The following is a 55,825-nucleotide window of genomic DNA, read 5'->3' as shown; positions in this document are numbered from 1 at the left end:
CCCACACCCCCTCCGGGGGCTGGAGCTCCTCCTTCCACTGCAGTGACTGCACTGCTACAGCCTGACACCCGCACCCACCCCCCGGGGGCTGGAGCTCCTCCTTCCACTGCAGTGACTGCACTGCTACAGCCTGACACCCACACCGCCCCCCCCGGGGCCGGAGCTCCTCCTTCCACTGCAGTGACTGCACTGCTACAGCCTGACACCCACACCCACCCCCCGGGGGCTGGAGCTCCTCCTTCCACTGCAGTGACTGCACTGCTACAGCCTGACACCCACACCGCTCCCCCCCCGGGGCCGGAGCTCCTCCTTCCACTGCAGTGACTGCACTGCTACAGCCTGACACCCGCACCCCACCCCCCCGGGGCCGGAGCTCCTCCTTCCACTGCAGTGACTGCACTGCTACAGCCTGACACCCGCACCCCCCCCCGGGGGCTGGAGCTCCTCCTTCCACTGCAGTGACTGCACTGCTACAGCCTGACACCCGCACCCCCCCCCGGGGGCTGGAGCTCCTCCTTCCACTGCAGTGACTGCACTGCTACAGCCTGACACCCGCACCGCGCCCCCCCGGGGCCGGAGCTCCTCCTTCCACTGCAGTGACTGCACTGCTACAGCCTGACACTCGCACCCCCCCCGGTGCCGGAGCTCCTCCTTCCACTGCAGTGACTGCACTGCTACAGCTTGACACTCGCACCCCCCCCCCACCCCCCGGGGCCGGAGCTCCTCCTTCCACTGCAGTGACTGCACTGCCTTTGCTGCAGGACTGACACACCCCACTCCATCAGTGGCTGGAGCCCCTCTGTCTACTGTAGGACTCGCCCACCCAGCAGCACTGGGCCAGAAGGCACTGCTGTACAGGACCAGCTGCCCAGAGTAGCAAGCTCCATTGGAACAGCCAGGGAAGTAGGAGCTAGCAATGAGGGCTCTGTACCAGTTAGCGCAGGGGATGCATCTTCACTGCTGGAAGGTCCCAGGCCTTGTGGTGAGTGAAGAACCAGCAGGACTTTTCCCAGGCAGCCAGGCCCGATCTCAATACAGGGACAATGCAGCTGGGCCATGTCTTCCTGTACTACCCTGAACGCTCATGCAGCTGCTCTGTCCCAACCCAGCCAGGGCTGCATTACAGGGGCAAATGCAGCTCTCCTCCCCACTGCCCCCCCAACCCCTTCCAAACTCTTAATGCACCTTGGGCTGAGCAGCTGGAGAAATAATTTCCATAAGGCATATCCCAGGTAGGAGGGGTAGCTCCCATGGCCGCAGGAGCTCAGCACCCAGACATGCTGCATGTAGCAGTAGAGGCCAGACAGCCACTGCCTAGCTGGAGAGGGGAGGCCAGTGCCCACCTACTGCTGCCACTCCTGCAAGGCTTATTACTCTCGCAGCTTGGAGCCCAGCATCTGCCTGGCAACCTCTCAGCAGGGTCCCACTCACCACGCTGTGCCTGAGCCAGGTGCTGTGACACTGGCTGACACTCAGCGGCTATGTGGAGTCTCTGCAGCATTTCTGCACAAACAAGGACCCCAGGGAAAGACACACCTCTCCCTTCTCACAGGGACACACAGCCCTCTTGCCCCACTGTCTACAATCTGCCAACAACAGTGGTAGCGTGGTCTAATGGATACAGCATGAGATCAGTGCTCAGAGCAGCTGGGTTCTGTTCCAGGTTCCACTACTGGCCTGCTGGGAGACCTCTGGCATGTCAACACCCTGTATGTGCCTCAGTTTCCCCAGCTGTACGACAGGGCTGATGACCCTACCTGTTTGTGAGGGACTCAGCAACCTACCCATGAAAAATTCTGTATAAGAGCTGGGAATGACTAACTTTCCACTCCCATACACAGGGCCCTCCCACCCCCTCACTCCTAGTATGGGAGGTGCACCCCCTTCACAAGCTCCCCATCCGACCAGCAGCACAGGAATTCTCTTTGAGGCTGGTAATCTCTTTATTGATACAAAAGCCCATTGAAAGCTCAGCCAGTCTTGACTCCCAGCCCTGGTGTATCTGCACAGCTACCAGGGTCGCTGTTCCCCTTTCCACCCGAAACCCCAGGGCAGGTGTCTGCTCAGGCACCTCCTACCCACCTCCACAGGACAGAGATGGGAAGTGTCACTGATTCTGCCCAGACTGAACCCCTGCTGCTCTTCCCCTTCCCAGCGTATCTGCACAAGGCATGCAGCTAGCAGCCACACTCTGCTGCCACCACATCCTCCACTGCCCATAGCACCAGCATATTGGCAGCAGCCCTCTTACCCTTCCTACCCCCGCCCCGCATGCCAGTGCTGCGCATCCTTTGCCCCCACCTTTCCTGCATGACCATCTGAATGATACCCACACTCACCCACGCCATCCTTCCCCGGCCAGCAACTGGCAGTCTGTCCCCTGCTAGCAGCCAGCCGCCTGGGGCTAAGTCGCGAATTCATCTCCCTGCTACTGCCACTCTTCCCGGCAAAGAGCCAAGGCTTAGTGCTGTTCACTTGGCCCTCAGCCCAACTCACTCCTGGCCAGGTCAGAGCAGAAAGAACCCCCTCCCATGCACAATAGTTGTAAGGCAGAGGCAGCAAGTTTTGGAGAACCCCTTATGCCACGTTAAACCATGAGTCTTTCCAGGGCAGGCTAAGCCAGTCACCATCCACGGTGTGGCAGGAGAGGGGTCAGTAGGACACGGTGAGCCAGCCCCTGCAATCAGTCTGCTGGCTAGTCCCTGGCTGTAGGAGCTCCTGTACACCTGTCTCCAGCAGGAACTGATCCAGGGACCCCACTCCAGATGAGAAAAAACAACCCTGCAGAGAAGGTCGCTGTAGGTCCCAGCTGACAGCAGCACAGGGAGGGCGTGGCGGGGCAGGGCAGGGTCGGCAGAGAGCAGCTCAGGGTAGCGTTCCAGATGGACCCTCAGGATCCTGGCTGGGGGCTTGTCTCACTCTGCTGACCTATGGAGAAGCAAAGGCCAGGTGGCGAGCTCCACAACAGAGAAGGGGCAGCACTCTGCTGAATGGCCCCAGACTGGGGTGTCTGCTCACCTGCCAGTGCCAGGAAAGGGTTAACATCCCTGCTGAAGCTTACTGAGATCAGTGCATGCCCCAGATAAAATCTCAGGAGGACCTCAAAGCAGGCCATGCTCCCCACAAAACTGGGTCTCCCTTTCTTACCCCTCCCTCACAGGCAGGGACCTGCTCTGGACACAGGGCCAGAGCATGGCTACTCACCCTGCAGGAGCCGCAGCAGGTTCCGAAGGCAGCCTCCTGACAGGATGTAGGCCCATGCAGCCAAGGCAAACATCAGCAGGTAGGCAGGGAGGAGGCTGCCCACATACAGGGGGTTCCAGAATGTCTGGGGGGGAGAACAGCAAGCAGTGGGAGAAAGGACAAGCCATGGGAGACCCATGGGCAGCCATGCCAGAGCTGGCCTTCCACTGAGTACTGGCCTGCATAGCTCAGGCCAGCTCTGTCTCTCAACACTCAAATCTCCTTCCCTGGCTCCACATCTCAGTGGCACTTGGGGCTCTGAAGGGGATGAGACTGATGTGCAGCAGGATGCCACTGCCCCACAGAGCTTGTGGGGCCCACAAGCTCTTCTGGGGTGTTTGGAATTTGAGACGTCTCCCACTCACAGGCATCAGTGTCTACCTCTGACCCTTTGCATGCATGAAGGGTCCCCTATGTGACTCCCTGGAGCAATGGCCACCGGAGGAGACCCCCATTTCTCCCGTGGGCGGAGACTATGGCTATGTCTGTAACACCAAGCTTTAGCACCACAACCTGCCTTTAGCAACAGAGCCATGCAAGTGCATCGCCCCGTGACCTCTGCCAGGAAAATCACCCTGGTTTGGCAACGAAACGTCCACCCCGATGAGACATTTTTCTTTTCCTGTGCTCTTCTTGTCTACAGAGAACCAGTGTAGACACTGCTGTTCGTTTTGTCACAGAGCCAGTATCCCGCCAAGCCTGTTCTGATGGCGCTGCTCGTGTTTGGGCTCTGCTGCCCTGCAGGCATGCACCACTCTCTTTTCAAAGCTGGGGAAGCTGACAGCTGAGTGCACTGCTCCCGCTGGAGAACAAAGAGAAAGCCTTGACCTGCTCCAGTTCTGCCCAGCACTAGGGAACAGGGCAGTAGCCAACTGCTGTTGCACGGGGAGGGACAGGCTGTGTGCTGCTTCGACATTCCTCAGCATGGAGAGCTCACAGAGCCACTCAAGATGCTACTCCCAACAGCTGAGGTGGCTGTGGGAGAACGCCGAGGGAATCCCACGATACACAGGGATCAGGTCAGGCTCCCACGACACTCCATACCTCAGGACATTGCTCACACTGAATGGGGTGGACGTGATCCCTCGACAGCGGCAATGAGCGTGAACACCCTCTGGTGAGTTTTGATTTGTCAATTTCTGGGGGTGAACAAGTGTTCCTTGGTAGTGTAGGTCTACGTCTCCCTGCGTGTGCAGCATACAGCCCGACAGTGCCCAGCTCATGGCCCACCCACACCGCCTGCTCAGCCCTCCCCCAGTGACACGGCGGTGTGGGAGCAGGCTGCTCAGCTGTGGCCACACTCACTGATCCTGACACGATGAGGTGCGTAAGGACAACAGCCGCCATCTCCCACCAGCGCTGGGTCTCACAGCCGTGGAAGAAGAGGATTCCCCAGAAGGTGTGCAGGAAAATCACCACCATGGTCATGAAGGCTGTGGGGAGGAACACAGAGGCAGTCACAGCCAGGATGGCGAGGCTGCCCACCAGCCAGCTCCCTGGGCAGTCAGGGCAGGACACCCAGAGGGTGAGAAGAACTGGCTGTCTCTGAGGTGCGGGGTAGGGTGCTGCTGTGTGGGGCTGGCTGGCCAGCTGGGGAGCAGTGCTGTGAGGGGACGGGCTGCGGCGCAAGCAGGGTGTCCAAGGGTGGCGAGGGTGGAGGGGCGGTGGGAGCACTGAGGAGGTGGCAGTGATGGGGAGCAAAGTGGGTGAGAAAAGGGTCAGTAGCAGTGTCTCAGGAGAGACATGGCAGGAGCTGGGGGAGCAGATAGGTGGGGTGATGGGTCAGGTACAGCCCATGTGGAGGGATGTGGTGCCTACATCCCTATGGAGGGAGGGATAGCTCAGTGGTTTGAGCGTTGGCCTGCTAAACCCAGGGTTGTGAGCTCAGCCCTTGAAGGTGCCATTTAGGGGTGTGGGGCAAATACATTAAAAAAAATCTGCCAGGGATGGTGATGGGTAGTGCTGTGAGTGCAGGGGATTGGACTCAATGACCTCTGAAGGTCCCCTCCAGCTCTATGAGGAAGGTATGTCTCCATATAAATTGCTTAACTGATGTCAAGAAGGAGATCTACAAATGCCTGTTGTGAGGAGGCATCATTGGGGAGGAAGGAGCAGAGGTGGTTGTTAGGCCTGGTGTTTATCTGAGGCCTGGAAGGAGATTTGAGAGGCTGTGATAGTAGTTAGTAGGGGGTGTGGTGGGCAGTGATCAGGGTGACCATACCTCCTTGTCTTGTATTTGGGACAGGGAGATGTGGGGTCGGGGGGCAGCTCCTCCTGGCTGCACCAAGCCCTGGGAGCTGGCACTCCCCACAGCCCCAGGGGGAGCAGCAGATGCCCTGGGAAAACAGCAGCTGTGGGTGTGTCCGCCTCTGTGGGCCTGAATGTGGGACAATTCATCCCTTTTTAAAAGTAAGTAGGGACGTCTTTTTGGCATCCCAAATATGGGACCGTCCCACCCAATACAGGACAGTTGGTCTGCCCAGCAATAATGCAGGAGTGGAGGGGCAGTGGGAAGGCAGTGAGACAGGCACATTAGGAGACAGTGCACAGGGGATGCACTGTGGGATGGTGCAGGGATGGAGTGACATAAGAACATAGTAACTGCCACACTGGGTTAGACCCAAGGTCCATCTGGCTCAGTGTCTTGTCTTTCGACAGAGGCCAATGCCTAGTACACCAGAGGGAACAAATAGAAGAGGTAATCATCAAGGGCTTGTCTGCGCTTGCCCCCAACTTCGAAGGGGGCATGTTAATCAGGGTGATGGGAGATTACTAATGAAGTGCTGTGGTGAATATGCAGCACTTCGTTAGGCTAATTCTCCCCCACAGCAACTTCAAAGTGTCAAACTTCAAAGTGCCTGCATGCGTGGAGCATGAGAAGTAAAGGCACTTCCAAGCTGCCGCAGGGAAGAATTAGCCTAACGAAGTGCTGCATATTCACCACAGCACTTCATTAGTAATTTCCCATCACCCTGATTAACATGCCCCCTTCGAAGTTGGGGGCAAGTGTAGACCCAGCCCAAGTGATCCATTCCCTGTCACTCATTCCCAGCCTCTGACAGAGAGAGGCCAGGGACACCCTCCCTGTCTATCCTGGCTACTAGCCATTGATGGATCGACCCTCCCTGAATTATCTAGCTCTTTTTTGAGCCCTGGTATAGTCTCGGCCTTCACAGTATCCACGAGCAAGAACTTCCCTAGGTTGACGGTGTATTCTGTGAAGAAAGTCTAAGTCTCAATCTCTCCTCAGACAGAAGCTATTCTATACCCCTCACCATTTCATTAACCTTTTCTGAACCTTTTCCAGTTCCAATACATCTTTTTTGAGATGTGTGACCTGATCTGCATGCATTATTCAAGGTGTGGGTATGCCACCGATTTACATAGTAGCAATACAATAATCTCTCCTTATGTGTCTTGTTGCTAATGATTCCCGCACGGTTTGCTTTTTTGACTGCTGCTGCACATTGAGTGGATGTTTTCAGAAAATTTTCCAACATGACACGAATCTCTCTCTCAAGTGGAAACAGCTAATTTAGATCCCATCATTTTGTTAGGGGTTATGTTTTGCACTATGAATTACTTTCATTCAACACCAATGAATTTCTCCTCTTATTTTATGGCCCAGTGACCCAGTTTTGTGCGATTCAGAGTGGGGTGAAAAATAAAAAAAAAATCAATGCTTTAAAAATAAAATAATTTAAGATTAAAAACAAAACAAAAAACAAAAATCAATAAAATACTAAATGTCTCATTTAAAAACAACAGTTAATAATAATAATAATAATAATCATAACAACAACAACAATAATAATAAATGGAGATACACATCCGACAGAACTGGAAGGGACCATGGGAGGTCATTGAGTCCAGTCCCCTGCCTTCTTAGCAGGACCAAGCACCATCCCTGCTTGCCTTTTTTTTTTTTTTTAAATCTATTTGCCGCGGTCCCTAAATGGCCTCTCAAGGATTGAGCTCACAATCCTAGGTTTAGCAGATGAATGCTCAAGCCACTGAGCTATCCCTTCCCCCAATTACAACTACATTTCAGCACAAACATACTACACCTAACACTTACATTCTCATAAAAGTCAATTAATAGCTCTAGACCACAGTGGCCAACACATGGCCCCTGGGCCAGAATCCAGCCCGTGGAGCCTTTTCATCCAGACCCCAGACATGGCAGCAGCGCCGTTTTGAAAGTTGGCTGGGCAGTTCGAAGCCACATGTGGCTCTGTAAGGAGCCATTTGCAGCTCCCACTGCTGCTGCTACCACTCTTCCTCTGACTCCCTGCCCTACCACGTCAAAAGAGTAGAAATCAATTTAATTGATTTAATGGCTGGCAGGAAGGATCCAGCTGTTAAACCAATTAAACTGAGTTCCATTATTTCAGCATGGCAGGGCCTGTACGTGGGGGAAGGGAATAGGAGTCCTGTGGGGGAGGCCGCGGAGAAGAGAAGACTATGGTCCTGTGAAGGCACAGTAGGGGGCAGCCCACATGGAGCTCCTGTGTAGGTAAATTATCCTGGGTTTGGATATACCAGGGATTTAAGCCTGACAGGGGAGGGACAGTTTGGGGATATTTTGTGTTCAGCCCCCAGAATATGTAAAAAATTGCCACATGGTCTCCAATGAAAAAAAGCTGGCCATCCCTGCTCCAGGCTGTCCAGTCTAACTACTAGCTCTTGCTTCTTGAAAGTTACTGGCTTTCAGTTTTTGCATAAGACCGACAAATTGGACAGGATTATTTTTGTTCTGTGCTTATGTGGTGGTGGATCTTGGCCAAGCACAGTAGAGGAGTTAGTTAAGATATCGTCTTAAAACAGAGACACAATATACAGGAAAGAACATAAGCAGCATAAAAAGGAACAGTGGAGTGGTCTAGAAAGAAAAATGGAAGACATTATTCAGCACACAAACAGCTTCTCCCTGCAGCAAAGGAGGTTTAGGTGGGACATTAGAAAAAACTTCCTGTCAGGGTGGTTAAACACTGAACTAAAGTGGCTAGGGGTGTTGTGAAATCTCTGTCTCTGGAGATATTTAAGATCAGGTTAGACACACATCTATCAGGGATGATCTATATGGTGCTTGGTCCTGCCATGAGGGCAGGGGATGGGACTCCAATGACCTCTGGAGGTCACGGCCAGTTCTAGTGTTCTATGATTCTATATAGGCAGAGCAGGAATAAATGTAAAGGGTAAGAACACAAGAATGGCCATACTGTGTCATATCAAAAGTCAATGACCAGGGCAACAACCAACAGGAGAGTTTGCCTGGGAATTCGCTTTGGAGGGAGCCCCACAATGTTTAGTGGGTTTTCTTGCTTTGTTTGTTTTTTTGTTTTTCTTCTCTCTCTCTCCCTTCTCCCTTTCAAGCTTCAGGAACCAATAAAAACAACATCTGAGGATTTTCTCAGAAGGAAGGCAGATTGTGTAATGAAAGTGCAGCTCAGCTGTTGGGGCCTGCACAGCATGTGCCATATTTGTCTTCCGCCCAAAAGACAGAAGGGATTTTGTCTATACCAGGTGCAAGGTGGTCTCCATATTGGAAGGGAAAGTTAGAGGACTTGAGGCCCAAGTATGAACCTATGGTTCATCATAGAAGGTGGAAGACTTTCTGGACAGAAGGCAGCATTTAACACTGTAGGCGCAGCAGGCTGAAGAACCAGTGAGGGAAGCACAGAAGAACAGGGAATAAAACTGGTAGCACGTAACCTCCAGAAGACATACAATTTACATATCCCCAGTCCCAACAGAGGTAAGTAACCCGTTCAGGCTCTCGGCACAGGCACTACAGTGGAGTATGCTTTGGCAGAGATCTCTGATGGAAGGGATCAGAAGGAGACGCCATCAACAGGAAGGCATGGGATGCACAGTCCCAGGGACGGGTGTTCCACAACCACCACTCCCAAGAGAAGACGGGTGATAGTGGTCAGGGACATCCTCGTAAGAGGAATGGAATCATCCATCTGCCATCTGGACTGGGAATCTCGAGAAGTGTGCTAGGGTTTCCAGAATGGTCAAACTTTCAGATCAATACTCTTTACTACTTCTCCATGTTGTAGTTACATCTCTGTATTAATTATTTTCATATCAGTGTAGATCTTCATACAACCTCTGTATTAAGTCTCCCCATATAACCTTCACTTTCACATAACTTTGTATTAAATCTGTTACTATATATCTGTATTAAGTCCTTTTGCATAGAAACTTTTTAGAACTTTGTATTAAGTCTTTTGTGTTAAGTAAGGTTAAAATGTCATCTTTATACCAGACTAGATCTCACCCCTTTTACTTGATTGCCCTTTTAAATGAATGAGGTATGAACGGGTAAGGCAAGAAAGGCAGCACCCCCGGCAACAGTTGCAATGGTTGGAGAGGGGATGGAAGTCAGACCCAAGGAACAATAAGACTGGTGAAGTGAGCTCATTAAAATACGACTGGACATACCCATGGCATTGGGAATCAGCAGCAAGTACCTGTTTTGGAAGCCCCCCTCTTTGAAGTGTGGCAGCGTTAAGACAACACCGAGAAAAAGGTGCCACAGATTCTGCATATGCACATAATGACTCCGAGGCCTCCTTCAGTCTGCGTAGACTATGGATCGCGCCCTTCATAACTCCATTTAAGATCGTCATTTGCAGCATTGACTGTAACTGTGGAGGCCCACACGAGAGTGACGGTCCTTGCTACGTCTGCTGCATATGTAGTTGGTGTCTGGCAGGTCCTTGCTGTCCTTTCTACGAACTCGCTTCTCCTCTGCCAGCTGTCTGCTCTTCATCTTGACCTTCTGAAGGCCCTTGTGTGGTTCCTGCTTTGGTCATCTGCCAGCTCTTCCCAACTATCTGGCTCAATGTCTACCTCCTTGAGGTCCCTCTTACAGATGTCTTTGTAGCGCAACTGGGGGCATCCGGGAGGTCTTTTGCCAGAGGCAAGCTCGCCGTACAGGATGTCTTTTGGGATCCTTCTATCGTTCATCCTGTGGACGTTGCCAAGCCAGCGGAGCCGCTGCTGCCTGAGGAGGGTGTGCATGGTTGGAATTCCAGCTTGCTCGAGGACGGCGTTGTCGGGCACTCTGTCCTTCCATGATATCCCAAGAATGCGCCTGAGGCAGCACAAGTGGAAGACATTCAGCCTCTTTTCCTGGCGGGCGTACAGGGTCCAAGACTCGCCGCTGTAGAGGAGGGTGCTGAGGATGCAGGCTCTGTAGACTTGTATTTTGGTGTGAGTGTCCAGCTTGTTGTTGTTCCACACTCTCTTGCTAAGTCTGAACGGAGTTGTGGCTGCTTTTCCAATCCTCCTGTTTAGCTCAGACTCCAGCAACAGGGTGTCAGTGATGGTGGACCCAAGGTGAGTAAACTTGTGGACGACCTCTAGCATGTAATTGTCAGTGCTGATTGATGGAGGTTCAGCAACGTCCTGACCAAGTACATTTGTCTTCTCTAGGCTGATGGTAAGTCCGTGCATGCTTTGGAGAACTGATCCAGCAGTTTTTGAAGCTGGCCTTCTGTGTGTGTCACTACAGCAGCGTCATCTGCGAACAGCATGTCTCTAATGAGCACTTCCCGCACCTTAAACTTAGCTTTCAGCCTTGCAAAATTAAACAGTTTCCCATCACATCTCGTCTGCAAAAAGATGCGCTCTGTTGAGGATCCAAAGGCATGCTTCAGGAAGAGTGCGAAGAAGATCCCGAACAATGTCAGAGCAAGGACACATCCTTGTTTGATGCCACTCCTGATGCTGAAGGCATCCGATGACGTGCCATTATATTGGATGGTTCCTCTCGTGTCTTCATGGAAAGACTGGATCATCCTGAGTAGCCGTGGTGGACAGCCTCTCTTGTGGAGCAATTTAAACAGTCCATCCCTACTGACCGAGTCAAAAGCCTTGGTCAGGTTGATGAAAACGGCCGAGTGGCTTCCTCTGCTCCCTGCATTTTTCCTGCAGCTGCCTCAGGGAGAAGATCATGTCAATGGTAGATCTCTCTGCGTGGAATCCGCACTGGGATTCAGGATACACCCTCTCAGCGAGCGTCTGGAGTCTGCCGACGATGACACGAGTGAACAATTTACCAGTGACACTTAGGAGGGAGATTCCATGGTAATTGTTGCAGTCACTTCTGTCTCCTTTGTTCTTATACAAGGTTACAATGTTGGCATCCCACATATCCTGTGGAACCTCACCCTCCCTCCAGCACAGGCACAGCAGCTCACGTAGGGGTTCCAGGAGTGTGTCCAAGGCACACTTGATTACCTCTGGTGGTATACCATCCTGGCCTGGGGCTTTTCCTACTGCAGTGCTGTCAATAGCTTTCTTCAATTCGACCGCAGTTGGTTCCTGGTCCAGCTCGTCCATGACTGACAGGAGCTCGACAGTGTTGAGGGCTGTATCAACCACAGTGTTCTCGTGTGAGTACAGTTCGGAGTAGTGCTCGACCCATCGTTCCATCTGTTTGGCTTTGTCAGTGATGACTTCACCAGATTTGGATTTCAGAGGTGCCATCTTGTTCTGGATGGGTCCCATTGCCTTCTTTATGCCCTTGTACATTCCCCTGAGATTACCAGAGAGTCAGCACAGGTCTGGATACTGCTGCATAGCTTAAGCCAGTAGTTGTTGGCACAGCGCCTGGCTGTCTGCTGTACTATTTTTCTGGCTACTCGGAGTGCTTGCAGGGTACTCTGGCTCCGGTGAGCATTTATACTCCAGAAGTGCAGCGCGCTTCTTTTCGAAGACTGAAATCATCTCATCAGAGTTAGCTTCGAACCAGTCATGTGTGTTTCCAGCTCTTCTTCCAAACACTGACAAGGCCGTATTGCAGATTGTGTCCCTCAGATGCTGCCATCTGGATGTCACATCAGCACCCCCCAGGGCTGCTGCGCAGATTCTCCTCAAGGGTCTCCCTGAACATTTCGGCTTTTTCTGAGTTTGCCATCTTTCTGGCATCAATGCGGGGCCTTCCAGTTGGTTTAGAGTGGTGCAGCTTCTTGGGTCTCAGTTTGAGCTTGGAGCAGACTAGTGAATGATCTATATCGCAGTCGGCACTATGGTAGCTGCATGTCAGGAGGACGTTTTTGACGTTGTCGCATCTGGTGATGACCAAGTCTAATTGGTGCCAGTGTTTCAAGCGTGGGTGTCTCCATGACACTGTGCTGTGGGTTGGTTTGGAAAAATGTGTTTGTGATGCACAGATTGTGGTACTTGCAAAGTTTGAGGAGACGCTGTCCGTTGTCATTCATTTTTCCCCACACTGAAGCAACCTAGGCAAGAGGACCATGAGCCACGATCAGCTCCAACTCTTGCACTGAAGTCACCCAAAAGGTACAATTGGTCATGAGCAAGTATTTGCACTATGGTGGCAATGAGCTTGTCATAGAACTTGTCCTTTGCTTCTGGTGTGGTGTTCAGGGTTGGAGCGTAAGCGCTGATCAGGTGGATGGGACCGGCGCAGGTTTGAAGTTTCACCTGAAGGAGTCTTTCTGATCCACCCATGACTAGTTCCACTGTTTGCAGAAGGGTGTTTCTGATGGCAAAGCCAACACCATGCTCCTTGGGTTCCTCTTGGGCTTTGCCCTGCCAGAAAAAGGTGTAGTCCTTTTCCTTTAGGGATCCTGAAGCTGCAAGTTGCATCTCCTGCAAAGTGGCGATGTCAACATGGAGCCTCTTCAGTTCCTCGTTGATGACAGCGGTCTTTTGGGTGTCGCTGATGTCCTGAAGATCTTCAGTCAACCCGGCAACATGGTCCGTACATTCCAACAAGCAAGCATGAAACTTTGATGATTTCCTTTTCTTAATAATTTTCTTGTTGGTTTGTCTGGTGTTCATTTCAGTCACTTGTGAGGTTTGGGAACCTTAAGCCTCATGCACCCAGTGAGGCAGGTGAACTGTGGCGAGACAGTACCCTACCGAATGGGGGCTGCCCAGCTTAAGGTGGGCAGTGACTGTCCAATGAGATGCGATGATCTCTCCCACTGTCGGAAGCAACCGCTGGCGCTCGTTCTCTATGCCAATCGAGCAAGAGCTTATAACCGGTATCTGTTGCCTCCCATGTTGGTTCAACGCTGTTAAGCGATGCTGGAGTACCTCTCCAGGCGCGAGTCTGGGCAATTTTTATGGAGACCCTGGGCTGCCCAGACACCAGGCCCCCACTCTCGGCTTTACTGATATAGTCCAAAGGGAAGGATAACCTCTATGTTTGGTACCAGCTCAGCTGCATGAGTTGCTGGGACAGTGCCAGAAGTTGACACAGAACTGCCTTAGGACTCCCCTCCAGATTTTCTGTCAGGGTTTACTCCCTTAGCCTTACTCCTTCCCAGGATAACCCACAAGGCAGTGGGGCATCTTCCTCTGCCTTCACAGGGGTTGTCGATTTGCAGCACCGCACCTCCTGGTCTGCTGTTGAGACTGTGCATTAGAAGGGAGAAGGAACAAGTCCCTTCATAAGGTCGGTATGTGAGACAGACCAGAACCCCCTCACTGTCTTTTGCCTGCGAGCTGATGCAGTTGCCCGGGGGATGGCGTCGCTGTAATGCACAACAGCTGCTAGGAGCCAACAGTGAGAGTTGAGTGGTGGGTGAGGACCAGTGCTTCCGTCTGCCTGAAAAGGTGCAGCTGCTGGAGAGTCAAAGGTACTACCTCTACCCGAGACACCCCATATCCACCCACGTAATTACAAATTACTTTAGATCTGCATAAGAAGGAAACTGCTATAACTTTAAGGTACCTTGCAGGGGGACCCTGGGTCTCATCTTGTGAGCATTGAAGCACTGGTCCAGATCAGCAGAAGCCCAGCTCCAACCCTCTCCCATCTAACTCACCTGATCAGTGAAGTTAGGGGGACCAATTAGTTGGTAACAAGACAGTGTGCTTGTGTAGGTGACTGAGTGCATGAGTGTAATATATTGTATGCATATGAAAGTATTGATTGATATATGTATTACCATCAATGTGGCATTTGCCTTATCCCTCTGCAAAAAACCTGCATAATTCTTTAAGAACAATGCAGGAACTAATGATACTGTCAAGAATGACCTTGGGCAGGTCTCTGCAGATTAGGCAGCACTTGGAAAAAAGAAACAAGGAGTCTGAGGTGTAAATTGTATTCTCATCCATCCTCTCTGTTGAAGGAAAAGATCCAGGCAGGGATTGTCAAATTTTGGAAGTAAATGTGTGGTTGCACAGGTGGTGTCAGAGAGAGGGCAACAAAAATGATTAGGAGGCTAGACCACATGACCTAGGAGGAGAGGCTGAGCCATCTGGGCTTGTTTAGTCAGCAAAAGAGTGAAGGGAGATTTGATAGCAGCCTTTAAGTACTTGAAGGGAAGCTCCAAAGAGGATGGAGAGAGGCTGTTTTCAGTAGTAACAGAGGGCAGAACAAGGAGCAATGGTCTCAAGTTATAGTGGGAGAGGTATAGGTTGGATATTAGGAAAAACTATTTCACTAGAAGGGCCGTGAAGCACTGGAACACATTACCTACAGAGGAGGTGGAATCTCCATGTTTAGAGACTTTTAAGTCTGGCTTGACAAAGTCCTTGCTGGGATGATTCTGTTGGGATTGATCCTGCTTGAAGCAGGGGGCTGGACTCAGTGACCTCCTGAGGTCTATTCCAGTCCTATGACTCTATGATCCACCTAGCCCAGTATCCTGTCTTCTGACAGTGGCCAATGCAATGGCCAATCCAGAGGCAGTGAACGGAACAGGTAATCATTGAGTGATCCATCTCCTGTCATCCATTTCCAGCCTCTCACAAACTAAGGACACCATCTCTACCCAACCTTAGCTAATAAGTATTGAAAGACCTAACATCCATGAATTCATCTAGTTCTTTTTTGAACCCACATAAATCCTGGTTTTCACAACATCCTCTGGGAAGGAGTTCCATAGTCTGATCATGTGCTGTGTTAAGGAAAACTTCTTTTTGTTTGTTTTAAACCTAATATCAATTAATTTTGCTTGATAACCCCCAGCTCTTACATTAAGGGAACAATAACTTTTCCTTATTCACTTTTTCCATACCTGTCTTTATTTTATAGACCTCTACCATATACCCCCTTAATCTCCTTTTTTCTAAGCTAAGAAATTCCAGTCTTTTTAATCTCTCTTCATATGGCACCCACTCAAAACCACTAATAATTTTTGTTGCCATTTTCTGAACCTTTTTCAATGCCAATTTATCTTTTCTGAGATTAGGCAACCACACCTGTATGCAATGTTCAAGATGTGGGCATACCATGGATTTATATAAAGGTAATAAGTTATTCTTTGTCTTTGCTTTTATCAACTTGAAAATGCATTTAACATTTTCTTGCCCAATCACCTACTTTTGTAAGATTCTTTTGAAAGTTTTCTATTCCACTTTGTTCTTAACTATCTTGAGCAGTTTAATATCAGCAATTTTGCCACCACACTGTTTATCCCTTTCTCCAGATTATTTATAAATATGTTGAATAGGATGGGTACCAGTACAGACCCTTGGGGGACACCACTACACTAACCCCCAAGAAGCAGTCATTTAAGGTATCCAGAAACTGTATCTCTTCACCCCATCCTGAGGTGACATGCACCCAGTCAATACAGGGATAGCTGAATTCCCACACTGTTGAGTTTTTTATTCTTATGTGCTCTCTAATCTCCCTGGTCATTTCATACTCACTATCCTGGTGAGGTGGTCAATAATATATCCCCACTGCTATATTCTTATCATTAGAGCATGGAATTACTATCCAGAGATTCTACAGAGCATTTTGGTTCATTTAAGATTTTAACTTCATTTGATTCTACATTTTCTTTCACACCTACTGCCACTCCCCTACCAGGAAGACCTGTTCTGTCCTTCCGATATATTTTGTAACCTGGTATTTCTATGTTCCACTGATTGTCCTCATTCTGCCAAGTTTCTGTGATGCCTATTATATCACTATCCTCCTTTAATACCAAAACAAAAAGCAGTCAAGTAGCACTTTAAAGACTAGCAAAATTATTTATTAGGTGAGCTTCCGTGGGACAGACCCACTTCTTCAGACCATAGCCATACCAGAACAGACTCAATATTTAAGACACAGAAAACCAAATACTTGGCTTAATCTAATTCTTGACCTTCCTCCCCACCTCTCCACTCTCCTATTTGCTCACCTTGATCATTTTTTTCTGATTTGTACCCCTTGATTACTGTTTTTGGTTCTCTGTGCCTTAAATATTGAGTCTGTTCTGGTAGGGCTATGGTCTGAAGAAGTGGGTCTGTCCCACGAAAGCTCACCTAATAAACTATTTTGTTAGTCTTTAAAGTGCTACTTGACTGCTATTTGTTTTGATAGTATATAGACTAGCACAGCTCCCTCTCTGTTACTACTCCTTCAATACAAGACACTTTAGTTCACCCATTTTATTACTTAGCCTTCCTGCATTTGTGTATAAGCACTTCAAAAATTTGTCACTATTTAGCTGTCTGCCATTTACTGATGTACTTGAATGGCACTTTTTCATTTGACTGTTTTTCATCTGTTTTTCATTTTTACCCATATTTTATCACACAACTTCCATCAATGCCCCTCTGCCATTTATACTTTCTCTAAAGTGTCTGTACCAGAACATGAAGACTCTCTATTTATAGACCCCACCCCTAGGAGTAGTCTCTGTCTGATCCATGTGCTCCTCCATGTCAGGTTTCCCCCAGCTCTTAGTTTAAAAACTGCTCTACAACCTTTTTAATGGTCAGCACCAGCATTCTGGTTTAGGCGGAGCCCGTCCTTCCTGTATAGCCTCCTCCTTTCCTGAAAGTTTCCCCAATTTTTAATAAATCTAAACCCCTCCCTCCCACATTCTCATCTCTTCCAGGCACTGAGATTCTGCAGTTCCGCCTGTCTACCTGGGCCTGGGTGTGGAACTGGAAGCATTTCAGAGAACACTACCATACCGATCTTGGATTTCAATCCTAGGAGCCTAAATGTGGCCTCCAGGACACCGCTCCTATCCTTCCCTATATCACTGGTACCAACATGTACCACAGCCATGGCCTCCTCCCCAGTAATACACATAAGTCTATCTAGATGTCTTGAGAGTTCCACAACCATCGCACCAGACAGGCAGGGCACCGTACAGTTCCCCAGGTTATCACAAACCCATCTGTCTGTTTCTAATCATCAAATCCCCCATCACGAACACCTGCTTTTCGCTAATGACTGGAGCTACCTTCCCCACAGAGGGTATCACAATGTCATCGGGAAGGAGGGTCCCAACTATGGGATGAATTCCCAAAGAACCCTCCAGTTGAGCGGTCTCCTTCCTTGAACCTTTCACCCGTGTCAACAAAACAGGGGCTCACAGCAGGTGGGACAGTTCTACAGTGTGCTTGAAAGCCTTATCTACACACCTCTCTGCCTCCCTTTGCTCCTCCAATTCAGCCACCCTAGCCTCCAAATTCCACACGTTTTCTGAGGGCCAGGAGCTCCTTGCACTGAAGGCACACATATGCCACCTGTCAACAAGGCAGGTGATCAAACATATATATTGGATGCAACAAACAGGATAAGCCTCACTCTGCTGCTGGGCTTCTGCCTGCATTTACTCCTACAAATTAGATTCTTGATAGGATTTTTATTTAAATAAGGTGGTTTAACTTTTAGTGTAGTTTAAAAGAAGTTTTACAGAACGTATCTAACCCACTTCAAACTCCCCTCGTAAACTCCCCCACAAAACTCCATTAGCGGCTCCTGTTCACGAAGCTCCCTGGTTGCCTACTAGCAGACTTTATATAGCCCCAGCCTTCCTGATAGCCCTGCCCCCTGGTTAATTCTTGATGAACGAACAAAGGGTTAGGTTTCAAAGCCTCATTAAAAAGCTCGCAGCTTCCTAGTACTAGCCTCATCATGGTCCTTCAAAAAAACAGCTCAACACCTGGACCTCCAAAACAGACAAAAGCAAGCTCAGCACACAGTGTCAGGAAACCAGCAAGTACCCCACAACACACACACACACACACACACACACACACACACACACACACACACTACCAACAGCCACTTACCCAAAGGGGTCTGTAATTACTCCTTCACCTGGAGAATTCCAAATGAAACTCCCTGCTCGCTAAGTTGTCCCCGTCTTATAAGTTTGCTTCTCTTGTTCCCTTCAAGGTGGCACTAGAAACATTTAGGGAAACTCTCTGAAGAAAGGGGAATAATGGATAGTGACACAGGTATTGAGAAATCTGCTGTTGTGACCTGCATGGCATGTGCCATGTTTGTCTTCCTCCTGGATGATAGAAAGAATTTTGTATGTACCATGTGCAAGCTGGTAACCATTTTGGAAGAGAAGGTTAGAGGACTTGAGGCCCAAATATAAACCCTCAGATCCATCAGAGAAGGCAAAGACCTTAGAAGGCACCATATAATACTGCAGGAATAGCAGGCTGCTCAAAACAAAGAGAAGAGCTAGAACCATGTTACCTCCAGGAGGAGAAAACCAATTCAGGTCTCTCCAATGCCAGTGGAGTTTAGTAACTGCTTTCAGCTTCTCTGCACAGGTGATACGGTAGAGATAACTGGGGCTGATGCCTCACAGGAAATGGATCAGAAGGAGTCCCCACAGTTTCTAAGGCATGGGATGTGCAGTCCTAGGGATACAGGTTCTATGACCCATAGAGAAGACGACAGGTGATGGCGGTTGAAGACTCCCTCCTAAGAGGGACAGAGTCATCCATCTGGAGTCCAGACCTAGAATCCCAGCAAGTTGGCTGCTTGCCAGGAGCTAGAATCTGGGACATTACAGAGTCTCTGCCAAAAATCAAACCTGTAGATTATTACCCCTTCCTACTTCTCCATGTAGGAGCTAATGATACAGCCAAGAGCAATCTTGATGAGATAACTGCAGGATTACATAACCCTAGGAAGAACAATCACAGAAAATGCAGCACAAGTGGTGTTCTCATCCATCCTCCCTGCAGAAGGAAGTGGTCCAGGTAGGGATTGTCAAATCGCTGAGGTAAATACGGGGTTGCGTAGGTGGTGTAGCAGAGAACAATTTGGTTTCTTTGACCATAGGATTCTGTTCCAGCAACAAGGACTGCTGGGAAGAGATGGGATCCACCTAACGAAGAGATGAAAGAGCATCTTTGCAGACAAGCTTGCAAACCTAGTGAGGAGGGCTTTAAACTAGGTTCTTCGGGGGACAGAGACACAAGCCCTGAGGTAAGTGGAGAAGGAGTAGGGTACAACAAAGCAGGATTCCTGGGTGAAGAGGAGAAAGTGGGCCAATCAGCCACTTCTCTGCGGTGCTTGTACACAAACACAAGAAGCCTGGGAAACAAACAGGAGGAACTAGAGGCCCTGGCACAGTCAAAGTAGTACGAGGTGGTTGGAATAACGGAGACTTGGTGGGACGATTCGCATAACTGGAGCACAGTAATGGAAGGGTATAAACTGTTTAGGAAGGACAGATGGGGAGAAAATGAGGAGGAGTTGCGCTGTATGTGAGGGAGCAGTACGATTGCTCAGAGATCCACTATAAGGAGGGAGAAAAACCCATTGAGTGTCTTCAGATTAAGCTTAGAGGTGGAAGCAACAGAGGTGATGTTTTAGTTGGTGTCTGCTATAGCCCCCCAGATGAGGGAGATGAGGTAGATGGGGATTTCTTCAGACAGCTAAGAGAAGCTTCCAAATCACAGGCCCTGGTTCTCATGGGACACTTCAATTATCCAGACACTTGTTGGAAGATCAGTACAGAAGCACACAGACAATCCAGGAAGTTTTTGGAGAACGTTGGGAATAACTCCCTGGTACAAGTGATGATGGAACCGACCAGGGGCCATGCACAATTTGACCTGCTGCTCACAAACAGGGAAGAAATAGTAGGAGAAATAGAAGTGAGCTGCAGTGATCATGAAACGGCAGCTTTCAGGAGCCTTACAAAAAGAAGAAAGATGAGCAATAACATACAGACTCTTGGTTTCAAAAGAGCAGACTTCGACTCACTGAGGGTATTGATAGGCAGAATCCCCTGGGAAACAAAGATGAAGGGGAAAGGAGTTCAGGAGAACTGGCAATATTTTCAAGAAGTCATACTGAAGGCACAGGAACAAACCATCTCGCTGCCTAGTAAGAAATGCAAATATGATAGGGAACCGGCTTGGCTTAATAGGGAAATCCTTGGTCAGCTTAAACTCAAAAAGAATGTGTATAAGAAGTGGAAACTTGGACAGATGACTAAGGTGGAGTATAAATATATAGCTGGAAAATGCTGGGCAGTAATCAGGACAACAAAGGCACAATTGGAACTGCAGCTGGCAAGGGATGTGAAGGGCAACAAGAAGGGTTTCGACAGATATGTTAACAGTAAGCGGGTTATCAGGGAAGGTGTGGGGCTGTTACTGGATCTCAGAGGTAACTAGGGACAGATGATATAAGAAAAACTGAAGTACTCAATGCTTTTTTTGCTTCAGCCTTCATGGGCAAGGACAATTTCCACACTATGGTGCTAGACAATGCAGTGTGGGAAGGTGGAGGGCAGCCTTCCGTGGGGAAGCAACAAGTTAAGAGCTACTTAGTAAAATCAGACGTACAAAAATTTGTGGGTCTGGATTTAATGCACCCAAGGGTACTGAGGGAATTGGCAGAGGTCACTGCTGAGCCTTTGGCCATTATCTCTGAAGACTCTTGGAGATCGGGAGAGATCACGGATGACTGGAGAAAGGCAAACATAGTGCCCATCTTTAAAAAAAAAAAGAAAAAAAAAAAAAGGAAAGAAGGACAATCCAGAGAAATATAGACCGGTCAGACTTACCTCAATCCCTGGGAAAATAATGGAGGAAATCCTCCACGAATCCATTCTGGGGCACTTGGAAGAAGGGATAATGATCAAAAGTAGCCAACATGGATTCCACAACGGCAAGTCCTGCCTGACCAATCTGACTACCTTCTGTGATGATGTAACTGGCTCTAGGGACATGGGGATGTCAGGGGATGCGATGTATCTTGACTTCAGCAAAGTTTTGATACTGTCTCCCACAACATTCTTGCCCATAAGTTAAGGAAGTGTGGATTCAATACAGGGACTATAAGATGGATAGAAAGCTGGCTTGACGGTCAGGCCCAACGGGTAGTGGTCAATGGGTCAATATCTGGATAGAGGTCAGTTTCAAGAGGAGTGCCCCACGGCTGGGTTCAGGGGCTGGTGGTGTTCAACATCTTTATTAATTACCTGGATGAGGGGCTGGATTGCACCCTCAGCAAGTTTGTGGATGACATGAAGCTAGGGGGAGAAGTAGATATGTTGGAGAGTAGAGATAGGATCCAGAGTGACCTGGATAAATTGGAGGACTGGGCCAAAAGAAATCTGATGCGGTTCAACAAGGAGATGTAGAGTCCTGCACTTGGGACAGAAGATACCCAAGTATTGTTACAGGCTGGGGACTGACTGGCTAAGCAGCAGTACAGTGGAAAGGGACCTAGGGATTATAGTGGATGAAAGGCTAGATATGAGCAAAGAGTGTGCCCTTGTAGCCAAGAAGGACAATGGCAGATTGGGATGTGTTAGGAAGAGCATTTTGAGCAGCTCTAGAGAGGCTGTTGTTCCCCTCTATTCTACACTGGTGAGGCCACATCTGTGGTGTTGTGTCCACCTTTGAGCTCCCCAGCATAGAAAGGATGTGGATTTGCTGGAGCAGGTTCAGTGGAGGGCAACACAAATGATTAAGGGACTGGAGCACATGACGTATGAGAGGCTGAGGGATTTGGGCTTCTTTAGTTTGCAGAAGAGAAGACTGAGGGTGATTTAATAGCAGCCTTCAACTTCCTGAAGGGGAGCTCTGAAAGGGATGGAGAGAAACTGTTCTCAGTGGTGACAGACAGTAGAAATTACAGAAGAAGAGGAGTAGGTTGGATGTTAGGGAAAAACTACTTCACCAGGAGGGTGGTAAAGCACTGGAATGCGTTGCCTAGAGAGGTGGTGGAATCTCCGTCCTTAGATGTTTTTAAGTTCCGGCTTGACATAGTCATGGCTGGGATAACTTAGTTGGGGTTGATTGTGCTTGGGGTAGGGAGCTGGACTCGATGACTTAGAATCACAGAACACTAGGACCGGAAGGGGCCTCAAGAGGCCATCGAGTCCAGTCCCCTGCCCCGACGGCAGGACCGACCACTATCTACACCATCCCTGATAGACATCTATCTAATCTGTTCTTAAATATCTCCAGCGAGGGAGATTCCACAACCTCCCTTGGCAACTTATTCCAGTACTTGACCACCCTGACAGTTAGGAACTTTTTCCTAATGTCCAACCTAAACTTCCCTTGCTGCAGCTTAAGTCCATTGCCTCTTGTTCTCTCCTCAGAGGCCAAGAAGAACAAGTTTTCTCCCTCCTCCTCATGACACCCTTTAAGATATCTGAAAACCGCTATCATGTCCCCCCTCAATCTTCTCTTTTCCAAGCTAAACAAGCCCAATTCTTTCAGCCTAAGTCATGTTCTCCAGACCTTTTATCATTCTAGTTGCTCTTCTCTGGACCTTCTCTAATTTCTCCACATCTTTCTTGAATTGGGATGCCCAGAACTGGACACAATATTCCAGCTGAGGCCTAACCAGCGCAGAGTAGAGCGGAAGAATGATTTCTCGTGTCTTGTTCACAACACACCTGCTAATGCATCCCAGAATCATGTTTGCTTTTTTTGCAACAGCATCACACTGTTGACTCATATTTAACTTGTGATCTACTAGAACCCCTAGGTCCCTTTCTGCTGTACTCCTTCCTAGACAGTCTTTTCCCATTCTGTATGTGTGAAACAGATTATTCCTTCCTAAGTGCAGCACCCTTACATTTATCTTTATTAAACTTCATCCTGTTTACTTCAGATCATTTCTCCAATTTATCTAGATCATTCTGAATTATGACCCTATCCTCCAAGGTAGTTGCAACCCCTCCCAGCTTGGTGGTATCTGCAAACTTAATAAGCGTACTTTCTATGCCAATATCCAAATCATTAATGAAGATATTGAACAAAACTGGTCCCAAAACAGACCCCTGCGGAACCCCACTTGTTATGCTTTTCCAGCTGGATTGAGCACCATTAACTACTCCTCTCTGGGTGCGATTAGCCAGCTAGTTATGCACCCACCTTATTGCAGCGCGATTTAAGTTGGACTTGCCTAGTTTGTCGATAAGCATATTATGCGAGACCGTATCAAATGCTTTACTAAAGTCTAGTTATACCACATCTACTGCTTCTCCCTTATCTACGAGTCTCGTTATCGTGTCAAAAAAAGCTATCAGGTTGGTTTGACATGATTTGTTTTTTACAAAACCATGCTGGCTGTTCCCTATCACTTTACTACCTTCCAAGTGCTTGCAGATGACTTCCTTAACTACCTGCTCCACTACCTTTCCTGGCACAGAAGTTAAGCTGACTGGCCTGTAATTTCCTGGGTTGTTCTTATTCCCCTTTTTGTAGATGGGCACTACATTTGCCCTCTTCCAGTCTTCTGGAACCTCTCCTGTCTCCCATGACTTTCCAAAAATGAGAGCTAATGGCTCAGCTACCTCTTCTATCAGCTCCTTGAGGATTCTAGGATGCATTTCATCAGGCCCTGCTGACTTGCAGACATCTCATTTTTCCCAATGGTTTTTAACTTGTTCTTTTTTTATTTCAAAAACTAACTCTACCCCTTTTCCACCAGCATTCTCTATGTCAGGCATTCCTTCAGACTTCTCTGTGAAGACCGAAACAAAGAAGTCATTAAGCATCTCTGCCATTTCCAAGTTCCCCGTTACTGTTTCTCCCTCCTCACTGAGCAATGGCCCTACCCTGTCCTTGGTCTTCCTCTTGTTTCTAACATATTTGTAAAAGGCCTTCTTGTTACCCTTTATGCCTGTAGCTAGTTGGAGCTCATTTTGTGCCTTAGCCCTTCTAATTTTACTCCTGCATTCCTGTGTTATTTGCCTATGTTCATTTTTTGTAATTTGTCCCAGTTTCCATTTTTTATAGGATTCCTTTTTTAGTTTGAGATCATGCAGGATCTGCTTGTTAAGCCAAGGCGGTCTTTGCCCATATTTACTATCTTTCCTACATAGGGGAATAGCTTGTTTTTGGGCCCTTAATAATGTCTCTCTGAAAAACTGCCAACTCTCCTCAGTTGTTTTTCCCCTCAGTTTTTCCTCCCATGGGATCTTACCTACCAGCTCTCTGAGTTTACCAAAATCTGAGTTCTGGAGGTCCCTTCCAGCTCTATGATTCTAAGCTCAAACAGGAATAAATGGTACATTTTCAGAATGGAGAGCGTTAACTAGTAATGTCCCCCAAGGGTCTGTACTGGGAACCATCCTATTCAATACATTTATTTACCATCTGGAGAAGGGGGTCAATAGTGAAGTGAAGTGAGAAAACCTCCCTGATGATCCCAAACTGTTCAAGATAATTAAGTCCAAAGCAGATTGTGAAGAGCTTCAAAAGGAACTCATAAAACTTGGTGACTGGACAACAAAATGGCAGATGAATTTTAATGTTGATAAGTATAAAGTAGTGTATATTGGAAAACAATCCTAAATATACATACAAAATTATGGGGATTAAATTAGCCATTGCCACTCAAGAGAGATCTTGACATCACTGTGGATAGTTCTCTAAAAACATCCACTCAACGTGTACCAGCAGTCAGAAAAGCAAACAGAATATTAGGAATCATAAAAAGGGGATAAAGAATAAGACAGAGAATATCTTATTTCCTCTTATAAACCCATGATATGCTGATATCTTGAATTGTGCACACAGATGTGGCTGCCTCACCTCAAAAAATGATATCCAAGTGCTAGAAAAAAAGTCAAAAAAGGGTCACAAGAATGATTAGTGGTTTAGAATGGCTGCCTTATGAAGAGAGATTAGAAAGACTGCATTTAAAAAAAAAAAAAAAAAGAGGACCATAAAGTGGGGAGATATAATAGAGGTCTATAAAATAATTATTGGTGTGAAGAAAGTTAATAAGAAAAAGCTATTTACTTGTTCCCATAACACAAGAACTGGGGATCACCAAATTAAATTAACAGGTAGCAGATTTAAGAAAACAAAAGGACATATTTCTTCACACAATGCACAATCAACCCGTGGAACTTCTTACCAGAGGATGTTGTGAAGACTAGGACTTTAACAGGGCTCAGGAAAGAGCTAAATAAATTCATGGAGGACAGGTCCATAAACAGCTATTAGCCAAGGTGGGCAGAAATAGCGTTCCTAGCCTCCGTCAGTAGCTGAGAATGGACAACAGGGAATGAATCACTTGGTGATTACTTGTTCCATACTTGGCCACTGTCGGAAGACAGGATATTGGATTAGATGGACCTTTGTTCTGACACAGTATGGCCGTTCTTATATTCCCTGCAAGCTTTTGCCACAATAAGACTGTCATGGCTTTTGGTGTAAGAGAGCCCCTTTTCAGAAGTACTTTGAAGAAATTCTTATCTTGGGTGAAAATGTGCCAAATGTAATCAATGCAAGATGACGATGCAGGGCCTAGCTGCAAGAATGAAACATCATAAGGAAAACTGCTTATCGGGAGAAAATTATGCAGATATGGCTGAGTGAATCACCTGGATACTAACTTAAATAATTCAGATGTGTAGGCATGTTAGTCTAACTTCACAAACAAGCAGTCCTGTGGCACTTTGAAACTAAAAAATGTTTTAGGTTATGAGGTTTCATGGGTGAAACCCACCCACTTCATCAGATGGGATTTGGGGTGGAAATACAGAATGCTGGGTTTATATGCAGACAGCAGTGGAGGAAGTTACCTATCACTTGTAGGACCAGTTAATGAAGCAAATTAAGCTGGGTGTTTCTCATTCTTACAAATATAAAAGGTGAGGAAATTGCCCCTGTAATGCATATGCCAGTTAAGATCCCTCTTCAGGCCAAGGTTAAAGGTGTTAAATTTGTAAATGAATTCCAATTCAGATGTCTCCCTCTGTAATCTAATGGTAAAATTATTTTCTAGAAAGAGGCTACTTTTAAATTCATTATTGAATATCCATGGAGGTTAGAATGATCACTTACAGGTTTATGTATGTAACCATTCCTGATGTCAGATTTATGTCCATTTATCCTTTGGCACAGAGTCTGTCTGGTTTGTACAGAATACTTGGCAGAGGGGCATTGCTGGCACGTCATCTTAATGGATGTGCAGATAGATGAGCCCCTGCTGTTATGGATGACATGGTTAGGTCCTGCTGAACAGTGATTTTAAACTGGCTTAAGCATTACAAAACGGCAATTTCCCCTCCTTTTATATTTGAAGGAACGTGAAATATCCAGCGTCATTAACTGGTCCTACAAGTGACAGGTAGCTTCCTTTTTTCCCTATCCTCTCTGCTATATAAACTCTGGATTCCGTATGTCCATTCCAAATCCCATCTGATGGAGCGACTTTTACCTATGAAAGCTCATGATCTAATAAATTTTTCTAAAGTGCCATAGGGCTGCTTGTTATTAAATAATTCACTCTGCAATTTATCATTTTTCAAGATTCGCTCTATGCCTTTTAGAAGAAATGTGATTTTACAAGAAAATTCCCAAGCTGTTTGCTGTGTTGGATGTTATTAGGGGGAAAAAAAGGTTAGCTTAGCTAATCCTTATGGCTTTTTAATTAACTAGGTTTAGAATCCATCACTCAAATAGCCAATACAGAAAAGCTGCAGTAAGAAAAATCCTGAGTTGCCACTTGCCACTGAGTGTCATTTTCTTATTTTGTATTACACACATACATACCCCTTTTTTTGGAACATCCTGCCACAGACCACAATGGTGATGCCATAAATTGATTCCCTATTTTACTTCGGTATCGTTCAGCTTTCCACAGAAATCCCATTCTATACTTGTTTTCTCAAAGAACTGAAGGGCTAGTGAGTTTAATGGGACTTACTTCAAAATTAAATGCACTCTTAGTACATTCAGCCTTAGCTTTTTTGGTAACTTGATTAAATCTGGTTTTTTTGGGGGATTTAAATTGCTTGATTTAAATCAAACATAGATCCTTTTACATGGAATGGGGCATTCTGTCAATGACCTAAAGGTATGTGTGTTACTGAAGAATTACCATCGCACCGTTCTGGAAAGGGAAGCAGCCAAGCTGGCTTTTATATTCAAATTCGGCACATTAACACATGGTTTAAGTCATGATGGGAACTTTCTGAGTCACTATAGGGGCTTGTCTGCATACTTGGCTCAATCTAATTCTTGACCTTCCCCCCACCCCTCCACTCTCTGATTTGCTCACCTGGATTATCTTTTTCTGATTTGTCCTCCTTGCTTACTGTTTTTGGTTCTCTGTGCCTTAAATATTGAGTCTGTTCTGGTCTGGCTATGGTCTGAAGAAGTGGGTCTGTCCCACGAAAGCTCACCCAATAAACTATTTTGCAAGTCTTTAAAGTGCTACTTGACTGCTTTTTGTTTTGATAGATCCTTTTGTAGCTCTTTGCAGTCTGCCTTGGATTTAACTATCTTGAGTAGTTTTGTATCATCTGCAAATTTTGCCACCTCACTGCTTACCCTTTTTTCCAGATCATTGATGAATATAGCGAATAGTACTGGTCCAAGTACAGACCCCTGGGAGACAACAATTTACCTTTCTCCATTCTGAAAACTGACCATTTATTACTGACTTTTGTTTGCTATCTTTTAACTAGCTAACAGTCCACGAGAAGATCTTTTCTCTTATACGACAGCTCACTTTGCATAAGAGCCTTGGGTGAAGGACCTTGCCAAAGGCTTTCTGAAAAGCTAAGTACACTATACACACTGCATTCTCCTTCACAAGCTTGCTGGCCCCTTCTAAGTATCCTAGTAGATTGGTGAGGCATGATTTCCCTTTACAACAACCAGACTGACTGTTCTGCAACAAATTATGTTCATCACCATGCCTGATATGTCTAGTCTTTATTATACTCTCTATCAATTTGCCCAGTAACAAATTCAAGCTAACTGGCCAGTAATTGCCAGGATCACCTCTAGTGCCTTTTTAAAAAACAGGCATCATATTAGCTCTCCTCAAGTAATTTGATACAGAAACTGATTTAATGGACAGGTTACAGATCACAGTTAGTAGTTCTAAAACTTCACATTTGAGTTCCTTCAGAACTGTTAGGCGATACTATCTGGCCTTGGTGACTTATTACTTAGTTTATCAATTTGTTCCAAAACTTCCTTTAAATGACACCACAACCCAGGCCAGTTCCTCAGATTTGGCACCTGAAAAGAATGGCTCAGGTTTGGGAATCTCTCTCTCATCCTCAGCTGTGAAGAAAGATGCATAGAATTTGTTTAATTTCTGCACAATGGCCTTATTATCTTTGAGTTATCCTTTTGCATCTCAATCGCATAGTGGCCCCACTGGTTATTTAGTGAGCTTCCTGCTTGTGATGTACAGAAAGAACCCCTGAAACTCAGAACACTATGGTTTGGCAACATCCATGGTCCAGTAGAACCATGGGTGCTACTGAATCAGAGAGCCCTGGTGGCTGGGAGTAGGAGCCAGCTGGGATACCTGGCTGGGACACCCGCAGCTGGGCTGGCAGCAGCTTGATAACTGCTGCCCAGGAATGACAACCCAGCCGGGAAGTCAGGGGACTGGGGCCCAGGGAGCCACAGCCCAGGGCTGCAAAGTGGGGGGCAGCCAGGGCTGAGAAGTAGTGTGGGCTGGAGGCCAGCAGGGCAGCATTGACCTCCCATGGTCTGGCAAAATCCCTGATCATGGGGGCACTGGACAAGCGAGGTTCAGCCTTTATTTACATTTTTTAGTTTTCGAATCCTTGGCTGGCTAGTCAATAAATTCTTTTTTGGTCTTCCTAATTATAATTATATTTTTACATTTCATTTGCCTGAGTTTATTCTTCTTTTTATTTTCCTCACTAGGATTCAACTTCCACTTTTTAAATGATGCCTTTTTGCCTCTCACTGCTTCTTTCACTTTGTTGTTTAGCTATGGTGGCACTTTTTGGTTTGGGATGTACAATTAAGTTGAGCCTCTATCATGGGGTTTTTGAAAGTTTCCATGCAACTTGCAGGAATTTCACACTTGGCACTGCCCCTTTCATTTCTGCTTAAACAGCTTCCCCCATTTTGTGTAGCTCCCCTTTCTGAGATTAACTACTACAGAGTTTGGCTGTTGCGGTGTTTGTCTAGCCAAAGTGATGTTAAATTTAATTATATTATGGTCGCTAGTATCAAGAGGTTCAGCTATATTCACCTCTTGGACCAGGTCCTTTCCCCCACTTAGGACCAAATTGAGACTTGCCTCTCTTCTTGTCGGTTCCAAGATTAGCTGCTCTAAGAAGCAGTCATTCAAAGGGTCAGAATCTTTATCTCTGCACTCCATCCTGAAGTGACATGTACCCAGTCAATATGAGAACTGAAACTACTATTATTATTGAGGTTTTTATTCTTATAGCCTCTCTAACTTCCCTACACATTTCACAGTCACTATCCCCGTCCTGGTGAGCTGCTCAGTAGTACACATCTAAAAGTACATTTTTATTTTTCAAGTACGTAATTAGTCCCCACAGAAATTCTGCGGTACAGCTGGGTGCGGAGAAGGTGCAGGGCACTGTGGGCCCGTTGCTCACCTGAGGTCAGGAAGTAGAGCTGTGAGTCGCCATGGATTCCCACGGTGCCTGGCCCCAGCGCATCTGCCAGGAGGTTGATCATCGAAAAGGCGCCGCTCATGAGCCCGAAGCCCAGGCCAGCCACTAGGGGGCACAAAAACACCCATTGCTGAGCCTAGAGCCAGCAGAGCCAGGGCCTCCCAGAGAGGCTCCCTGAGCTGTCTCCAGTCCCAGAAACCCCCTTCACTCCTAAAGAGAGATCCCATAGTTCTTGCCTGCATTCGGAGGGATCTCTGGTGAGAAGCCCCAAGACCCTTCCCCAACACTCCTCTCCTCGGCGAGATGTGCCTCCTACTGCCTCCCTCATCAGGCTGCAGACAGCTCCACCCACTGAGGAACATACCATATGCCATCTGCTGGATGGAAATGGGGGAGCAGCCATCTTCACTGAGGGCTACCAGCCCTTCGATTGCCTTCCTAGGTAGAGAAAGGAGAGAACCCCTGTTACAACCTCATGAACAACTGCCCATGAGGCCTGGGCAGGGGCTACAAAGCAGCATCACGGGTGCACCTACAGCACAGCACTAAGAGCCAGGACTCTCATCCTCTAATGAGACGGTTAGGCTGATTGACAAGGTAACAGTGTAGGAGGACTGTACTTGGACCTCAGCAAGGTGCTTGGTTTAGTACTGCATGAGCGTTAGATTACAAACTTACTGTTACGCAACACCAACAAAGTGTCAGATACAGATTTAGAACCAGCTGGCTGACAGATCTCAGAAAGGAGTCTGAGAAAGTGGGGATATTTTGCAGTTTTTGGAGTCCCAGAGCCTGTTTCCCCTGTGTGCTGCACTGCTATCCAGTGAGTACAAAAGGACGCTATGCTCTCAGGGTGGGAGAAAAGACACAGGTCTGGGTACTGCTCATAAGTTAAGGAAATATGGATTGGATCCTTGGACTATAACATGGATAGAAGCTGGCTTGAGGGTTGGGCCCAACAGGTAGTGGTCAATGGCTCAATATCTGGATGGTGGTTGGTTTCAAGCAGAGTGCTGCAAGGCTCAGTTCTGGGGCGACTGCTGTTTAACATCTTTACTAATGACCTGGATGAGGGACTGGATTGCACCTCATCAAGTTTGTGGATGACACAAAACTAGGGGGAGAGGTAGAGAGAGAGAGAATCCAGAGTGACCTCGATAAATTGGGAGGACTGGGCCAAAAGAAATCTGATGTGGTTCAGTAAGGAGACGTGTAGAGTCCTGCACCTGGGGAAGAAGAATTCCAAGCATTGTTATAGGCTGGAGACCAATTGGCTCAGCAGCAATACGATAGAAAGAGACCTAGGGGTTATGGTGGATGAAAGGCTGGATATGAGTAAACAGTGTGCCCTTGTAGCCAAGAAAGCTAACGGCATACTAGGGTGCATTAGGAGGAGCATTTCGAGCACATCTAGAGAAGTGGTTGTTCCCCTCTATTTGACACTGGTGAGGCCACATCTGGAATATCATGTCCAGTGTTGGGCCCCCCAGTATAAAAAGGATGTGGATGAGCTGGTGCAGGTTCAGCGGAGGGCAACAAAAATGATTAAGGGGCTCGAGCACAAGACCTGTGAGGAGAGGCTGAGAGATCTGGGCTTGTTCAGTTTACAGAAGAGAAGACTTAAGGGTGACTTAATAGCAGCCTTCAACTTCCTGAAGGGGAGCTCTAAAGAGAAGGGTGAGGAACTGTTCTCAGTGGTGTCAGATGGCAGAACAAGGAGCAATGGTCTGAAGTTGACGAGAGAGAGGTGCAGGTTAGATATTAGGAAAAACTACTTCACCAGGAGGGTGGTGAAGCACTGGAATGCGTTGCCTAGAGAGGTGGTGGATTCTCCATTCCTTGAGGTTTTTGAGTCCCAGCTTGACAAGGTCCTGGCTGGGATGACTTAGTGGGGGGTGATCCTGCTTGAAGCAGGGGGCTGGACTAGATGACCTCCTGAGGTTCCTTCCATCCCTGTGATTGTATGATTGCCAGGCCATCAGGCTTTAGGCCCATCAATAGGACCCCTGGGAAAATACAAATCGCTCAGACACTGACACCTGGTCACCAAGGCCCAGAGGGATCCAGATTTCCCCATTGCTCAGCAGTATTCCTCAGCTGAGGCACTCTCCTTGTGGGGGCAGGTTCAGCCCCTCCAGCCAGCAGCATGTTTTCAGACCAGGTGTGAATGGGGCCAGCCAGCCCAGGCACTGCCATTCACTGGCAAGGTAAGCACTCTCCTTGTGGGCGAGGATTCAGGCTGGGAGCTGAGTCCGTGAAGGCAGAATGGAGCCAGCCAGTGTAGGGTTGGGGAGAAACAGCTCCCAGGGAGGGTGCATTGCTACAGTTACCACACGGACTTGCCTTGGCTTGATTGCTATACAGTTACTATCAGGGTTTTGAACATTGCGCTCAAATTAATTAATACTGAGATGTTCCCAGACTATGGACTCAGTGGAGCAGGAGAAAAGAAACAGTGTTCAGCTTGAATGGCAAGAGGGTGCTCACACTCACTGTGGGCTACTGGATTCTCTTTCACTTACTTCATTAGACCTAGGATGACCTAAGGCTCAGGGTCTGCCCACCACTGATGGGCTTTCAGCTTCCCTGCCTTCATGCCTTAGGCTGTAGGTCCCAGCAACTAGGATGCTTCAAGAGCAAGTTTAATATAGGCTGCTAGTGGGGATCAACCAGGTAAGTTTTGAGTCATTCTCCCAATATCTCTGCAAGACAGGATTTATTATGAAATCTATTTCACAGATGGGGCAAGTAAGGCAAAGAGAGAGAGCCAAGCCTCAAGTACTGCAGACCTGTGTCTGAAAAATGGGCCTTGGCTAACTGTTTGACTGCCAGTGTGCTTTGAAAGCCACTCTCAATCCCTGCCAATACCAAGGGAGCATGGTGCATAACTTACAGGAGACCGATGCTTGCTTTCAGGGCATCGGACAAACTGGTGGGCAGGAGGACAGCTAAATGCAAGGACAAAAAGTGGGGCCCAAGATAAAAGTTTGCTCACCCCTGCTATACTGTACGCACATAAACTGACCCCCATTGGATCACCAATTAATTTCTGGTACTCACTGCCAATAGACAGAACTGACCTTAGAGCTTACTAGGACTCAGAAAAGGGTTACATATTTACATGGATCACATTACATATTGTAGTTTGTGCATTCTTAAAGTACAGGGTATAAAAAGTCTGGTTCGGCATTATTTATGAAGGACTGTCTTGTATTCACACTCATTGCAGATCAATGTATTGATTTTGTAACTGAATTGGAAAAAATGGCTCTACTTGCTATTTTGATTGCAGCCTCTGGCCCAGCTGGACAGCAAAAGTCTAGGAGGTGTGTGGTTGGGATCAGTGAGGGCAGTGGGAGGAGTCGGGCTTTTATCTGGAGTCTGACCAATGAGGTCAGATGGAAGGGTGGACAGAGCTTGACCCAAGGGAGCCCTACAGCCTGGCTGGGCTCCAGGCTGCCCAGCTTGGGCAATACTCTAACCGCCAGCTCTCTGTGCTAACCTGAGGGCTTCCTTTGCTACGTTCCATGTGAATGAGAAACCTGCCTGTTCTGGCAGCCCTGAGTCAGTGTCCCTGCAGATGATGGGGGAGGTGCACTGATCCCTGCAAAGTGGGCAAGTCTCCATCAGGGTCTGTCTCAGTGGGACTGGCTAAGCAAAGCTCACAGAGAGCAGTGGGGGGTGCAGGTGCACAGGTCCAGTCTCAGGGGGTGACAAAGCCACCTGGCTTATGCTGGAGGAAGAGGAAACGCCCAGAAGGGTCAGACTCACAGCTGGGCTCCTCCTATAAACTGTTACAAAGCTTGGTGTAGCATTGAGCCTGTGGCTTCATGACAGGATTCCTAGTCAAGTGAAGCAGAACTTGATAAAGGGCCTTGTCAGATGTCAATCAACATGTGAGAAATTTGTCTGGGAACATGCACTCCAGACAGGCATGGCTGATTGCCTAAAAAGAGCTTGGACAGGTGATCGGCTCATGTGACAGGCTCTGTCTCAGACATGCTTACACACTGCAAGAATGGAATTCCCTCCACATGGGTAAGGGCACAAAGGGCCCTGAGAGCTCCTCCATCTCTCTCTTCATTCCAGTTTATCATTTTAGAAACTTCTTTGCTATGAACTGAGCCTAGAACGAGTGCTGACTCATCCTAACATAGGATGTACTCCAGACACTTTTAAGATAGCAGCTTACTCCACCACTGCTGTAAGCCAGCACCAAGAACTTTGTGATCAGTGCGTACAATCTGACTGCTTTAACAATTTTACTCTCAACCTTTTCTTTCTTTTTATTAATAAAGCTTCAGACTTGCCAACCTGGTAAGGAGGGCTTTAAACTAGGTTTGCTGGGGACAGGGGAGCAAAGCCCGCAGGTAAGTGGAGAACATGGAAACCTGGGAGATGGGTCGGAAGTAGGAGGGAGAGCATGGGCAACAATGTCAGAGTAAAAAGAGGGCCAGGAAAAAACTGGGGGGCAAGTTCAAATCAATATCTGAGATGCCTATATACCAATGCAAGAAGTATGGGTAATAAGCAGGAAGAACTGGAAGTGCTAATAAATAAATACAACTATGATATCATTGGCATCACAGAAACTTGGTGGGATAATACACGATTGGAATGTTGGTATTGAAGGCTACAGCCTGGTTAGGAAAGACAGAGAGAAAAAGGGGGGAGGTGTTGCCTTATATAAAAAAAATGTACACACTTGGACTGAGGTGGAGATGGACATAGGAAATGGACGTGTTGAGAGTCTGTGGGTTAGTTTAAGAGGGGTAAAAAACAAGGGTGATGTCCTGTTAGGAGTCTACTACAGGCCACCTAACCAGGTGGAAGAGGTGGATGACGCTTTTTTTAAGCAACTAACAAAATCATCCAGAGCCCAGGATTTGATGGTGATGGGGGACCTTAATACAGTGGGACACAGACTGTCCAATAAGTTCTTAGACTGCATTGGAGACAATTTTTTATTCCAAAAAGTTGAAAAAGCCACCAGGGGAGAAACTGTTCTGGATTTGATTTTGACAAATAAGGAGGACGTGGTCGAGAATTTGAAGGTGGGAGGCTGCTTGGGTGAAAGTGATCATGAAATCATAGAATTCACAATTCTAAGGACTGGGAGGAGAGAAAATAGCAAAACAGAGATGATGGATTTCAGGAAGGCAGATTTTGGTAAACTCAGAGAGCTGGTAGGTAAGACCCCATGGGAGGAAAAACTGAGGGGAAAAACAACTGAGGAGAGTTGGCAGTTTTTCAAAGAGACATTATTAAGGGCCCAAAAACAAGCTATTCCCCTACGTAGGAAAGATAGTAAATATGGGCAAAGACCGCCTTGGCTTAACAAGGAGATCCTGCATGATCTCAAACTAAAAAAGGAATCCTATAAAAAATGGAAACTGGGACAAATTACAAAGAATGAACATAGGCAAATAACACAGGAATGCAGGAGTAAAATTAGAAGGGCTAAGGCACAAAATGAGCTCCAACTAGCTACAGGCATAAAGGGTAACAAGAAGGCCTTTTACAAATATATTAGAAACAAGAGGAAGACCAAGGACAGAGTAGGGCCATTGCTCAGTGAGGAGGGAGAAACAGTAACGGGGAACTTGGAAATGGCAGAGATGCTTAATGACTTCTTTGTTTCGGTCTTCACAGAGAAATCTGAAGGAATGCCTGACATAGTGAATGCTGGTGGAAAAGGGGTAGAGTTAGTTTTTGAAATAAAAAAAAGAACAAGTTAAAAACCATTTGGAAAAATGAGATGTCTGCAAGTCAGCAGGGCCTGATGAAATGCATCCTAGAATCCTCAAGGAGCTGATAGAAGAGGTAGCTGAGCCATTAGCTCTCATTTTTGGAAAGTCATGGGAGACAGGAGAGATTCCAGAAGACTGGAAGAGGGCAAATGTAGTGCCCATCTACAAAAAGGGGAATAAGAACAACCCAGGAAATTACAGGCCAGTAAGCTTAACTTCTGTGCCAGGAAAGATAATGGAGCAGGTAGTTAAGGAAGTCATCTGCAAGCACTTGGAAGGTAGTAAAGTGATAGGGAACAGCCAGCATGGTTTTGTAAAAAACAAATCATGTCAAACCAACCTGACAGCTTTTTTTGACACGATAACGAGACTCGTTGATAAGGGAGAAGCAGTGGATGTGGTATACCTAGACTTTAGTAAAGCATTTGATACGGTCTCGCATAATATTCTTATCGACAAACTAGGCAAGTCCAACTTAAATCGTGCTGCAATAAGGTGGGTGCATAACTGGCTGGCTAATTGCACCCAGAGAGTAGTTTTTAATGGTGCTCAATCCTGCTGGAAAAGCATAACAAGTGGGGTTCCGCAGGGGTCTGTTTTGGGACCAGTTCTGTTCAATATCTTCATTAATGATTTGGATATTGGCATAGAAAGTACGCTTATTAAGTTTGCAGATACCACCAAGCTGGGAGGGGTTGCAACTACCTTGGAGGATAGGGTCATAATTCAGAATGATCTAGATAAATCAGAGAAATGGTCTGAAGTAAACAGGATGAAGTTTAATAAAGATAAATGTAAGGTGCTGCACTTAGGAAGGAATAATCTGTTTCACACATACAGAATGGGAAAAGACTGTCTAGGAAGGAGTACAGCAGAAAGGGACCTAGGGGTTCTAGTAGATCACAAGTTAAATATGAGTCAACAGTGTGATGCTGTTGCAAAAAAAGCAAACATGATTCTGGGATGCATTAGCAGGTGTGTTGTGAACAAGACACGAGAAATCATTCTTCCGCTCTACTCTGCGCTGGTTAGGCCTCAGCTGGAATATTGTGTCCAGTTCTGGGCATCCCAATTCAAGAAAGATGTGGAGAAATTAGAGAAGGTCCAGAGAAGAGCAACTAGAATGATAAAAGGTCTGGAGAACATGACTTATGAAGAAAGGCTGAAAGAATTGGGCTTGTTTAGCTTGGAAAAGAGAAGATTGAGGGGGGACATGATAGCGGTTTTCAGATATCTTAAAGGGTGTCATGAGGAGGAGGGAGAAAACTTGTTCTTCTTGGCCTCTGAGGAGAGAACAAGAGGCAATGGACTTAAGCTGCAGCAAGGGAAGTTTAGGTTGGACATTAGGAAAAAGTTCCTAACTGTCAGGGTGGTCAAGTACTGGAATAAGTTGCCAAGGGAGGTTGTGGAATCTCCCTCGCTGGAGATATTTAAGAACAGATTAGATAGATGTCTATCAGGGATGGTGTAGATAGTGGTCGGTCCTGCCGTCGGGGCAGGGGACTGGACTCGATGGCCTCTCGAGGCCCCTTCCGGTCCTAATGTTCTATGATTCTATGTTGGATTCTAAATAACTTGCAGTGTGCTCTTTTGGGTAAAATCGGAGGTATACATTGACTTAAGAATTTGGCTGGCCCTTTACTATTAGAAGAATCTGTTTGGATTTGGTGAGATTGGTTTTCTTAACCTCTCATATGTGCAAGGAGAGATACTGGTTCTGGCACAAGAAATACTGGAGTATCTTAGGGAAATTGCTTGTGACTTCTTGCTGGCCAGTGTGGCAACAGATGTGCTGTGTGACTGGTTTAGGGCCTTAGAGTGGAGGCCCCCCCAGTTTTGATAGCAGCCCTGTTTTAAGCAATTTGCCCTGATTTGACCCCCTCAGCAGTGCCCAGAAAAAACTACCCCTATTACACCATTAGCACAGCTTGCCAAGAGCTAGGATGGATTGCTGACAATTGTGACATCCAAATGCAATGTTTCTCTCAAAGCCCTGCTGCAGAAGTTTTTCAGGGTATTCTCTGCCCTGTGCGGTGTAGGTGGTCAGACAGAGTCAGAGACCCTAAGGCAAGAGGGGACCACTGTAGTCAGCTATGTATAAACAGATGATAATCAAGTAGATTATTTGACCCCTTTATACGGCACTGATGTTTGAAGTGCAGAGAAGAACCACAAAAATTACCCAAGAGCTAGAAAAATGCCTGACAGTGAGGGACAAAGAGCTTGGCCTGTTGAGATTATCACAAAGAGACAAATAAGGCCTCTCCTCAGGAGAAGACACAGGGTACTAAAGAGCTCTGTCACTGAGCAGAGAAAATCAGAAAAGAACCCATGGGTGGCAGTAAATGGGGCAACACAGGACTAACTGTGCAGTCACTGGCCTGTGCTCTGCAGAGGGGCAGACTGATGAACCCGTGGCCTCAAACGCTAAGAATCCTGGGTTCTAGGTCAGGCTCTGACACCGCCTCGCTGGGCCACACAGTGCGAGACCAAGCATGACTGGGGAGATTGATACAGAATGGAGAAATGCTGCAGTGCTTGGAACCAGCCCCAGCCCTTCACTGCCAACTGGTTCAGGCTTATGAGCTTGCTGCTTCCTGGTGCCCCACTCCCTCATGGCTTCCCTGACCTCCCACCATCCCAGCCATCTCTCCCAGCCAGTCCTAACCAACCCACATTCTCCATGCTATATAGTTTGCAACGAAGCATCTTCCCTGCATACAGGCACAAAAGTAAGAGTGCAGCGTGCTGCAGCACCCCTAGGTTTTGCACTGACAGCGTCCTGGCCTCTGGGTCCACGCCTGCCTGGGGGCTTCACAGCTGGCCTCGGGCACAGCCACCCACCCCCCATGCAGGACCCCAGGCTGCCATCCCTGGGACCAGCTGCCTGCACAGCATTCCATTTAGCCCCCAGCCCCAGCTGTAAGGAGCAACTAGGACGAAGGGGGGGAGGGCGCAGCTCAGCACCCCCACCCCCCAGAACCATTCCAGTGCCACGGCCCTGCCCCCGCCATTCCAGCCTTCCCCAGTGAGGAGGGGGTAGCGGCTAGGACAGCTGCAGGACGGACATGGCGGCTGGGTGGGGGAAAGGAGCTGGAAGAGTTGAGACTGGAATCCCAGTCTAGCCTAGCACCTGGGCTCTGTTCCCAGCACTGGCATTGGCTGGTGTCTGCCATAGGCACCGCAGTACTGGATCAGATCCAAAGTCCATCCAGGCCAGTGTCCTGGCTCTGACTGTACCAGACTGCATTCCCTTGTACTGCAAGGGAATGTGCAGAACAGGGAAATTCTGGAGCGACACATCCCCCATCTCTCCCTCACAGCTTCTGGGAGCCACAGGTGTAGTGCGACTCCTAGGGGGCATCCCTGACCCTCTTGGCCAACAGTCAGTCGTGAACCTGCCCTCCAGGGGCTTTTCCAATTCATGTTCAGCTTCACACCATCCTGCAGCGAGGAGTTCCACAGGGTGACTGTGCGCTCTTTCAAGAAATACTGCCTTTCACCAGCTGAGAACCTGCTGCCCATCCCCTTCCCTGGGCGACTCTGGCTCTGATGATACTTCTGAGGTAAAGAGCGCTTCCCTCGTCCTGTTCTCCACGCTCGCTGTGCTCTGGCCAAGTGCTCTCACGGTCTCCCCTCTTTTTTAAGCTGATCACAACCAGGATTTTAAATCTTTGCCTGTATGAAAGCTGTTCCACACCCTGGATCCTCTTTGTTGCCCTGCTGTGGAACTTACCCAGTTCCACTGCACCCCTGCGGAACTGGGCCCCCAGATCTGCATGCAGGTTCCGAGGCACAGCCGTGCCCTGGGCTGAATAGCAGCCCTGCACTAGGTGTGTATTATAGTCTACCCTTTTCCAATGGTTCAGGTTTTCTATTGGCCCCTTTGGCCTCTGCTGTGCCAGAGCACAGGGGAGTCCACTTTCGGGAGTGCTCCTGTGGCTGGAGCCCCTCCCTGCTGTGGTACAGCTGGCACCAACATATGGGCTGCCCTTTGTCTGTTCAGACCATCTCCTCCTGGGGGCAGGGACTGTTTCTTGCATAGAGCTGTGCAGCACACTGCACGATGGCCCCATTCGTGTCACGCACGAGGGTTTGTGATCTCAGAGGCACCCTTTGCCCAGCAGGGGGCAGCAGTCCCTGGTGCCCTCCAGTGCCCTGAAGGTTGATGGGGGATAGATGATGCCCTGAGGGCAGGGCTCAGACTTCACCCAGATCAGGGCTATGCTGGTGGTTGGGCAGGGGTCAGAGCAGGCTGCATGCACCTGTGAGGAGGTTAGGGATAGCTCGGTTTGAGCACTGGCCTGCTCAACCCAGCGCTGTGAGCTCAATCCTTGAGGAGGCCATTTAGGGGTCTGGGGCAAACAGATTAACAAAAATATCTGTCAGGGATGGTGCTTGGCCCTGCCGCGAGGGCGGGGGCCTGCACCCTATGGCCTCCGAAGGTCCCTTCCAGCTGTATGAGAGGAGTAGCTCCATGTATAAGTGATAAGATGTGTAAGGGAGCACTAATCCCCAGGAGTGGGGGAGGGTTGTCTCTGAAGCAGGGACACCCTGGTGCATCAATGTCAACCTGCTTGATGGGTCGCCTGGACTCTTGGGGCTCCAGACAAACTCCAGGAGAGCTGCACTGACTGGAAGCGCCAATGAGGTCCCAGGGGCTGTGCGATGCAATGTTCAGATTACACAGGAGCCAGGCTGCTCTCCAGCCCAGGAATGGGAGTCAGACCTGGGTTTTGGTAGCAGCTGGAGGTCCACCACACTTCTTGCCTCCTTCCCCACCTCCTAACATGGGCCGTTTATTCCATCCTGCTCTGAAGGGCCAAAGGGCTGAGTTCAACAGCGCTCGTGAATGCTTTGAGAGCCTTGGATCCGACCTGCTTGAGTCAGGGGAAGAACGACAGGAGAAGCTGTAGAGCTGACCTGCTTCACAGCTCCCTCCACTCAGGGAGCCAGCCCAGCAGCACCCGGGAAGCAGGGCCCCCCCCTACAGATGGCAGACCTGGAACAGATATTCTGAGGTTCACACAGGGGACACTGGGCAAGGATCAGAGTGCAGGATCATGACGACCCATTCTAGCCTCACCCCACTCTGATGTGACTCAGGGCTGTGAAAACAGGGTGGGATGCAAGTCCTAGAAGAGTGACTCTGTGGTTCCAGGCAAGGCCCAGGAGCCTTGTGCAAACAAACATTCAGGATCAAATCAATTGCCACCAGAACCCCAGCTCAACCCAGCATCACTTTCGTAATATACAATCACCACCTAGCAGCTACTGCAGCAAATGCAACTCAGGCACTCAGAAGGTGAGTGTTAGACCAGGTGAACAGAGGGGCTCCAGCACCCATCCTTACCCCAGAAAGTCTGAAGAGACCTTCTATAAACATTCTTCTTCAGCTGAGCCCAGCAGCAGTGTGTGAAGCAAGTGGAGTTGTGAACCACAAAGGCCAGGGTATCGCACCCTCCAGAGTCCTTGGGGCGTCCTAAATCAAAGACCAGAATCTAAAGAACACAGAATCTGTCTGCTGATGAGATCTTCTAAGTAACTGCTTCTTTGTGCTTTACACAGCTCTGAGCCTTTTAGCTCAGAATGGTACCATGGCATGGTGATGTCTCAGACATTGCCGATCATCTCTACAAGCTCAGCCAACATTAGGCTTCAGGGCTCTGCCCTAAATCCACTGAAAGACCTTCCCCCAGACACAAAAGAAAACCCCTTCCGCTTTTGGAATCTGGCGAGCAGGTCTGCCAGCCAGGTCTCCCAGCTTTTATCCCTCCCACAGCTCTGGCCGGGATTTTGAACTGAGCTTGCAAGAGGAGGGGAAGGTGGCCGTAGACAGTCTTTGCAGACCACAGATTCTGGGACTGGCCAGGCATCAGACAAGTCCCTGGTATACATTCAGGCTGCCTCAGGCCTGCTCTAATGACCACTGTTGCCCATGATGCAGAGGAACAGTCAGGTGCAGCTGAAGGGGAGAGGTGTTCTGGGCAGATCCTTAAATGGGTGCCAGCATAGAACCACTGCACTAGTGCCGTGAAACAGGAATCTGCCTCCGCAAGCAGGGGCCAGGTCAAGGTAGCCAGTTGAGCCAAAATTATGGGGTACAAAAAGCAGACCCCAAGTGTAAGTTTGAAGCCAAAAAAATCCTGGAAAGATGAGTACCTGGAGCACCAATAGCCACTAGGTTCCAGTGAAATAGAGCGCTATGGAAGCAATGCAGTTGGGAGATGCAGCAAAGATTCTCACTTGGAAAAGAAAGTGACCTCTTTCAAGACGGCAGCAGGAACATGAAGGTCCCTTGAGGAGAAATCCCCACAGCGGCTTTAACACAGAAAAGCCAAACTCCCCACCCCCAGCAGCATGAGCACATCAAAGTCAGCCCCAGCACCACTCAGCCCCTTGAGACCCAGTACCACATTTCCACAGTCCCAGCAGCTCCCAGCAATGGAGAAATCCACCCATTCTGCCTCTTCCACATCGTCTTCTCGCCCTTAATGCAGCACGTCCTGCTTCCTCGCGACAGTCCTGCCAACACGCACCTGCACTCATAGTACCTAGGCCTAAAGCGGAAGGTGGAAGCACAGCTGCCCCAGGTAACCAAGGAGAAGGGTGGTACCCAATGGCATTAAGGAAGAGGCAAGACCCAAGGTGCTGATGATGACAGTGACTGAGAGACTAAAATCGCAGATAGAAAAACATACAGCAGACGAGCAAGCGGGGTTCAGAAAAGATAGAAATACCATACAGCAGATATTGGCACCAAGACTGATAGTGGAGAAAGCTCGACAAAAGAAAAAGAACGTATACACTTCCTTCGTCGATTTTCAAAAGGCATTTGACAGACTTGGGCAGTGTTGGAGTCATATGGAGTGGATAGCAGACTGATACGGTTGTTGAAGGATATCAATGACAATGCAGAGGCAGCAGTGAGGACATGCAGGGAGTTGGGAAGTTGGTTTAAAACAAGTAGAGGTACGAGACAAGGAGAGACAAGATCGCCAAGTATCTTCATCGCACATCTGGAGAGAGCGATGGACAAGATCAAGGAAGAGGTAGAAGGGATATCTGTGCCCGGGAAAAGAATTAACAACTTGAGGTTCACGGATGACATAGTTATCATTGAGGAAGATGAGGAGAAGCTAGTGAAAATGCTGCAAGTGTTAAACGAAGAAGGGAAGCGGTACAGACTGATTATGAACATCGATAAAACAAAACAATGGTATTTGGAGATAAGGAAATAGGAAGGAAGATCAGTGCCGATGGTATGAACTAGAAAACGTAGAGAAGTTCACATATCTGGGGAGCAACATAACGTATGATCTAGACTGTAAAGAGGAAATAGCGACTAGAATAACAAAAACAAGAGCCAGTTTGAAGGCAATGGATAAGATCTGGAAAAGAAAAGCAATTAGCTTGAGAACGAAGCTGAGCATCTTGAAAATGTGTGTATTCAGCAGCATGTTGTATGGATGTGAGACATGGGTGATAACGAAAGATTCGAAAAGAATACTGGCATTTGAAAGGAGTTGTTACAGAAAGATTCTGAGACTAGGATAGATGCAGAAGGTCACCAATGAGGAATTATATAGAAATATACAGCTGAAAGAGAATCTGCTGCAGAAGGTTATAAAACAGAAGCTACAACTATTTGGGCATATTTGCAGAATGAACAACAAACGAAAAATCAAGACCCTGGTATTCGGCATAAGGGACAGTTCAAATAGGAGAGTCAGACCCCACAGAGAATGGATAGATGATATAGCAGATTGATGCGGAGCTAGTCTAAAAAACTAAGCCACTCAGCACTGGACAGGGAGAGATAAGAACAGCCATACTGGGTCAGATCAAAGGTCCATCTAGCCCAGTATCCTGTCTGCCGACAGTAGCCAATCTCAGGTGCCCCACAGGAGATGAACCGAAGACAATCATCAAGCAATTTTCTCTGCCGTCCATCTCCTGCCCTCAACAAAAGGCTAGCCACCATACCTTACTCCTTGCTAATAGCCATCTATAGACCTAACGTCCAGACATTTATTGAGCTCTTTTTTTAAACTCTGTTAGAGTCCTGGCCTTCACAGCGTCCTCTGGCAAGGAGTTCCACAGGTTGACTGCGTGCTGTGTGAAGAAAAACTTTCTTTTATTAGTTTTGAACCTGCTACCCATTAATCTCAACTGGTGTCCTCTAGTTCTTATATTATGGGAACAAGTAAATAACTTTTCTGTATTCACTTTCTCCACACCATTCATGATTTTATATACCTCTATCATATCGCCCCTCACTCTCCTCTTTTCTAGACTGAAAAGTCCCACTCTCTAGCCTTTCTTCCTATGGGACTTGTTCCAAACCCTTAATCATTTTAGTTGCCCTTTTCTGAACCTTTTCTAATGCCAATATATCTTTTTCAAGGTGAGGAGACCACACCTGCACACAGGACTCAAGATGTGGGTGTACTATAGCTTTATATAGGGGAAGTAAAATATTCTTCATCTTATTTTCTATCCCTTTTTTAATTATTCCTAACATCCTATTTGCTTTACTGACTGCCGCTGCACACTGCGTGGATGTTTTCACAGAACTATCCACTATAATTCCAAAATCCCTTTCCTGATCTACTGTAGCCAAATTTGCCCCCATCACATTGTATGTATAATTGGGGTTATTTTTCTCAATGTGCATTACCTTACACTTACCCACATTAAATTTCATTTGCCATTTTGCTGCCCAATCACTCAGTTTGCTGAGATCTTTTTGAAGTTCTTCACAGTCTGCTTTGGTTTTGACTATTCTGAACAGTTTGGTGTCATCTGCAAACTTTGCCACCTCACTGCTTACCCCTTTCTCTAGGCCATTGATGAAAAAGTTGAACAAGATTGGTCCCAGGACTGACCCTTGGGGAACACCACTAGTTACCCACTTCCATTGTGAAAAATTTACCATTTATTCCTACCCTTTGTTTCCTGTCTTTTAAGCAGCTCCCAATTCATGAAAGGATCTTTCCTCCTATCCCATGACCACCTAATTTACATAAGAGCCTTTGGTGAGGGACCATGTCAAAGGCTTTCTGGAAATCTAAGTATACTCTGGTCTACTGGATCCCCCCGTCCTCATGCTTGTTAACCCCTTCAAAGAACTCTAACGGATTAGTAAGACATGACTTCCCTTTACAGAAGCCATGTTGGACTTTTGCTCAACAGATCATGTTCTTCTACGTGTCTGACAATTTTATTCTTTGCTATTGTTTCTACTAATTTGCCCGGTACTGACGTTAGGCTTACCAGTCTATAATTGCGAGCGTCTCCTTTAGAGCCTTTTTTAAATATTGGTGTTATATTAGCTGTCTTCCAATCATTGGGTACCGAAGCCGATTTAAAAGATAGGTTACAAACCACCGTTAATAGTTCCGCAATTTCACATCCGAGTTCCTTCAGAAGCCTTGGGTGAATACCATCTGGTCCCAGAGACTTGTGACTGTTTAGCTTATCAATTAGTTCCAAAACCTCCTCTAATGACACTTCAATCTGGGACAGTTCCTCAGATTTGTCACCTATAAAGGACAGCTCAGACTTGGGAATCTCTCTAACATCCTCAGCCATGAAGACTGAAGCACAGAAATCATTTAGTTTTTCTGCAATGGCATTATCTTCCTTGATTGCTCCTTTTACGGAAGGAAATAGTGAGAGAGGCATCAGACACCAATGGGTGCTGTGCCCACGGTTACTGATGAAGACCCTTGTGGCTATTGCTTAGGATATATAGCATCCGGAACAAACCATTTTGATGCACAGTAAGAAAAGCAAAAAGGTAGGCAACCAGCTTGGTTTACCAGGGAAATCCTTGGTGAGCTTAAACTCAAAAAGAGATGTATATACGAAATGGCAACTTATATGACTGAGGAGTATAAAACTATTGCTGGAGACTGCAGGAGAGTAATCAGGAAGACGAAAGCACAACTGGTACTGCAGCTAGCAAAGGATGAGAAGGATAACAAGGAGAGTTTTTACAGACATGTTAACAATAAGAGGGTGAGCAGGGAGGGTGGGGCCATCATTGGATGAAGGAGGTAAACTGGTAATGGAAGATGTGGGTAAAGCAGAACTACTATGATTTTTTTTGCCTCTGTCTTCAGAGGAGGTCAGCTCCCAGACTACGGTACTAGGCAATGCACTATGGGAAGAAAGTGGGCAGCCCTCCGTGGGGGAAAAAAATGGTTAAGGGCTATTTAGAAAAGATTTAATGCAGCCAAGGGTACTGAGTGAACTGGCAGATGTAACTGCAGAGCCTTTGGCTATTACCTCCGAAAACTCGTGGAGATCGGGAGAGGTCCCTGATGACTGGAAAAAGGCAAATGTAGTGCCCATCTATTTAATCTCACGGAGGAAGGAAGAATGAGAATCAACAGCTGGCAGCTGAAGCTGGACAAATTCCAATTAGGAATTACACATCAATGTATCACAGTGAAGCTGCTGAACTATTGCAACAAACTTCCATGGTCAGCCATGCACTCACCATCAACTGACATTTGAAAGCAGCTTCAAGAAGGACAAGTTACTGGGCTAAGGGCAGGAGGAATGGGGGAAATTCAATGGGCTGTGCTGTTCAGAAGCTCGGACCAGATTATTTAATGGACATTCTGGTTTTAGATGAATTTATGAGAATTACTATTCTATATTATACATCTCGTGGGAGGGCTGGGCGGTCTACACACCTGTAACAAAAACAAAACTAAAAAAAACTGTCCCAGTGCCAGAGAACTCACAGCATAAACATGTACTAAGAGATGTCAGGTGGATGAAACAGATAAGCAGGGAGGGGCAGCAGCATGAATGTCAAAGTCTGGCTTTGAGACCTACAGCTCCGAATGACAGTCTATCAAGGCAGGTGGCGAGAGGTGCCATCCGACTCCTTACCTGAGCAGCTTGTAGTAAAGAAATCTAAACGCCTCCTGTAGGAGTACGGAGAACAGGACCCCAAATATCAGGAGGCCCTTCTGCAGTGGTTCATCTCCTGGATCACTGGATTTAACAGCAACGAACCAGACTAGTGATGACAGGAGCAGGGAGACCAACCAGAAAAAGGCCCTGAAAGAGAGAGGTAATTAGTAACCTGCAGCACGCTGTATTGCTTCCTGTGCTGGGTGGTGTAGAAAGGACCCCACTACTGGCACATCAGAGGTGAGCAGCTCCCAGGCATGGTCAGCTCAGCAGAGCAAGGGGGAGAGGCACGGCCACTCGTGAAGAGAGTCTCAGTTGATGGAAATCTCCAAAGCACCATTGTCTTTCCACCTGCTGAGGGTGGGGCCCGCCCCATTAACTTGCTCACAAAAGTGATCTCAGCTAGGGCCTCTTAGGAGCATTACAACTGGGCAAATGAGCTGGAGTCCCTGTGCAATGACCCAAGCAGGTACCCAGCAAGACCCACACTGAGCATGTCTAGGGGGAAAGAGGTAAGGTATGGCACGCCCCTCAGAAAATATGGGGAAGCTGGCAAGAGCCTGCAACTGTTCCCTGAGAGGTGCTGCCAAACAGGCAGCTTCGTGGGAGACCAATTTCTCCTCTGCCACTGAACCCACATTGCCATCAGTATGATAGGAGGGTTGGATCAACCTAGGGCACACTTGGGCTTGGTCACTCTCTCTTCTGTGCTCCCCCATTTCTGTAACACTGCCAAACCCGTTATTTTACTTCAGACAAACTGGCATGGTCCTTGGGACCCTTCGCAGCTTCCAGGGCCAGAGAAAGACACGAGTCTTTGACCTCAGAGGGCATGATCTGAGTATCATGCCTATGGGGTACTCTCTCCTACCCAGACCGAGTGCCAGGAGAGGCAGGGAGAGCCATTGCGCACACAAGAGCAGAACCCCCTGTAGGGGGCAAGGCAAGGTTACGTAGGGGGAACATTGACCACAGCAGCATGACTCTTGCATACCAGCCAAGAGGATTAATCTGTGCTGACATCTGTCTGCGAGAGCATGATAGATCATGTGCTAGGCTCCTCCAGGCACAGGCCTGGTGGTCTCCTAACAATGACTGCAGCAGCTCTTCAGAGAAGCAGGATGTAGTGCCCAGAGCAAGGGAGGGGCACAGAAACATGGAAAGTGGGAGAAAAACCTACTGTGGACCCAAGTCAGAACCCTACAATGAGGGGGCAAAGGCACCTGCATCCAGTGCCCTCTGCACGATAGACACACCCTCAAGCCATAGAGTGCGCAAGGCCTGAGGCCCTTAGCTGCCCCTCCAGGTGGAGGTTCTGCTGCTCCTCAGCCAGGGAGCAGGCTAGGGCAATTAATGTCCCATTTGAGGCAGACAGCACTCAGAGCAGAACACAGCAAACACCTGCAACACCCTGTGGTGAGCCAAAGACACTCATCCCCATCACCACAGGTCACATGGTCTCCGGCACTGGAGTGCAGCAAGGGAATGCAGCTTCCAGAGGCTGCTGGCCCACAGAGCTGGGGGCTACAGACAGAGTTCCCTCTAATTTTTTATATCCAAGTGTGGAATAAGTTTTGTTACAGGCACTGAGGCATGTGCACTACCAGTACAAACACATGCTGCCAGCTGTGGGTGCTCTGCTACCTAGCACTTGAACCTCTCCTGAGTGGCCACCCAAGCGCTCAGCTTACAGGGAACGCTGGCTGATGCCCAGTACACACAGCGTCACAGCACTGACAGGAAGAGCCCTGCAGCAACATCCTCAGCCCCAGCCAGGGCTGTCTCACTTTGCCTAATGTTCCAGACAACAGGGCTCTCAACACTGCCCTTCCGCAGCTGCATTCCTTCCCCCACCCGATGGCAGCTCTCATTCCCCACCACTCAAAATGGCACTGGCCTCTCTTGCTGCCTTGTCACCTGGCTACCCTGCTGTCTCTACAGCACCAAAGTTTGCAATAAGGGGCTATTTCAAAAGTTCCATTGCCTGTCTCATGAGCAGGGGTAGTGGGACTGGCAAAGCAGTGCTATTTCAGGCTCCGCGAAAAGCCATGGTGTTGCTATTTCAGGATACAAAGGTACACTTTACACTGCTGTAAATGACAGCACAAGAGAATAGTGAACTGTCCCACAGAGCATCCCCCGATGTGGAGCTGTCTGCATCTTAGCTGCTCTCCAGTGAGGCTCAGCTCTTGCTTCCTAGGCTCCTGTATCCTCTCTGACCCAGGCTGCTCCAGATCCTTCTTTTGGGGCACAGGGGACTGCTGCTGGTCCGACTCACAGAAAATACACCCAGACCTGAAAGCACCTTCTCTCAGGCCCTGCTTTATATAACTGCCTATATTATAATATGTCCTGTGTTCTAGTTTACAAAAATTAAACAATACACAACAAATGGAAGAAAGAAGAAGCAGACAAATGGATTTAAATCAAATTAGGAAGCACAGAACACTGAAACAGGAAACAAGCAGACATATGTTACCAGCAAAGAGCTTTGAAAATATCATTGGAAGGAGAATCCTGACAATGGATTGGTCCCGTACTTAATGAAAATGGAAGACCTATCAGTGCTTTTTTCCAGCATCTCAGCAGCCCCAGCCATGGGACTGGCCGAGTACTGGCTCCTCTTTTTTTTTTTTTTTTTTTTTAAATAAATAAATAAATAAATAAATAAAAAGGCACTATTAAGAATGCAGAAGAAGAGTTAAGTAAACATTCTGATTTGTATGTGGAAGACATGTTGTCGACTCATCGTACAACCACAATATCACTCTTTCCATTCCACTGCTTTCTCAGAAGAATGCTACACAGCAACTACAACAGATATTTAAAAACAACAGGTCTAGACAAGTTGAATTCAAGAGCTTTAAAAGCCCTAGCTGAGGAGCAGTTTGGACCATCACTGCTGATTTTCAATATACCCTGGAATGCTGGGGTATGGGCAGAAGGCTGAAAGAAAGCAAATATTGTGCCAATATATCCAAAGGGTAAACAGCGTGACCTGGGTAATCAGGGGCTTGTCAGCAGACACTGATCCTAAGCACAATAATGGAACAACTAACTGGTGCAGGTCTCAGCTAATAAAGAAAGCAAGGTGATACAGTTCATGCTAATCAGCATGTGTTTATGGATCCTAGCAACCTAGCTTGATGAGACAAGATAAGGCAATATCTTGTATTGGAGTAACTTCTGCTGGTGAGAGAAGCTGTCTCCATGCTGAGTACCTTTCCCAGAGCTGAAGAAGGGCTCCGTATGAGCTCACCGGCTTGTCTCTCTCCCTGGTGGAAACTGGTCCAATAAAGGACATTACCCCACCCACCTTGTCCCCCTATTATCGTGGGACCAACACTGCAAACTACCTTGATTCATAATTAAATAAGGGGGAACGGATGCTAGCCAAAACTGGGCAAGGATAAATTCAAGACTATTTAGGAAATTGATGGTGATGGCGGATCACTCCTTGCCAGGCATGATCATCTCCCCTGGAAGTTGTGGATCCTCAGGTGGCTGATGAGGCCTATCCTTGAACCACAAGTTTTATTACAGTGAGGAAAGATGTTTCCAGGTATGGCAGAAGGCTGCTCACCATGACTAAAGGCCAGTCTCTCCTCCTTCCTGTGCCTCCTTTCCTCCTCAGCTTGTCAGTGGGCAAGTACAAAATGCAGGGGACCATCACACAGGACTTCTCTCCATTTTGAGCAATCCTGGGCAAGCATCTCCCAAGCATCAATGTCAATACTGCACTTCTTTAAATGTATCCTTCAGCAAGTCCTTATAACACTCCCATTGTTCTCCCACGTGACGGTGACCTTCTTTCAGCTGAGAGAACAGGACCAGTTTTGGCAGGCTATGGTCTGGCATCCAGGCAACATGGCCAGTTCAGTGGAGTTGCTGACAGATAATCATTGCCTTGACACTGGCGGCCTTTACCTCTTCCAGAACACTAATGCTGGTGCATCTGTCTTCCCATTTGATCTTCAAGATCTTGTGGGGGCAGCATTGATGATGCATGAAGAACTTACAAAATGAGATCAGCAGGTTGTCCAGGTTTCAGACCCATTCAACAATTTTGGGAGAATAACAGCTTGGTAAACAAGAACCTTGATGTCTGTTTGAATGTTGTGACCTTCAAAAACCCTGTAATGGAGCAAAGGCTGCACTGGCACAGCTCAGACAGTGCTGGATTTCTACATGACTAACTGCCTTGGACGAGAGAGAGGACTTCCAACGTAGAAGAAATTGTCATAATTTTCTAGTACTTCTCTACTGATTTAAATAGATGGAGCATGTGGTACCTCATTTGGAGAGGGCTGATGGAGCACTGTGGTCTTTTTGATGTTGAGAATGAAACCAAGAAATGTGTAAGTATTTGCAAACATGTTCAGGACAGTTTGAAAATCTTTTGCAGAGCAGGCGAAAACTGCACTGTCAGCAAATATACTGAAGTTCCACCATAGATATGGCGGAAATCTTCCTCTTAGCTTTCAGCCCACTAAGCCAGAACATCTTTCCATCCATTATAGAATTAATTGCAATGTCTGCAGGGAGCATCCCAGCAATTAGATAAAGAAAGATGGCAATAAAAACCACAAGCATGGCTGGGGTAATGATGCAGCCCTGTTTGTATTGTGCAAGATTCACTCTGGGAGCCAGCACTACTCACAACAGTTGCTTTCACGCTGATGCGAAGCAACTTTAGGACACTGACATACCCTCTGGATTGTACTTTTGAAGGTTGAATGTCCTTACAAATATGTCAATCAACAACTTTACTTAGATCAATGAAAGCAATATACAATGGCTGATTTTGCTTCCAACACTTTTCTTCCACTTGTGGTGCTGTGAAGATCATATCTGCATTTCTGTGACACAGTCAGAAGCCACTCTGTAACTCTGGTAAAATTTCTTACAGCAAGGGCAGAAGAAAAGCTGCAAGGATCCATGTCATGGTAATTTCCACAGTCCATTTTATCCCCTTTCTTGAAAAAGGTGACAATCAGAATGTGATCCAATGAAATGACGATCTCCTCCTTTACCCACACTTCCTTAAAATCTGGATAAAGCTGCTGAATTAGCTCTGGTCCACTATCTTTAAAGATTTCAGTGAGGATCCCATCTGAACTTGCTCCCACGAGGTTTTTCATCTGCTTAAAGGCATTGCACACCATATGCACATTGGAGGGTTCTACAAACTCATACCTAAGTGAATCGCCCAATGTCCTCTTAAGGACTTAATCTGCAACCATGTACTTATGGTTCAGAAGATCTCCAAAATGTTCTGTCCTGTAAAAATGTATGGCTTTGTTGTTCTTCAGAAGCATGGTTCCATCCTTAGAGCAAAGAAGATTTATGCCATCTGACACCTCAGGCTGACCCTGACCCAGCCTGTAGACAGCCTTAATGGCACTGAAAAAACCACATGTATTGTGGATGTCCAAGAGATGTTGGAGTTTTTGCCCTTTCTCAGTCAATCACTTGCTCTTTAGCTCTCTGGTTTTATGTTGGACTTCTGCCTTCGCATGGGCTTCACACTGTATTACAATTTATGTCATTCTGCCAAGTTAAAAATGCCACTCTTTTCTCACTGATGCTGAAATCAAGCAACTCATCATTCTTGTCAAACTAGTCCTGATCTTCTGGTTTCTTAGCCTATGGTTTCCTCACAAGCACCCATGATTACTGCTTTCAGCTGGATACAGTGTTTCTCAATTTCTTCCGGAAACACAGATGGAAGCTCTTCTTCTAAGACTGCTTAGAAGTGGTCATGATTAATAGGGTCTTTCAGATTTTGAACCTTCAGCCTGAGCCTGACCTGCTTCTTGTGCAGCCTTAATGTGGGGGTGATACCAGTGCTCTGAACATGGATATCTCCAAGATGTTTTGAACTTGTCCTTTTAGCGGAAAAGGCTGTTTGTGATAAGTTCATGTTCAGCAAACTTGGTCAAAAGTACATTTCCATCTGTCTTACTTTTGCTGACTCCTCCTTTCCCCAATTCTTCCTTTCCACAGGCCTGAGTCTCGTCCAATACCTGCACTGAAATACCCCAGAAGGATGCTCTTATCTTCTGTGTGGATCTCTGATAAAATGGTTTCATCTCAGAGGAGAAATTTTCCGTTATATTCTCATCAGCATCCAGTGTTGGTGCACAGGCACTCACACAAGTTACCTGTTGGTTTTTAGTGAGCCTCACTTGGAGTGTGACAAGCCACTCACTGATGCCAAATGGTACTTTAGAGAGGCACCTTACAAGCTTGTTCTTTAGAGCAAAGCCCACTCCACGCAATCGAAGCTCATCCAAAGATTTTCCCTTCTAAAAGTAGGTGTCTCCTCCTTCTTCCTCCCTCACCTGTCCAAAAGCTTTCCTAGTTTCAGACGAGGCAACAGTATCAATGTTAAACTGACTCAATTCACAAGCAACGATGGCTGTATGTTGCTCTGGTTGGTTGCAGTTTGAGTAGTCCAAGTTCCACATTTAAAAAGTTCCTTAAATTTTCAATTGCTGGGATGATGATCCTGCTGGATCCAGCTATCCAGCCAAGAGGACTGAGCAGCCATGTGGAGGAGCAGAGTGAGTCCTAAAAAGAACAGCTCAGTCAAGGGCACAACTGCCATAATGTTCAACCTGTCTCAACCTTCAGTCAGGATCACTGAATTATACAACCACTGCCTGTGTGTCAGTCTGTGTATTGGAACCTCCTGGTCCCACAGCAAGGATGGCTGGAATAATTTTTCTAATGGAGAGGCTGAGAACACTGAAGCAAACTGTAAACCCTATATAATAGAAACCACTTCAAGCCAAGGGGTGCTGCAACACCCCACACCATGCTGCCCCCCCAACCCCCAGTTCCAGCACTTACACACAGAATGCACAGTCAGCCAGCAGAACTCCTTGCCGGAAAATGTTGTGAAAGCCAAGACTATGTAAAACATAGAAGTATCAGACAGCCAGCCGAGTTAGTCTGTATCTTCAAAAACAACAGGAAGTCCTGTGGCACCTTATAGACTAACAGTTTTGGGAGCGTAAGCTTTCGTGGGCAAAAACCTGCTTCATCAGATGTATCTGATGAAAAGAGGTAGACAAATTCATGGACAGTAGGTCCATCCGTGCCTACTAACCAGCCTGTGCAGGGACAGCATCAGAAGCTAAGAACAGGTGATGGCAGGGATCTCTTGATGACCACCTGGTCCCTTCCTTCTGTTCCAGGGAGAGAGATAGGTCAGTGGTTTGAGCGTTGGCGTGCTGCTAAACCCAAGGTTGTGAGCTCAATCCCTAAGAAGCCCATTCAGGAATCTGGTGCAAACAGATTAAAAAAGCATGTTGCTTGCTCCTGCCAAAAAGGGGCAGGGGACTCGACTCAATGACCTCCCAAGATCCCTTCCAGTTCCATGAAATGTGTAGCTTCATATATTATTATTTTCCCTTCCTCTGGGGTACCTGACACTACAAGCTCTCAGCAGACACAGCACAGGGCTGCACGAACCTTGGGCCTTTGCCAGGGCAACTGTTCTGATACCCTGGAGCGGAGCAGATCAGACACGGGCCGTTACATGGGGGAGCTCAGACTGGAAAGCACAACTGTTCTTCCAGCCTTGCACAGAGAGCATCGCCCCACACACCAGAGCGGGCCACGAGCACCACCCCATTGCCCCCCGCACCAACCCCCATCGCCCACCCAGGCCGGGCCGCCCCCCGCCACCCACCCCAAGGCCGGGCCGGGCCGGGCCGGGCCGCCCTCCGCCGCTCCCCGCCACCCACCCCAAGGCCGGGCCGGGCCGCCCTCCGCCGCTCCCCGCCACCCACCCCAAGGCCAGGCAAGGCCGGGCCGGGCCGCCCTCCGCCGCTCCCCGCCACCCACCCCAAGGCCGGGCCGGGCCGCCCTCCGCCGCTCCCCGCCACCCACCCCAAGGCCAGGCAAGGCCGGGCCGGGTCGGGCCGCCCCCCGCCACCCACCCCAAGGCCGGGTCGGGCCGCCCCCCGCCACCCACCCCAAGGCCGGGCCGGGCCGCCCTCCGCCACCCACCCCAAGGCCGGGCCGGGCCGCCCTCCGCCGCTCCCCGCCACCCACCCCAAGGCCGGGCCGGGCCGGGCCGCCTCACGCTGCCCCCGAGGCCGAGGCCGAGGCCGAGGCGCCGCCGCGCCCCACGGACTCACCCGGCGATGAGGATGATGATGCGCAGCGGGTCCCGCACCACGGTGAAGAGGAAGAGCCCCAGCGCCGGCCCGAAGGCGATGAAGGTGCAGCCGAAGAAGACGGCGAGGGTCATGGCGGCCGAGCCGGACCGGACCGGACCGGACCACCAGGACTCCCAGCTCCTTCCGTCCACCTGTCCTGTCCCGCCCCGCCCCGCCCCGCAGCTTCCGGCCCTTCCGGGAGCCCGTGACGTCACGTCCCGCAGCCTGGCCGTGTTAAAAGGGCAAGGTCGGGGTGGGCCCCTCCTGTGGCGGCCCCGGGGCTCGCTAGGTGCGATGGAATCCGCCCGACCCAGGGGTGCAGCCTTCCGCGCCGCCGGGACCGGTGCGAGCTCCTGCCGCCCGCTGGTTGGGCGCCCGGGAGAGGGCACCGCGGCCGGCATAGCTCAGCCCTGGCCCAGGCAGAGGGCGCAGCCCGGGAGAGGGTCAGGGCCGTCCCTGGGAACCCAAGGGCAGGGGCGGCGGCGGCGGGGACCCCCTGAGAGGTGGGGTGCCGCAGCCACACCCCCGTGCCCTGCTCCTGCCCGCAGCGCCCGCCCTGCACGGCGCCCTCACCTGCTGTTCACGCCCCCACCCCCAACTTCCGAGTGGGCCCGGAGGGCAGCCCTGGGCAGGGTCTCGGGTCGGGCCTGGGGGCGAAGGCCAGGATGGGCTTCTTGGGCGGGCTGGGTGAGGAGAGGGGAGGTGTCAGGGTGGGCATGGCATAAACCCTTGGTCTGGAACTGGGGTTTGCTTCAGGACTGCTCCAGTTGTACCCCACCTATTTCTGTCCTGCCCTGAGGCTCCCCAGGCTGGTCTGTCCGTGATGGAGGTGGAGTGACGGACGTGGGTTACACCTTGGCCTTGGGTCTGGTGAACAGCCAACGGCCTCGGGAATAACCCTGAGCCAGGTACTGAGACGCTGCCCAGCAGAGCTGCATTGCCTGGTAGATTCACCAGACGCATGAGCTCTCGAAGTATGATAGCAAGTGCAGCAGAGGCATTTGACACCGGGGGTGAGGCCCAGACCTGGTGGTGCAGTGTGATGGGGTCTGAGACCCCTGCCCCTGGAGCAGGGGACAGCAGGTGACTTTACTGCCTGTACAAGATGAGGATCAAGCGGGGA

The 55,825-nt window shown here is 48.2% G+C and overlaps 1 protein-coding gene across 2 annotated transcripts; it reads right to left on the bottom strand.

The window, feature by feature from the left end:
• Positions 1–2,714: 2,714 nt before the first annotated feature.
• On the bottom strand, positions 2,715–54,833 carry LOC142013921 (gamma-secretase subunit Aph-1b-like). 2 transcript variants are annotated; one of them, XM_074995950.1, is made up of 7 exons: positions 54,682–54,833; positions 46,508–46,678; positions 30,214–30,287; positions 29,832–29,954; positions 4,549–4,676; positions 3,205–3,328; positions 2,746–2,928 (listed from the first exon to the last, which is right to left on the bottom strand). In XM_074995950.1, exons 1-7 carry the CDS (start codon positions 54,792–54,794, stop codon positions 2,891–2,893), a joined length of 771 nt encoding a protein of 256 aa, XP_074852051.1. In that variant the 5' UTR covers positions 54,795–54,833; the 3' UTR covers positions 2,746–2,890. The 2 variants fall into 2 exon arrangements, with proteins under 2 accessions (XP_074852052.1, XP_074852051.1); XM_074995951.1 differs by lacking the exon at positions 3,205–3,328 and having other exon boundaries at positions 2,715–2,928.
• Between the last annotated feature and the right edge of the window lie 992 nt (positions 54,834–55,825).

This window comes from Carettochelys insculpta, chromosome 5 (assembly GCF_033958435.1).
Source record: "Carettochelys insculpta isolate YL-2023 chromosome 5, ASM3395843v1, whole genome shotgun sequence".
Lineage (NCBI taxonomy): Eukaryota > Metazoa > Chordata > Testudines > Carettochelyidae > Carettochelys > Carettochelys insculpta.
The sequence above is the reverse complement of the archived record's forward strand: the minus strand, read 5'-3'. Positions and strand labels throughout refer to the sequence as shown.

Coding starts and splice junctions, on each gene's coding strand:
- LOC142013921 (XM_074995950.1), bottom strand. CDS start 54,794: ATGACCCTCGCCGTCTTCTTCGGCTGCACCTTCATCGCCTTCGGGCCG. Junction 46,679..54,681: donor ATCATCATCCTCATCGCCGG/GTGAGTCCGTGG, acceptor TCTCTCTTTCAG/GGCCTTTTTCTGGTTGGTCT. Junction 30,288..46,507: donor CTTTACTACAAGCTGCTCAG/GTAAGGAGTCGG, acceptor TTCTCTACCTAG/GAAGGCAATCGAAGGGCTGG.